Source organism: Balaenoptera ricei, chromosome 15 (assembly GCF_028023285.1).
Source record: "Balaenoptera ricei isolate mBalRic1 chromosome 15, mBalRic1.hap2, whole genome shotgun sequence".
In the NCBI taxonomy this organism is placed as follows: domain Eukaryota; kingdom Metazoa; phylum Chordata; class Mammalia; order Artiodactyla; family Balaenopteridae; genus Balaenoptera; species Balaenoptera ricei.
Window position 1 is genome coordinate 83432576 of NC_082653.1, and position 70921 is coordinate 83503496.

The following is a 70921-nucleotide window of genomic DNA, read 5'->3' on the forward strand; positions in this document are numbered from 1 at the left end:
TGTGGGAAGATACACAGAAATAGAAATGATTGTCATGAAGGAAGAAGTTTATACACTCATAGACCTAGAAGTAGAAGGCATGGCATGACATGCCACTCGGGGCCATGCGGGGAAGCACCAGGGCTGGTCAGGAGCAGAAGGAGCAAGGGGGAAGGCGTGGGCACGAGCTCTCATTGTGCTTTCCGTGGGAAGGAATGGGCGACGCAGGGTGAGCAGGGTTAGGATTGGCTCATTTCAGCAGGCTCTGGGACAGAGGGGCAGTCCCTCGTCTGCTACCTGGTCCTGGGATAATTAGGGCAGGGGAATATTGCCTCCCAGAGTATAAGAACTGGATAGAGGAGGTGGTTCAGAGTTTGGGCTCCAGATTGGTTAGTCTGTGTATGAGAGCTGTTTGCTATTCCTAAGAATTGGCAGCCCTGGGAGAGGCAGTGTCTCCTCAGCCAGGGAGGCCCCAGATGCCAGACCTTCAAGAATATAGAAAATAAGAAAATATGCTTAATACAATCAGTGAAACAAAATTTAGCAGCCTTGAAAGCTATCCCAGAACATTTAGCAAAACCATCTAAATAGTCTTTGCTCCATTTACTCTGCAGAACATGGTGCCAGTGCCCTGATTTCAATCATCGTGGATACCAATTATATATTATTATTTTGTAAGGCCATATAGATTATACCCTTTTAGGCCTTTAAGCCATTCTGCAATTTCATGTCCTTAGGCAAAAACAGCGTATGTGGCAAAGTGAAGTCCAACACTTCTGACCCAGTCTAAACACTGGGTTAGAAACCTCACCTCATCTCCTGCCACAAAGAATTATTTCTATCTCTGCATTAACTGAATGGTCTTGGGCAAGTCACTGAGCCTGTCTACTTCTGGGCCCCCACCCTCCCTGGCAAAGTCAGGAGCTGCTCTGAAATTCTCTGAGTGTGGGGAGACCACAAGTGGACTGTCCTCCAGGAAACAATGATGAGGTCTTTCAACCTCATGGAATGCTCCTGGCATCTCTCCAGGAAGAGGCTCGCTGCCATCAGCTACTAGACTGACAGCCCAGCAGAGCCTCCCCCAGGAGGTCAAGTGTCGGAGTCCTACGGAATGCTAGAAGAAACTTGGCCTAGAAGAAACTTGGCGAGTGTCTCAGTGCCATGCATAATGGGCTCCATGCCAAGTTATCTTGTTTAAACGTCACATTCCTACGAGCAGATGCTCTTATAATTCCTCATTTAATAGTTGAGGAAACAGGAGATAAGATAGGTTAAGTTGCCCAAGGTCACACTGCTGGGAAAGTGGAACCCATATCTGACTTCAAAGCATAAGAATTAGACTTATTTTATGTAATTACAGAGGTGAAGACTAGATTGAAGTAAGGGCAAAATAGAGGAGACATATTTCGACTCAATACTGGGTGGGACTTTTGAACCATGATTGTCAGCCAAAACTGCAATGGGCTGCCTTTTTTTCACTGGAAGAGTTCAAGTTGGATTACCATTTTTTTCAGGGATGCTATGGAAGGGAATCCCAAACTGGCCGAAAGTTGGACTAGACACCCTCCAAATGTCCCTTTGAGCCCGAAAATTCTAATATAATTCTAAGATTGTGTGATTTGGTGTCTCCCAGGAAATTCACATACAGCAGTTGGAGACCCCACCACCGGAGGGCAGCGTCTTCACATTTGGTGCATTTGCACAGAAGGACGCAAACCCCGTTCCCTCCGAGGTGCCTAGAGAGTGCAAAGATTAGCATGGGGGTGATGTGGGCCCGTGTGAAGACGGAGAGGGATCCACCACCAGCATATTAATATCCCTTCCTCTACCAGCCTGAACAATGATTTCTGTCTGCCAGTGCATTGGAGAGGGCAGGGTGCTGAAGTTCAAAGGGAAGACCCCATTTCCATGAAGCTGGGGAGGAGGGGCGTTCTGAGGGCTGCTCCCCCTGCCCCTGCACCCCAAAGACTAGGACAGTGAGGAGAGAAACAGGGTCGAGGAGTGTCAGAAGGTGACAAAGAAGTCCCGTCACGCTTGGGAAGATGGAAGGACCCAGGAAGGGAAGAGCAACTTGGAGGGACTGTGAGACCTGCCTTCCATTCAGGTGGTCTGTAGGGTCCTGGGTGTCAAAACCAGGGTTGACAAGTGGATTCCACCATGGGGCAGGGCTCAGCCTGATTTAAGGAAGCTCTCTGTGCAATGTCAGGAAGCACTGCCTTGGGAGGCATTCACTCCACACATGTTTACCGTATTTACTGTGTTCTCCCTTCAGGCCGCTGTCTTATTGCTGAGAAACAGCAGTGAATAAAACACACAAGATACACTTTGCCTGCCCTCACAGAGCTGACCTGCCTGTGTCTGAGCATCCGGGGAGATGCTGAGGCGTGGCGTGGGGGGCCTTTGGGTCATTAGCCTGGATGGATCTTAACATCCTTTTCGGGGGTCCTGTAACTATCTCAGCTTTACAAAACCTAGTTTGTCTTCATATCTCTGATACACAATTTGCAAAGAACCTCACATGACTACATAGGTTTCATGGTTTCCAATAGACACAAGCCTGTGAATGAGGTCACGGACACAACAGAACTCTGATACACTATAAAAATTGCCTTTGGATTAGGAAGTCTCAGAAAAAATTCTTCACTTAAAAACCATCTCCTTTCGGTCTATTTTTCAAGTTTCTTTTATTTAAGATGCATGGGGACAAGGTATTAAAATTGTCCACACAAGGAATTACTTCTAGAGAACAGCCAAGTCCCACAGACATTACATATTCCGTCCTTGACATGAACATGTAGAATCTCAACTAAATCAGACCCACTGTTACTGTTATCCAAGTGCTTGACAGGTTGATGCCATCTCGGAGAAGCCACGCTAATTTAAATTCCTCTAATGGCTGGGTATTTACATCCCCAAGCCCATCTCCCCCCAACAGCTATCTTTATTCTTTTGCACCTGTCTCTTTCTGGCTTGCACTTTCCTTTGCATAGTAAACATTCTCAGGATAGACCCAGTTTTCCATTTTCATATATTTTTCCTCTCAGTGGTCTGCTGTTGTGATCTGTGTTACCCTGGAAGAAAAAAGAGAGAGAGGGTGAGAAGACCCTTGTGGGCCAGAGCTGGGAATTCTGACATCTTTGACCCCTTCTTGCTAGAAAGACAGCGCCCTCAGGTTCCTGGGCTGCTTCTGCACAGGTTTCCTTCCTTGTAATGGACACCACTGGGTCATACCTGGCTCATTCTCTGCTAGGCTGTAAGGGTTTAGGGACACCTTCTTTGGGCCTGGCATGCCCAGGTAGGCCTGAACTCTAGTCGGGCCATTGAGAGGGCCAGAGTGCGATGCCCTGGGATGCAATGCTCACCATGCACTTGTCTGCAGTGTCTCATGAGGGGCCAAGAGGCTTGTTCTGCCAACTTGATGTGTCTTCCCAAGAAAGAAAAGCTACTACTCATCACATCCCACAAATGGATTTTAAAAATTAGCAAGATTTCCTCATGGAGATTATGGAATACTTGCTCCCAACAGGGCCCTTCACACCCACCCCCTACACCTGTCCCACCAGCTTTGTCTCCCACCCTGTCCAGCACTCTGACCTCATCCTGAGCCCCTCTTCTCCAGTCATGCTGTACCCTTGTGCGCATCCCACCTCTGCACTTTTGCATGTGTTGGGCCTTCTATCTGGAATTCCCTTCTTTCCCTCTCTACCTGGTGAGGGATCCATTTTATTTATTCTTTTTAATTTCGATTCTATTATTTTTACTTTTCATTTTTGTTTATTTTAATTACTATCTGAGATGAATACTTTTATGAAATACACTGACCATGCACTTGGATGTCATGGCAGCATCCGATTGCTCTCGAAATCTCTAAACGCTTCCTCTCAGTTTCTGCAGTGGGGACCACCCACTGAGTGGCGCTGCTCTAGACTCTCATACGGGTCATGTCCTCCATGGAGCTGCTCCCTAGCCACCTCAGGTCGAACCAGTCGTTCCTCCCCTGGAGAAGCAAACACTGCAGAACAGTCGCTCACAGCCTTGTGGTGATTGCTGTGTGCGTCTGCCTCTCCACTGGATTCTGAGCTCCACGAGGGAGGATGTTGTTTCTTATCATCTCTGTATCCCAGAGTACAGGCCTAGTCCATATTCAGAGCTTGGTCAGTATTTGTGATTGAAGATAATGCCACTTTGGAAAACTAAATTCCTGTGGGATTTTGGCTTGGTGCTAACCCATGTACTAGTTTGCTTGCAATATCTCACGGCCACAACGGCATATCTGTGACTGATAAGGGGAAAATGGGGTAAAAGAGTGAGGATGGACCAGGACACAGAGAGCAGACCCCAGGGGCTCTGCCTCTGGGCACTGTTGGCAGGCCTGTAACCCAATGACACGAAGACAGAGCAGTTGGACCAGGGCCAGCAGACCCCAGGAATAGACAGTCACCAAGCTGGGGCAGGGGATCTGCTTTACAAGGTGCCTAATCCTGGAGGCTAAGACTTAGCAGGCAGAAGGAGCTGAAACGCCTGCTGAGTCTGGGTGGTGCAGGAGGCCTCAGGAGTAACCCCCACCAAGGGGGGAGCTCAAAAGAAGGGACCCCTTTGAGGGTTTTGCCCTGAAGGAAGGGGGTTACATGTTAATTGTAGGACTCATCCAGAGGCAAGCCTCTGGTTTCCTTAACTTCCTGAGCTAACCATTATTTAAGAATTAGAGAATTAAAAAGAAGATTCTGTGTCCTATTTTTTGCTCCCTCCCTAAGCAAATGGTGAGAAAAGGCTCAGCTTGAATTCAAAGGTCAATGGGGTTATCACTTCTGCTTAAACCCAAACTGACCCGGTCCTGAGAGAGAGCTGTGAGTGGGAGACCTTACCCTCACCAAGGGCTGACTCAACTGGATGCTTGAACACGAGGCCAGAAAAAAATTCCCAGAATCCGTGGAGGTTGAACATCAGCACGTGGCACTGAGACTGCAAACCCCTGCCCCTCCCAACCTAAACCAAGTCCTTGATCATGAGTTGTCTCGGTTCATCCTAATCAGACAGTAACCTTATCAATCTCCACAGTAATTAAAGGACAGCCTGCCTTTCCATAGCACAGGGCTTGCGTGACCATGGGCGTCACTGAACTTCCCTGAGCTCATTTTCCTCACCTGACAAACGCAGATATTTATACCTACCTCACGGGATAAATTAGAGTGAGAAACATTTACCACATGTCTGGCTCTTGTGAAAGTAGAAGAAACCTGCATTCCCTGGCTCCTGTTTCTGTAAGGGGAGATTTCTGCTACAGCACTGGTTCTCAAACTTGCCCATATGTCTGAATCACCTGGAGGGCTGGTTAAACCTCAAATGCAGGGCCCACCCCCAGAGCTTCTGCTTCAGTAGGTCTGGCGTGGAGCCCAAAAATTCGCATTTCTAACAACTTCCCAGGTGTTGCTGAGGTGGCTGCTGGTCCAAAGGACCACATTTTGGGAACCACTGCTCTAGAATAATGTTCTTTGCTTCTCACCTTTCCCTTGCTCCTCTCATGGGAAGAGGAGTGGTTTATCATGTGCTTGGAAGAAGGAGCCAGGAAGGCGGGGATGAACCCCATCTGGTCTCCTTTTGGATCTACCTGCAGGGTCGATGAGCTCTGGTCATTCCTGCGCTTGGAGTAGGGGCTGCTCCCCAGGGAGCAGGGCTGTGGTTGTTCAGTTCTGCAGGTACTTTTAATTCTGGGGTGAAGTACAAGGATGCTCATGGTAGACACCCATTAATTCTCAATCTAGAATTGTATCATAATAAAACTAGCATTGTGACTTTTATGTATTTGTCTCCTGTATTTCTTCTCAGTTGGTTCTGGATTAAGGAAAATAATAAAAGACTATTAAAAAAATTTCCCCTAAAATCCCACCTGCACTCAGTGCTCAAGACGTGGTAGCTGTGATGATGATGATTTCCTTGATGTTAGAAACCTAAATTCAGCCAGCATTGATGAAATCCTCAGGGATGATACTGTGGGGGATATGAACGCATACCACCTATAAGCTTGCAAATGTCCCTACGGTTCTCCAGTGAGAACAAGCACGTACTGAGCACCTATCTGCCAGGCCCAGTGTGAAGGGGCATCAGACGCGGAACCTGCCTCCCAAGAGCTTCCACTCAGATGGGGGGAGCATCACGACCACCAGCACCTGTGACACAAGTGGACGGCATCACACCTGAGAGTGCTGAGGGAGTGTTGCGGCTGAAGGGACAGGGGAGGCTTTGGGATCCCCGTTGCATAAGGTCGGGGCATGGCAGACAGGAAGCAGAGAAGTTGGAAAGAGCAAAGCAAGAGCAGGGAAGGTGAACTTGGAGCGTGGAGTCCACACCTACCGGCTGTGAGCCGGGACACGTGGCACCTCACTCCTCAGAAAGGGTTTTGGAGGTGCCTGTCTTGGACACCTGGATGATCTCCACAGAGGTGATGCCTTTGCGGGCCACGCGGTGCCTGGTGCGCAGCTTGTTCAGGGCGGTCTCCGCCATGCCGGCGCGCTCCTCGACGTCGTCCAGCTCATGTACCGTCTTCCTATAGCGAGCCAAGGTCTGGTTGGCCTGCTCCTCCTGTGACAAAGGCACAGTGGAAAATGGGGCATAAACCTGGCTTGTCCTGGCTAAACGTGCGTTGTTTTCAGTTCTACATGGACATCTTAAGAGTCCAGTCGTTCTGTAAGGCTTATTAGGAAACACAGCAGTCCTGGGTCAGGGGCATCCACCAGGTCACCACGGACACCCACCTTCAACGCTTTTAGCTGATTTTGGCTTTGACGTCCATATTTCTAAGTAAAATGTGCTCTGTTGCGGCTTCTATAATGTGTGGTTTTAGGCATTAGCTATTGGTACCCCACCATGGAAAATGTGGATTTGGTGCTTTCTTGAGCCCCCATCACACATTTCCCACCCCCTCATCTTCCCAAGAGAGTCATAGTGTCGTTTTGGTTAGAACCGTATTTCCTGTAAGCCTGGCCCTTATTGAGCCTTTTGGGAACAGTGTTAGGTGCGTGGGTGGATGATGGCGTCAACGTGGTTGTCCCAGAACTGGCAGCAAATGACAGCAGAGTCAAATATCTACATCCTGGGTGGGGGACGATGGTGGCGGCAGGTGGGCGTGCAGTCTAGGGTTGAGACTTGAAGCTGCCGTTTGCTAACCGTGTGACTTGGACTGAAATAACATAAGTACCCTACTCTGGGCTGTTTCCTCACCTGTGAAATAGCTTAAGAGTATCAGCCTTCCTGCCTTGTGTCAAGGGGATCAAATAAGGGAAAGTCCTGGTGTTTAACCTGCTGACCAGGAGGGAGAGGCCACAGGGGGCAGTGGAAGCAGGACGGAGGCACCCGAGACCTTCCCTGGCTTTAGATCCCACCGAAGTAGGTGCTTTAGTTAGCATGGGTGTCCTCGGGGGATATTTTCATTTTTTACACGTTCTTATCTCCCGTGTGTCGTGTCTCGTCCACTCCCCATGTGATAGCGAGGATGAAGTGCTGTGGACAGGAAGCCATCTTCTGGCCAAGACTTGAGTCCTCTCCTGTGGTTCCTTCTAACCAAGGCTTGGAAACCTGGGCTGGGAAGGGGGGCGAATTGGGGCCACACGGCGGGCACCCACCGCCTCCTCGATCTGCCGCTTGTAGACCTTCAGCTTGCTCTGCAGCTTCTCCACCAGCTCCTGCATGCGCTGGTTGGTCTTGTGGTCCTCCTCCGTCTGGAAGACCAGCTCTTTGAGGCGCCGCTCATGCTTCTGCAGCATCTTGACCGTTTCCACGTGCTGTTTATGCTCTCCATCCAGCTCCGTCTCCAGTTCTTTGATCTGGGGGGTGGGGGGAGGAGGAGAGGGATGCGGCTGGGGGAACGCAGGTTTTTGAACTTCAGAGCTCAGTGGCCTTGGGCAGGGGTGTCGCGGTGTGCGCTTCCTGCCCAGAGGTGAGCCCTGCCCAGGAGGGTTGGGTGGGCTCAGCCTTTCACCAGCAGGTGGTCAGATGCCTTGAGCCTCAAGTTTCCTCCTCTGGAAAATGGGGGAGGCAGGGGTGGGACAAGGTGACCGACCCCCTGGGCCCTTCCAGCTCTTGACATTCCACGAGGTAAAGACGGAGGCTCGTTTTAAGTAAGTAATAAGAGAGGAATAATGTTGGAAACAGAGACTGGGAACAGAGACAGAGGAAGAATATGGGGAACCACTCTGCTTGGGGGCTAAGGACACTCTGGGGAAAGGTGACAGGGAGAGGAGGAGGAGAGGAGACCTTTGTAGAAATAGATTAGAGGCCCAGCTCCTCATCAGACGCTTGGCACTTTTGGGGGGAAGAGACCCCCTTCCGCTCTCCTCTTTCCCTCTCTGCTTCGGTGCCGCCCTCACCCTGGCTTCCAGCTTCGTGACGGTGCGTTTCCCTCCCTTGAGGGCCAGCTGCTCAGCCGCCTCCATCTTGGCCTGCAAGTCCTTGATGGTGACCTCGCAGTTCTTCTTGACTTTCTCCAGGTGCAAGCAGTGGTTCTGCTCTTGCCGGGGTTCCTCGGCCATGCGGGCAGCCTGGGCGGGGGAAGCACTGGAGCTGGAGCTGGGCCCCCATCCAGGCTCCCAGTGCCTTTGAGGGACGAGGGACCTCGTCTCCCAGCCTCTGGGACACCAAGCGGTGGACAAGAGGACCCTGGCTGACATGCTGCTGGGGTGCGGTCGAGGGGGTGCCCCACGCTCCCACGTCCCTCCGAGTGACGGGAGGAGGCAGGCGCCTGTGCTCAGAACCAGGCCGCTCAATCCCATGGACCCGCCAGCCCACACCCTCCAGCCAGACTCTGCTGTCTCCCGCATGAGGGGCACAGCACAGAGAGCGGGAAAAACACAGGTCTGAGTAGAAAGTCCAGGGTCTGCACCCAGCCCCAGTCATTTAACCCACTTGTTCTTGTATAAAATATTCATGGAGGGCTTACAGCGTGCCGGGTACCAGTCTATGATCTCAGGACACAGCACCAAATAAGACCAACAGTGTTCCTGAGCTCCTGGCATTTCAGTCAAGCCTAAGGAGCTTGACGATAAAATCTGTATTTCCTCATCTTTAAAGTGGGGCACGTAGCATCCACCACTGAGCACCCAAAGGGATACTAGGGTGAAAACACTTGGAGGCCTCCCTTGCCGACCTCCAGCCCTGAACCCCTGGGCACGGCACCCATCTTCCTTTCACTAACCCTCCCCTTTAAGGCTGGTTCAAGGCTCCTCTCCTTGCCAAAATACCTGCCCAGATGAGCCCACTTCAACGGCTCCTTTGGTCTGTGTCCCCAGGCCTCATGCTCTAATCTCTTGGCTTTTCAGAAACCAAAGGAGGCGGCCTTCCCTGCCTGGGGTGGCCTGGTCGCCGGCAGGGGGCCTGGCTGGGGTGGCGGTGGGCTGCCCAGGCCCCGCCCGGCTGCGGCAGGCAGTGCACGCGCTTTCCGCCATGGCTTTCTTGGCCCTCTCGTCGACCGAGCGGAACTTGCTGATGAGCTCCTGGTGCTCGTTGGAGATGCGCTGGATGTCAGACTCCAGCTTGCGCTTGACCACGAGGAGGCTTTGGTTCTGGAGGAGGAAACGAAGACATTGCCATGAGCCCGGAGTCTGCACAGCCCTTCCTGTGTCCAGGAAAAGCCACCCTCTCCCAGACCCCCAACAAGAAATGGCCCTGGGCCCCCTGCTTGGGGTGAAGGTCTCTATCCTGCATTCTTCTCTGAGTTTTAGATTAGAATTTGCATCACGCGGAGCCTGGGAAGAACATCATTTAGGCCTGGGGTGGGTGGTAGCTCTAGTACAATCCTGAACTTGGAGCTGGGAAGACCAGGTTCAAGCCCTAGTGCTTCTGCCTATGTGTCTACTTTTTACCTCTGGGATTGGTCTTTTTATCTCTAAAGTGGGGTTGTTATCCCTATATGTCCCATGTACGATTTTTCTTTTGGTGAATTCGCATGAGATGGTGAGTAAGGATGAAGCCGTGCTGCTAAAGGACTGCACTGTGAGCGGCAGGAAGCACCCGTGTCACCGCTGGGGTCCCTGGTGTTGACCATGGGTGAGCCACTCAACTCTCGGCCACAGTTTTTCATTTGTACCACGAATGTCGGACTTCGGAACATTCTAGATCCCTTCCGGTTCTGAAGTTCTATCTTCAGTACACTGGGTGGGGGGCGGGGGTAACGGTTGTCCTTAAAATTGGCTAAATCATCAGAATCTCATGAGGAGTTTCTAAAAGTTTTGATTCCCGGGGGTCCCACCACAGACTCACTGGCTCAGAATCTCCAGGGGAGAGTCTGGGAGTCTGTCTTGAAAAGCTCTGCACTGAAAAATGGTTAGGATGGTACGTTTTATGTTACGGGTTTTTTTGTTTGTTTTCTAACCATAACAGAAAGCTCGCTCTGCAGGTGCATTCTGAGGATCTGCCGAGTGGGCCTTTGAGGGGAGCCCCTGAGGTGGGGGCGCCGCCCCGGCCTCACCCCAGCGCCCCGCGTGGGAGTCCACGTGGCCGGGAGCTGCCCCCACCTGGACGCTGAGCTCACTGTGCCGCTCGGTGACCTCCGCCACCTCCTGCTCCAGCAGCCTGCGGGCGCGCTCGCTCGCTGCCCTCCAGGGCCGAGCGCAGCTCGTCCAGCTCCGTCTGCAGCAGGCTCAGGCGCCGCTCCTGCAGGCTGCACTCCTCCCGCAGCTGCTCGCGCTGCCGGGCGTCCTCGTCCATCTGGACCTGCAGGTCCTGGGGGACGAGAGACCCTGGCCTGAGCCCTTCTCCCACGGCCAGGGGTTGCCCAGGCCTGAGGGTGCTATGACCTTCCTGGCCCGGGCTCAGCGGGGAGCTGGGGTGAGGGTGGGGAGGTGGAGGCCACAGGGGAAGAGAGTGCAAAGTGCAGCCCTGCCCTGGGGAGTTCAGGGTCTGGTTGATGCAGGGCCCAGGTGTCTGGAGGATCTGTCCAGCCTGGTCAGCATGAGGTCCAGGACTTCCTGATGACGAGGACCTGGTGTTTCCAGCAGGGTCTTCTCAAGGAGGCCTTCCTCAGTGACCTTTGGCAGTTACACCCTGCCCTGGCTAATTCCCGTCTCCCTTCTCCTGTCTTGTTCTTTCTCCATAGCACTTCTCACCATTTTTAATACTACAGTTTTATTTATTTGTTGCTTATTATTTGTCTGCAGGGAAGTTCGTTTGTTTTATCCATTCTTGTACCCCTAGCACCTAATGCAGTGCCTGGACAGGGCAGGGCTCCAGTAAACACATGTTGAATGCATGGGTCCAGCTACGCATGTGCTACAGACCAGGCTGATGACAGCAAGTGATAAAGCAGGCCTTCAGCTCTATTTAAGGTGAGTGGTCGGTATATGGGTGTTTGTTATGTTCTTTATTTTTCTATGTCTGTAATCATTTCTAATAAGTCAAAAATGATTTTAAAAAGCAAGACAGGCCCAACTTCCTGATTCCCTCCTTCCCTCTTTCCGGTGGTCCAGGATATGGCTGTTGGTAGTTGGGGTCTCTCATTTATACAGTCCCCAAGCCTCCTGCTCCCTAGGCTGCCAGCCACCCCACGTGCTCGCTCTCGTGCCTTTATCCTGGCTGGACAGGCATGCCATTCGCTCCCAGTGAGCCTGCAGGCTCGGGGATGGCTGGCTTTGTGATTAGTTCTTCCTGCTCCCAGATTGCTACCTTGATTTGCTGTTGCAGCCTTTTCAGCGTCTTCACACGTTCGCTGTTGTTCTTGTTGGCGTGGTCCAGCTGGATTTCCATCTCATTCAGGTCTGTCTCCATCTTCTTCTTGAGCCGAAGTGCCTCTGCCCGGCCCTTGGCCTCCGCCTCCAGGCTGGCCTGCAAGGATTCGATGGCCCTCTGCTGGTTCTTCCTGCAAGTCCAAGCAGAGAAGGCCTTGGCCTGCTGGGCCCACTGTTCAAGATGTGCTAAACCTCCCTAGATAAGAAGTCTCAGCAATAATGTGGATACGGCCACCATGCTGTGAGATTAAACTGTATCTCTTCTTAAAGTCTTTAAGTGGGGGAGCATCATGCTTTGGGAAAAGGAATGGAAGGTCAATGTTTACCATGTGTCTTTGTGATCTCAATTCATTTAATATGCAAAACAGCCCTGCAAGGAAACTGAGGCTCCAACATGATGAAAAACACACCAAAGATGACCCTTTAGTCCACAATGGAGTCAGAATTCAAAGCCAGATGCTAAGGTCTCTGTTCGTTTTCATTATAAAATGTGAGCTTTGGCTATACAGGTCAGAATCTCTCTTTTCAAAGCAACAGTCAAGTGACCAAAGAAAAAAATAGATAAATTGGACTTCATCAAAATTTAAGACTTTTGTGCTTCAAGGCATATTATCAATAAAGTGAAAAGACAACCCACAGAATGGGAGAAAATATTTGCAAATCATATATCTGATAAGGGTCTAGTATCCAGAATAAATAAAGAACTCTTAAAATCAACAATAAAAAGATAGATAACCCAGTTTTTGGGAAAGAACTTGAATGGACATTTCTCCAAACCAGATATGTAGCTGGTCAATAAGCACATAAAAGATACTCAGCATCATTAGCCATCATGGAAATGCAATTCACGTCCACCAGGATGGCTATAATCAAATGGTTACTCTAAGTACTTCATATAAATGGAATCATACAGTATTTGTCTTCTTGTGACTGGCTTATTTCACGTAGCATAATGTCCTCAAGGTTCATTCATGTTATAGCATGTGTCAGAATTTCCTTCCTTTTTAAGGCTGAATAATATTCCACTGTATGGATGGACCACATTTTGTGTATCTATTCATTCATCACTGGGCATTTTGGTTGCTTCCCCACTTTTGCTACTATGAATAACGCTGCAATGAACTTGGGTGTACAAATATCTCTTTGAGACCCTGATTTTAATTCGTCTGGGTATATACTCAGAAGTGGAATTGCTGGATCGTATGGTAATTCTATTTAAAAAAATTTGAGGAATCTCCATACTGTTTTCCACAGCAGCTCTACCATTATTTTACATTCCCACCAACAGTGTACAAGGGTTCCAATTTCTCCACATCCTTGCCAACACTTGTTATTTTCTGTTTTTTGGATAGTAGCTATCCTAATGGAAGAGAGGTGGTATCTCGTAGTTTTGATTTGTATTTCCCTAATGACTAATGATACTGAGCATCTTTCCATGTACTTGTTGGCCATTTGTATATCTTCTTTGGAGAAATGTCTATTCGAGTCCTTTACCCATTTTTTTTAAAAAAACTTTTATTGAAGTATAGTTGATTTACAGTGTTGTGTTAATTTCTGCTGTACAGCAAAGTGATTCAGTAATACATATATATACATTCTTTTTCATGTTCTTTTCCATTACGGTTTATTACAGGATATTGACTATAGTTCCCTGTGCTATACAGTAGGACCTTGTTGTTTATCCATTCTATATGTTTGCATCTGCTAATATCAAACTCCCAATCCATCTCTCCCCCACCTCTCCTCCCCCTTGGCAACCACAAGTCTGTTCTCTACATCTCTGAGTCTATTTCTGTTTCGTAAATAAGTTCATTTGTATCATATTTCAGATTCCACATGTAAGTGATATCATGTGGTATTTGTCTTTCTCCTTCTGATTTACTTCACTACCCATTTTTGAATTGGGTTATTATCTCATGGGGTTTTGTGATGAATCACTAAAGTACTATATTTCTAAGTGCAAACCAGAGAGTGCCACATTAGTATAAGATACCATCATTATTCCCATTTCACAGATGAGGAAACAGGTTCAGAGAGGCTCACCTAAATTGCCCAAGCTCACACATGACTGGTATGTGGCAGAGACCCAGGTTTCTGGACTCTGCTCCATCATGCTACCTAGACTCAGTCTCCTGCCCCATCAGCCGTCATACCTCGTAGCTTCAAATTCCCCTTCTTTCTCGTGGATTCTCCGGTCGATATCAGCTTTCACCTGAGCCAGTTCCAGCTGAATTCGAATCACCTTGCTCTCTTCAACCTGCCAGGAATATAAACATCAGTCTTCCTGGCCCAGCAGGTGTGTGGTCCCTGGCCAAGGTCCAGCCCCCAATGTGATGACCACATGGTTACCTCCAGGGAAGACTCAGCTTCCTCCAGGGCCACCTGGAGTTCTTCCTTCTCAATCTCCAATTTTTTCTTCATTTTCTGCAGCTCATGTATACTCCGTCCTCCCTCACCCAGCTGATCAATCAGTTCCTTTATCTCCTCTGAGAAAGGAATATTCTTGTTAACAAGAAGCAATATTCTTGTTAACAAGAAGAATATTCTTGTTAACAAGCAGCATGAGGACTACCGGCTTCCCGGGGTGGTGGCATGTGACACAGTTATTCCTCCATCTTTTCTCACCTGCACCAGGAGCTGATAGGGGTGGAGGCAGTGACCCTCAGCAGCACCTGATCATAACCCCACCCCCCCTTTTCCTTCCTCTCCTAGTCCAGTCAACCTATATCTGGTTCAGCTCTTCCTCCCCAATCTTTAACTTGTATTTACTTTATGCCCAAGTCTTTCCGTGCTTACACTTCTGAAACTAAGAAAGCAGAGGCCTCAAACACTTGACTCTCAAGATTATCTCCTGTAAGCAGAAAGCTCCTATGGGAGTGACTCATAGGACCTTGGGCAGCTTTGGGGACAATCAAGGACCATCTTTTTCTACGCTCCATTGCAGTAATGCTACATCAACCCCCCCGGGACTCAAATACAACCCTGGGGAGGAAGCAGGGTGGGGCAGCCCGGATTGAGGAAACCCTGCATTGACTGAGTTTTCATTTCTGCCGCTCAGCAGAACAGGGACCCCAAAACAGTTCTTCAAAAATGGAAAAAAAGTGACATCTCTTGAACACGGAGTTTGTGTTTAGAAAAACCACAAAAACAAATAATACAAATTTCATGTGGCAAGATTATCTTTAAGAGATAACCAACACTTTTCAAGCAATATCCAACAATGAAATTCCAGCCTGAGACTCCTATATGTAAGAAACACATATGCATACACATATTATTTACATATGGTAGATGGAAGGGCTCAATATCTAAAACCTCCTGAGCCCTTATTTGACCAGCTACTCTACTGAGCGAAGACTTAAGACGTTTTTATCTTATTTCATTGCAACAGCCTTACACGGAAGGCAGTATTATTTCCCCATTTTACAGGTGAGACACAGAAGAACTAGGTAACTCACCTGCCTGAAGTTATACTGCTGAATGCCCACATGCTTTGACCAAGTGCTTGCCAGCCAGTCAGCAAACACTGATTGTGCACCTACTATGCACTGGGTGCTCAGACCCATGACGTGAAGGGGCGGGGGGGTGGGTCCGGCTGTGTCCTTGTCCCTGCAGGCCTGTCCATCTGCCCCCAGACTCACCCTGCAGGGTCTTGTTCTCCTTCCTCACCAACTCCAGGTGCTCCAGGGACTCCTCGTAGACGGTCTTGATCTTGAAGCTCTCGGTCATGTACACGCGGCACTCCTTCTGGGAGGCGTCCGCCTCCACCTGCAGCTCCTCGCACTTCCGCTGCCACTCAGCCAGCATCTTGTCAAAGACCCGCTGCCTCTTGTCCAGGGCGGCGGCCGCGGCGTTGGCCTGGGGTGAGGTGGGGATGGTGTCAGGGGGCTGCCTTTCCTGTGCCTTTCCCCTCCGTCTGCCCCCTCCCTTCCTTCCCTCTACCTCTCCAGTAACTCTGGTGACCCCAGACTTCTTCGAATGGGGATAGAATTCAACATTTGTGGCACAAGCACAGAACAGGGAGTCCAGAAATAATTATGTTTCGGTTCCAGAACATCTACTACTATACGTGTGACCTTGGGCAGCCCACCTTATTTTCCCAGGTGAGGGTTTTCTCAGGTGTAAAAGGAGGGATCTGGGCCACAACAGCCTTCCCAGATTTATGATGTTCACCTAACTCCCCATAACGTATTTCTCTATAACATACTAATATATACTATATATCATTGCCCAACTCAGAGATGGGTGGGTATTATTTTTCTTGTGAATCAAAGCTCGTTATTCCTAGACATTATTTTCACAGCCCTTCCATCTTTTTCATAACTCCCCGCAACTTTGTATTTGCTACTGCACAATATTAGATGTTGTAAATTTCTGCTTAATTTCGTCTTCTTTTTTTTTCTGCTTAACTTCTTAATTTGCAGGGAGCAAAAACCTTCTTGGGGTTTTAGGACTTTTTTCCCCCAAAGCCTCTCACATGGCTATGACCTTATCTGGACCAAGACTGGGTTGGTGTGTGCCAGTGGAAATCTTATTTAATTCTGCTAAAGACTGGCGACTCAGTCTGAACTAGGGATGCAAACGGGACTATTTAGCCACACAAAGTGTGTGGGACATGGTTTGCAGAAGAGAAAGGGGAACAGGGGCAATAGGTTCCTGGACTTCCTGGGACTGAGTTTTATCCTTGTCACGGACCTATTTAAATAGTGGCTGGTTGAGTTAAGATCTCAGAATCATGAGCATGTTGACACACGTTCAAGCAGTGAACAGCGGGCTTGACTGCAAATCCTGTTCTCCACCCTCTTGGGCCACCTGTTCCTTCTTTGCTAACCCAACATGTGACAGTCTCATCCAGCTTCCCGTGGGCTGTTGGACCCGGCAAATGGTCAGCCTTGGAGCATTTGGCCCTCTGACCTTCTCCAAGTCGATGGTGAGGTCCTCGACTTCTGCCTGGAGTCTCTGTTTGTTTTTCTCGAGGGAGGCGGCTCGGGCCTGGGCGGCTTCGGCCGTCTCTTCTGCCTCCTGGAGCCTGGCGGCCAGTTTTCTCCTGTGGATGAGAGCAAGAGAGGCCGTCAAGGAAACACAGGCACCCACGGGCAGGCGGCCCCAGCATGGCGCCGAGCTCTGGTGTCACAATGGAGAAGATGCAGATAAAAAGGGGGGTGTTGGGAACAGAGCAACCAGTGTCCAGTCATCCATTCCACAAATATTCATTGTTTCTACTCAGTGCCAAGTCCTGTTCTAGGCGTTAGGGAAACAGCAGTGAATAAAACAGACTAAGATCCCTGCCCTCATAAAACTTCTGTTCTAGAGGGGGGACAGAAAACACAACAAAATGACATAAGCACTACGGGAAAAATAAAGCAGGGAGGGGACACATATGCAAAGGCAAGGACCCTGTGGGTGTCTGGGGAAGAGGTTCCAGGCAGAGAGAGGGGAGGGTTTGAAATGGAGGTTTAGCTTGGAGTGAGAGCCTGGGGTGGGACCAGGCAGCCCCCGTAGCTCTCAATAGAAAATATTAGAAAAGGGCTGGAGGGCAGGAGGTGGAGCTGCAGGAAGGCAGGTGTAGGCTCAGCGAATAAAGAGCGCCAGATAAAGATTGATGTCAGCTGGAAGGCACTGCGCTTACTGCTGTCACCACAAATTCCAGTGGATGGAAGGCACCAGTGGCAGGCTGGGGTCCCCTCCCCGCCTGGCACCGGGGGCTCACACGCAGGCCTTCCCTGGGTGCCCTGGCCCACGGGCACCCACGCCAGCCTCTTCTTGTGCAAGAGGGCAGCTCTGAGCCACGTTCACGTGTCCACTCTTGTTTCCTCAGGCCCGTCAAGCAGAGTGTTTGTGTCTCTAGTTTGTGAAGGAAGAAAGCTCAAAGGACTTGGGGGCATTCGCCACAGAGCTGGGGAACTGGCTGAGGGGGGACCTCTGCCGCTGAGCGTGGCCCGTGTCCTCCCAGCATCACTGAGGGGCCTCACCCCAGTCCCGCCAGGCCCGTGGAAGCTTCCTGAGCACTTCAGAGGCAGAGAAGCCCTGCCTGGAGGCAGATCCCGCCCCCCACCCATCCTGACTTCCCAGCAGGGAGCCTGAGCATTTCTGGGCAGAAGATGTAGGTAAGAGAGCCCTTGAAGAGGGAAGCTGAAGGCAGTGGGGCATGCAGTGCGTGAGCTGGTGAGGGCACGAAGTGGGCTCCCTGTCCTGACACTCGTGCCCCCTTTAAGAGGAGCCCCTGAACTGCCCTCTCCTGGGTGTGGCCCTGGCGTCAGCTGTGGCTGTTGTGCTCAGACCCCCACCTCGCACCCACCCGCCAACCCGCTGGCCTCCCCGGCCCTCCTGGCACAGGGTGACGCTCACTTGGTCTCCTCCAGCTCCTCGGTCCTTTGGATGGCGTCCGTCTCGTACTTGGTCCTCCAGGTGGTCACCTCGGTGTTGAGTTTGGACACAAGGTGCTGCAGCTCCGACTTGCCTCCCTGCTCCTCCTCCAGCTGCTCCTTCAGCAGGTCCAGGTCGTGCTTGGTGTTGGCGAGACTCACCACGGCCGTGCTGCGGGACTGTGGTGACCAGACCAGCCTGTCAGGGCGCCCCCAGTCTCTGTGGCACCCAGGGCCATCACTTAGAGATACATGACATCGGATCAACACTGCAGCAAGTAAAGGCGGGGCGGGGGGTGGGGGGGAAGACACAGGAGTCTACAATCCAAACCACCAGGGTTTAACTTTCCTTGATTTCTTCCAATTACTATCCACAAGGATACGTAATTTCGTTAATTTCATTTAGTCGCACATATAGCGTACTCTGGTTTTGTTGTTAACTCTTTTACTTGCTGTGGAATCAAATATTTTTCATGTTCCGTCTACATCTTCATAACATATGACTTTCTTCAAGGAGGCAGCTCTGTCACCCCCTACCTCACCCCCAAACCAACCTTGGACTCTTCATCCAGCTGCCTCTTGTAATCGTCCACCTGTGATGTCAGGGACGTCTTTATCCTCAGGATCTGATTAAGCTGGCTCTGGGATTCTTCATATTCCCGGCTCAGTTCACTGTTTTCAGCTGGACGAGAAGGGAAGGGAGACGCGTTGGGTGGAGAACTAGCTCCCCCGCCAGATCCTAAGCCTTGCTCCCAAAGTGCCCATCAATATGGTGGCTTGGCCAGCTGAGCTGGAATGGGGAGCACGGCGACCACCACATCAGCTACCCGAATCAAGTGGGCCCAGGAGGGGAGCAAGTGCCCAAGGGTCGCCACCATCCAGGTGATTTGCATGGGATAAGCGGCTTCAGATAACGAAGCCCCTGGCAGGAGATAAGCAAAGAAGTTTGGAGAAAACAGTCGGGCTGAGAGTGTTTACTTTGAAAAATGCATTTGTCACGGTCCCAGAACCTACACTCCTGTCATTTGTGGACTGATTTCCGGAGCCAGAGGCCAGGAGAAGGTGCATGAGCCAGAGGACCAGCAAGGGTTCCCAGTTCTGCCCTGTATCGTCGGTTTTGTGACCGTGGGCAAGTCACTTCACCTCACTGAGTTTCACTCTTCTTATCCATCAAATGGGGATATTGATTTTAAAAAGTATTCAGAATGTGGAAAATAAGGCCAAAGGAGGTTCTCTGGTGTCAAACGAGAGTGTTGTCTAACTGGTGCGCCTCAGGAGTGTTAACTTCTCGAAGGAAATGCACTTTTGCTTGACTTAACTGTTGACCCCTCTTTAGAGCCCAGACTCTGCGAAGTCAGATGTTAACTTGCATATTGATGAGTTGCAAATTATTTTTGACCTAGAGATGCAGAGAATTTCTTCTGGAAGAAAAAACCCCACATCAAACCTAGAGGTTGCAGTATTATTGCCACATAGGACATGAACCAGTTTTGCATCTAACTCAGCAGAGTTACTGAAACGTTCCTTTCCCGACTGGCTATGTAAATCTCGGCCCCCTCAGGTGCTTTTCAAAAGCAGTTTTACCATTTTTCTGGTTCCCTCATTAGTGACACGTGTTCGCTTTACGTTAGTAGGCAGGTCATGTTTTAAAATGTTTGAAAATTGTGTTTTGTCCGTATTACTGCTTCTCCCACTGATCTCACGGGGTGATTGAGAGAACTGATATGAAAATGTTTTGGATAGATAGTGTTCCCTGTTTTACACTGTAAAGATGTTACTTGGAGCACTCAGTGGGTGGAAGAAAATCTTCTCGTCTCGTCACAGGGGATGTGGATTTTCCAAGGTCAAGGAAGCTCTGGGAGGGCACTCTTCCAGTTTCCTTGAGGATCCCCGCTCCTTTCCATGCGCTGTTCCTTAGGAAGCTGCGGGGAGGGGAGAGCTCACCTTGGAGGCGGGCCCTGATGGCGTTGACTTCTCCTGGTTCCGCTCCAGCTCAGCCACCTTGGCATTGGCCTCTGATAAGTTATCTTCCAGCTTTCGGACGTGGGCCTCGGCGTTCATCTGCTCAGGGAGAACGAACCCAGTGGGGAAATGGGGAGGCCCAGGCCAGGCCCTCCCTGCTTCCCAGCTGCGCTGCCCTAGTGCAGCCTCCCAGGCCACCTGCCTCATCCTTCTAGAACATCTCTGTCTCAGAAACCTCCAGCGGCTCACCATTTTCTATCAACGTAAGCCCAGAGCCTTTGGGTTGGCACACAACCCCTCACTTCCGGGCCCCTGCTGACCTCACCCAATAGGAAAATGCTGGGAGCCAGTTAATTTGAGGAAAAATACCAGCATTAGAGCAGACGTCTGCAGATAAAACAGGAACTATGAAGATGCCTCGTGCGTGTCTGAAGTTTGGAGACACTAATTGGCTGGGACCTGGACCCGCAAAGTATCATCCCTGCTCACCTTCGGAGCACCTCCCGCCACTTCCCTTGTGTCACAAGAAGACTCTTCCTGTGGCAGGGGCTGGATAAATGCATGTTGAGTGGCTTAATTTTACTTTAATTGTACTTAATTTTCTCTTGCCACATATCACTTTTTCATTGTGGCAATGATTGTTTCTCCTACTAAGTCTCCAACTCCTGGAGGATATAGTCATACTAATGTCATGATGACCCTAATAGCTCACATTTATTGAGCTTTTCTTACGTGCCAGGAACTGTCGTAGCCCTAACAACAGCACTATGAGGTGGGGATTATCATTATTCCCCATTTTACAGATGGGGAAACCGAGGCACGGTTAGGTTGTGCACCTTGGCCAAGGTTATACACACAGCCAGTGGGGTCTGTGACGGGTCCTTCTTGGTTCCCTTCACAGCATCCAGAATGGGCCTCGGGCCTGTCGGGGGGCTCAGGGGATATTATTCGTGAAGGCTCTGCGGGGTGTCCCCCCTCACCTTGGACTTCTGTATGGTCTCCACGCTGGCGTTGAGGTCGTCGATCTCGGCCTTCATGACCTGCTTGTCCTTCTCCAGCTTGGACTTGACCCTCTGCAGGTTCTCCACGCGCTCGGTCAGCTCGGCCATGGAGTCTGCGTGCTTCTTGCGCAGCGTGGAGGCCGCTGCCTCGCTCTGCAGAGCCGCCTCCTCCAGCTCCCGCCGCAGCTTCAGCAGCTCGGCCTCCCGCTTGCGGTTCTGCTCGATCTGGGGTGGAGCAAAAGCAGGGCTCGCGGGCTGGCCGGTGCTGGCCTCCCTGGGGCATTCGGTCCAAATCCCACCTGCCTCCACTGAACTGAGGAGCCCCAGAAGAAAGTGGACTGAACCAGCCCCCTCTTGCGTGTTCTTTATCATTGACTGGTTTCTCCTCAAGGGAGCCCCAGGAATTCAGCAAGAACTAACTGGTCTTTATCCCCCTGCTCATCGTCCAGCATTTTTTTTCTCCCTGCAGGCAGGCAGGCAGGAATCGGGGTTCCTGGACACCCCGAGGATGGTACCTGAGCAGACGTGGCTCCCCCAGCCTCTTCCAGCCTGTCACTGAGGTCTTCGAGGTCTTGGGACAGGTCACTGCGTTGTTTCTCTACCTGGGGGGAGATGGGATGACACTGACCTTGGCCGTCCAAGAGCCCCTGTTTCTCTGGTAAGGATTGTGATGACCGCCTGGCGTCTATGAGGCCAGGGCCCTGCGCTTGGGGAGCTCTGCACTCTGCCCGTCACCCCCCACACTCAGCAGAGGATGCTGTCTGTCCTCTTCCCTGCACTGGGGGGGCCTTAGTGCCCATCCTGCCCCCCAGCCCAGCTGGGCTGAAGCTGGAGTTAGGTGTGTTACGATCCGTCTCCCTACAGGATCCCTGCCCTCAAGCCTCCCTCCACTCCTGGCTCTTCCTTTCACACCTTTGTACCTGTGCACATAAGTGCTATTTGATTCCCTTTGCCTAGAAACTCCTCCCTGCCTCAGCCTGTTGAATTCAGTCTTCCAGTCCCCAGGCTAACATTGCCCACTCTCCGTGGACCGCACAACAAAGAGCATCTGTGCCTCTTGCGTCGTCATTAATGGGCACGTGTAGCACAGTGCCTGGCACACAGTAGGTGCTCAAGAAACAACGAGGCCTTTCCAACCAGAACCCCATCCTCCTCTCTACTGGTTTCCCAGCAGGAGTTTCTGCTCGTGGTTGGATTGTGGCTTCACTGGGTCCTTTGCCTCAGGAAAGGAGGCAGGAAGCATAGACGCGTCTCACTTACCTTGGCTCTCGTTGCCCTCTCAGCCTCCAGCTTTTCCTCCAGCTCCCCGATTCAGGCCTAGCAGGCAAATAAGCAGACAGAGCGGGGCATTTATCTCTCCTGGGTGAAGTTAGAGACCTACGCACTGGCCTTTTAGAATGAAAATGATGGAAGGCAGCTAAGTGTATGTGGGATGCTGTCAAAAGCAGAGGGAAGCGGGGCACAGAGAGTGTGTGCAATGGCCCTGAGGCAGGAGGGAGGCTGGGGTGTGTGAGACCCCGCAAGGGGCCAGAGGGGCTGGACGGAATGGTGGGGGAACGGTGGGTGACGAGCCAGGGAGGGAGCAGGGGCTATTGTGGAGGGCCCTGTGGCCACTGTGGGGACTCGGAATTTATCCCAGCATGAGGTGGTCATGAGTCAGTCTCCGAGGACTCTGTGGCAGCAGCAGATCAGCTGATGTGAGCAAAGGCGCAGGCCAGTGCATTTCAAAAGAGGATCTGGGTCTCCTCCGTCCCGCACAGACAGACCTGGTGTTCCTTTAGTTTCCGCTGCAGCGTGGAATTCAGAGACTGCTCGTCCTCGTATTTAGAGTTGACAGAATTGATTTCCATATCCCTCCTGCAAGAGAAGGTTTGACCTCCTGAGGAAAAGCTCTGAGGCTAGACCAGCAAGCTGGCACGGGAATGGAGCTGGGGCTGCCGGAGGGGAACTTGACCCTGCTGAGACCCACTCAACCCTGACCCCTGGCCTTCTCACCCTACAGATGAGTCGCCCTGCAGAGCCCCAGGATCTGCTCCACTGGTTTTTCACTCACTCATTCATTCACTTGTGCATTTATTAATTTGCCTTCCATTTATTGAGTCCCTCCTGGTGCCAGACATTGTCTGGGGTTCCAGGGACACATCAGTGAACAAAACGGACAGAAGTCACTGCTCTGGTGCAGCTTACAGTCTAGGGGCTCCAGAATCACACGGATGCTTGGCCTTTTTAGGGAAAACGTTCCTCCAAAAACTTTCTGCCAAAGGCTGTCTCCTGGGCTTCCCTGGTGGCGCAGTGGTTGAGAGTCTGCCTGCCAATGCAGGGGACACGGGTTCGAGCCCTGGTCTGGGAAGATCCCACATGCCACGGAGCAACTGGGCCCGTGAGCCACAATTACTGAGCCTGCGCGTCTGGAGCCTGTGCTCTGCAACGAGAGGCCGCGATAATGAGAGGCCCGCGCACCACGATGAAGAGTGGCCCCCGCTTGCCGCAACAAGAGAAAGCCCTCGCACAGAAACGAAGACCCATGCAGCCATAAATAAATAAATAAATAAATAAATAAAATTAAAAAACACAAAAAAACACAAAAAAAACTCAGCAAAGTTTCACTTCAATGTGATTCTTTAAAAAAAAAAAAAAAAAAAAAAAAAAAGGCTGTCTCCTCCTGATGTGTGAGTTCCATGTGTCAAGAGCCACGTGTGAGAGCTAAGATGCCAGAGACCAAGCAGATGGGGAGGATGGGCAGCGTCACCCGCACCTTCTGGGTGTGCCTCCCAAGAAATGTGCTGAGATGCAGATTTAGCTGCACACGCCCTCTTGGCAGCCTGTGGTGCTTTAGAATTGCCCTAGCAAAATGTACTTCAAAGATGCATTGTCCAGGGGACTTCCCTGGTGGGACAGTGGATGAGACTCTGTGCTTCCAATGCAGGGGGCCCGGGTTTGATCCCTGGTGAGGGAACTAGATCCCACATGCATGCCGCAACTAAGAGTTCACATACCACAACTAAGGAGCCCATGTGCCACAACTAAGGAGCCCACCTGTCACAACTAAGACCCGGCGCAACCAAATAAATAACTAAATAAATACTTTTAAAAAAGATGCATTGTCCAAATTCTGCCCCCTAAAAACTTTCCTTACCTGCCTCCTTATCTCCATCCCTTCAGCCTCTTACTCGGTTCCGGTTTATGCTTGGACTATTGCAGTAGTTGTCTTCCTGCTTTCTCCACCCCACATGTCCTCCATGTTATTACCAGGGTGGTATTGCTAACATACCCCCTCAATTCCTTGTGATCTTTGAGAGCCCAATTTGCAGGTTTCTGCAAAGACTCCCTGACCTCTGGGGTGGGTGCATTGCTTAGTACCTGTGTCCTTTCCAGCGCCCAAAAGGCCCTGTGTGAGGCTGGGAGCTCCCTGAGAACAGGGAAGCACCTGCTCCTCCCTCCCTAATCCTCCGAGCTGAGCACAGTGCCTGGCACAGAGCAGGTGCAGGGGACACGCACTGATACACATGAAGCCCTCAGCAGAGTGCCTGGCACCGGGTGCCATCCAGGAAGTGCTAGATATCGCTAACACTGCTACGGGCAAAATGAAAGACTGCGTACTTTTTCACCGCCTCCTCGAGATCTAGCTTGGACCGCTCCATCTCACTGAGATTGTCAATGGTCATCTTCAAGTCACTCTCAGCTTTCCGGCGAGCTTTTTCCACTTCCGCCCGGATTTTCTTTTCCTGTTCCCAATTATCCTCCAGCTGCGGAGACAAAAAATACAAAAGAAGGTAGGGTGTGTGGCGGGGGGGGCGGGGGTTGTCTGAGGCCAGAATGCAATAAAGAACCAGACTGGGCCTGGTTCCTTAGCTGTGGCATCAGAAGGGGTCTCACTTCCCAGTTCCCCAAAATGTATCTGAGGCCCCTGTGCCCTGGGACAGACCTGACCGTCGAGCTATAGAATCAGACCCAGCGACGGGGCATTACCTCGTGGATCTGGGTGCTAAGCTTGCTGTTGTTCCTGGTCAGATGGTTCACCTTGTCCTCCTCGGCTTGCAGGTCATCAAGGGTTTTCTGGAAGGAAAGATACGCATGTGTGTCCTGTGAGGCAGGCGGGAGCAGCTGAACAGATCTGGTTCGCTGCCGTCACTTCCCAGCTGAGTTGATGATGTCAGTGATCAGTTACAGAGCACCTGCTCCTGGGTGGTGGGTGAGGCCACGGCACACTGATCACCCGTCAGCCACAGGTGGGCCCCTAGGGGTCAGTTGGGGGCTCTGGTTCTCCACAGGGCATATAGGAAATTTGGGGGGTGGCAGTGCTTCTGGTTGTCACAATGATTGGGGGCCTCACTGGTACTTTGTGGGTGCTTCCAGGGACGCTGGACATCTGGCCTTGCTCTGGATGATGGGTGCCGTGAAGAATAACTCTGCAGTTCACACACTTGCTGTCCCATCCAGCCATTCATGTAAGTAAACAACTATTGATACTTTTCTGAACCTAGAACCTCTTCACACATAACTCAACATTTTTTTTCATTTAGTATACGCTACAATTTTAAAGAATGATCTACCATGAAAACTAAGAGAAGATTGACTTCTTGTTGTTAAAATCTCCCTGAGAATTATTCACTGTTTTGTAAAATTGCATCACTGGTAGCAACCGCACTTGGCTACCTGAGTCACCAGCACCCCCTCGGGTGCCCGTCTACAGCCGTCAAAGACGGGCTTGGGCAGGCAGCCCTCCTAGATCTGCCTGAGCTTTTACACTTTGACAGCCCCATTATTTATTATAAATTACTTTCATTCATTTCTCCTTTTTTTAAAAAATTTTTAAGTATATTTATTTTATTTATTTATTTTTGGCCTCATTGGGTGTTCATTGCTGCATATGGGCTTTCTCTAGTTGCAGCTCTTCGTTGCGGTGCTCAGGCTTCTCTTTGCGGTGGCTTCTCGTTGCAGAGCACAGGCTCTAGGCACGTGGGCTTCAGTAGTTGTGGCTCGCGGGCTCTAGAGTGCAGGCTTAGTAGTTGTCGCGCATGGGCTTTGTTGTTCCGCGGCATGTGGGATCTTCCCGGACCAGGGTTCGAACCCATGTCCCCTGCATTGGCAGGCAGATTCTTAACCACTGTGCCACCAGGGAAGCCCCATTTCTCCTTTTATATGGAAGGGCCCTCTATTGATTTTTCTGAAGTTATGTATTAGTTACATTATTATAATTTTCAATTCAGGATAGTAAGAGGGCGTTCCAAAATACAGCTGATCCTCATTATCCGTGAATTATCTATTTGCCAATTTACCTACTCGCTAAAATTTATTTGTAATCCCCAAATCAATACTCATGGTGCTTTCGTGGTCATTCGTGGACATGCGAAGCGGGGCATGTTCCCAGCTGAGGTCGGATAAATGATGCTCTGTCTCCTCGATTCGGCTCAGACTGCAAACACGTGTCCTTTTCCCAGTCTGTGTAGTGCCACGTTTTCTACATGTCAGCGCTCTTTGTTGGTGATTTCACTGCTTACAGTGGCACCAAGCACAGTTCTGCAGTGCTGTCTGGCGTTCCTGACGCAAGAAGGCTGTGAGGTGCCTTGCAGAGAAAATCTGTGTGTTAGATGAGCTTCATTCATGCCTGAGATACAGGGGGCTGTTGACCATGAGTTCAATGTCAAGGTATCAACAATATGTACTCAATAAGGTGTTTTTCAACAGAAATACACATAAAACAAGATAATGTATTGATCACCATCGTATGTATGATGTATTGATGGGTTGACGAAAACGCTGTGACTAGAGGCTCGCAGGAACATAACCCCGTATTTCCCCGAGAGCAGAGGTTCAGTATTTGCTAATTCAGTGACTCTGTAGAACATCGCTACCTCGAATAATGAGAACTGAGCATATTTGCTGTAACAGGGGGCTCTGGGTTTGATATGATAGAGAGTCACAGTCTAAGGGGAGGTGTTTCCAGAGGCGACAGAGAAATGTGCTCGGGGGACATACTGTAGATTCATGATGTCAGCAAACACAGGGCTGAGGGTCCACTGTCTGGTTCTGGGCTTCAGTTTGCTCCTGGCACCTGTGTCTAGGCTAGGAGGTGCTCCACGCCGCGGTCAGCACTGGTGGGCGGTCAGAGTTGGCTCCACACTCAGGAGCAACCGGAACAGTCGGGTGGGCTCCCCGTGACCTCAGGAGCTCATGCCTGTCGTTGCCGCAGTGAATCAGGGCTCCCTGGTGCTTTAGAGCTCACAGGGCACTTCCATATGCCCACTTCATCCTTGTGACTCTGGGAGCATCCCTCCCAGTGTGCCTGGACCATTCTGACGCATGCCTGCTGTCTCCTTTCACTCTGAAACCTGTCCTAGTTTGGGTGATAAATGATATGTTCACCCCACTTAACAACAAACCTGGAAGGAAGGTAGCAAGTGACTGTGTCCACTTCACTGATGAGGGCATTGTGATTTAGGGAGACTCTGTGACTTCCCCAAGGGCCCCAGCTGAGGGGCGGCATAGCCGGGATTCGAATGAGGGTCTCCCGTCTCCGAGCTCCATTTGCTCCGCCAAGAGAAGTGGCCGGTGCCTACCTGGTGCAGCTCCTCCAGGGCCCTCTTCTCCTTCTGGAGCTTGGCGATAGAGTCTTCTCGAAGCGAGAGGTCCCCAGTCAGGGTGCGGACCTTGTGATCCAGGGCCTGGAGTTGGGGCGGGGGGGGAGAGGCTGGACTTCAAGGCTGGGAACACCCTCAGGGGGAGAAGGGGAGGGGGGCATTTGCCCCGAGAGAGGGTTCTCAGCTTGGCTGCTCCCCTGAGTCACCTGGGAGCCTACGAGATACCAATGCCCAGGGCACAGCCCAGCCAAGCAAGTCAGAATCTTGGTGGGGAGGGGGCAGAGAGAACACCGTCAGGCCTTGGCTACTCAGAGCCTGGTCCTTGGACGGCAGCCGTGGCTTCGCCAGAGACTGTGTTGGAAACATAGCCCCTGGACCCCTCAGGACCTGCTGGCCCAGGGCCTGCGTCTTGTCGAGGTCCCCGTGGTTCGAGTGCACATCAAAGCTGCAGACGCCCCGGTTTAGGCGGCGTCCACCTCCCCCTGCTCGGGGGCCCCACCCACTGCGAGATAGGAAGGGGGCCTGGGACCAAGGGCCAGCCAGACGGTACCAGGAGCCAGGGAGCCACTTGGAGGGGCAGCAGCTGCTTGTTTGGGCAGAAATCCAACAGCTAAAGGTGACCCCACCTTACAATACGGTTGCTTCCTCTGGGAAGGGGGAGGGGTGGACATGGTGCTGCAGAAGGGTGTTCTGGGAGGCGCCCCAGGGATGCGGAGGCTGAGTGGGCAGAAGGCCAGGCAGACGCCCAGGAATGCCAGGCACGAGGAGGACCAGCCAGGCCTGGGCGTCCCCACGAGGGGAACAGCCCTCAGCCCCCTGAGTCAGCTGCTCTGTCCAGACAATGGACGTGTGCTCTGTCTGCTCTATCCGACATTGTAGCACTTGCTGCGAGCGGCTACTGAGCCCTCCCTATGCGGCCAGGTTGACTGAGGAACGACATTTGAAATTGTACTGAATTAAGTTAAAATAGCTGCATGTGGCTGGCGGCTCGGGTCCCAGGCAGCACTGCGGTACGGGCTCTGGGTGTGGCCCCTGCAGGGCAGCGGGCTGGGGGTTCCCTGGCCCTGGGAGGAGCAGGGTCTGGCCCAGGGGCCTCCCCACCTGCTTCTCCTTCTCCGCCTTGGCCAGCGTGGTCTCCAGGCCCTCCAGGTCCCGCTTGAGGTCACTGAGCTCCCCCTCCAGCTTGCGCTTGGTGGCGCTCAGCGAGGCCGATGTGCCCTCCTCCTCCTCCAGCCTCTCCCGCATGTCGGAGATCTGGCTCTCCAGCTCCATCTTGGTCTTCATCATCTGGGTCAGGCGCTCCCCCGCATCTATCAGGTTCTCTTGCTCCTGGTGGAAGAAAGAGAGTATTGGTCAAAGGCAGGGTCCGGGCACCTGCAGGGGAACATGCTGACGGATAGGCCTCGGGCTGATGGGCCCCCAACAAACGTGTCCTGGGGGCTGGACAGGGGCTGGCTATCTCTGCGCTTCTTGGTGACAAAGCCTCGTCCAGGAGCGTGGCCCCCAGACCAGCAGCAGCAGCGTCACCTGCGAGCCGGTTAGAATGCAAACTCTCAGGCCCCACCTGTGACCTGTTCATCCGAGTCTGCTTTTTAACGAGATCCCAGGTGATCAGATGCACTTAAGGTGTTAGCAGAGTGGTCTAGGAGAAGTGTGGGCCACTCAGGCGGGACGCCTCTGTCCATTCAGGCTCTGCCATCTCATTCACTGATCCATGTGGGCCTATGCTTGCATCCGCCAACGTGGAGGGGCATGTCCACCCAAAGAACTCCCAGCATTGATTTAGCACTTTCGTGTTGACAAACCCTTTCCCGTCCCTGGTTTCTCCTTATAACAACGCTGAGAAGCAAGCCAGACAGGTGTTATCTATAAGCTAGGGTTCAGAGATGAGGGAACCGATATGCAGAGGGGGTGGAGTTGTCAAAAGTCACACAGGCAGTAAGTGGCAGAGGAGGGACAACTGGGGTGTCCACTGGGGTCTCCCTGAGATGGGGTCAGTGGTGTGAGACAACAACTGGCCATGGAGTCGGAAGACCAGACCAGCTAGGTGACTTTTGGTTCGTGGCATAAATTTACTGAAATTCAATTCTCTGCAAAATAAGGGTAATGATCATCGTGAGGCATGAAGGGATGCAGCACATGGAGGCGCTTCTGTAAATGGAAGATTCTTTTATCCTTGTATTCACGCTCGGCCTCGGCCTCCCCAAACATAAAATGAGGGTCCTAGCCTGAGCAGCTTCTCAGGGGTGTGGAAAGGATGGGAGAAAAGATGTCAGAGACAGCTTGGGGAAAATGGATAGCTAATGCAAGTGCTGACACTCTCTCGGCTGAGGAGACACGGCTGTGACAGAACAGGAATGACCAAGATGACACTGGACCCCTCCCGGTCGTGGGTCTTCTACTGACCGGCTTGGGACCTTGATCAAGTCTCTAAAGGTCGGTCAAGTGGAGTTTCCTACCCTGAAGATACACATGAAAATCGGGCGTCTTATGAGGTGGCTGTGAAGCTCAAACCAGAGAAGGGGGCTTCCCTGATGGTGCAGTGGTCGAGAATCTGCCTGCTAATACAGGGGACACGGGTTCGAGCCCTGGTCTGGGAAGATCCCACATGCCACGGAGCAACTAGGCCCGTGAGCCACAACTACTGAGGCTGCGCATCTGGAGCCTGTGCTCCACAACAAGAGAGGCCGCGATAGTGAAGAGGCCCGTGCACCATGATGAAGAGTGGCCCCCGCTTGCCGCAACTAGAGAAAGCCCTCGCACAGAAACGAAGACCCAACACAGCCATAAATAAATAAATAAATAAATAAATAAAGATTACTATTGAAAAAAAAATTAAAAAAAAAAAAAACCAGAGAAGGAAGGACCCTTGTAAACCAGAAGGCTCCCCACAGAAACTAGGTCATATGTTCTCCCCTCTGTGTTTGCACTTGACGGGCGAGGAAAAGGAGGCGGAGAAAAGAGGGCAAGTTCCCTAGGTCCCCAGGGAGCCAGGCTCACCCCAGAGGTGCTCCTCCCACCGTCTCGTGGCCCCCATGTCTGGACAATCCCCCAGGCCCAGCATGTACTGTATGTGTGTGTGCCCAGCCTGCTGCTGTGGGCAAACAGGAATTTGATGGAGACTTTTTGGTAGTTGGGTCCAGGGTGACATGGCAATGAAAGAAAGAGAAGGTTGGGAATTCCCCAACGTCTGGAAGGACACAGCTTCTTGGAAGGCCACTCTCCACTCCTTCTCTGGGTCTGACTCTTGCCAAGGCCCCCAGCTGCTGTCGCTGCCCCCAGGGCCCCACATACTGCCTGCAGCTGGATGGTGAGGTCATTCTTCTCCTGGCTGAGCGTGGCCATCTTCTCCTCCAGATCCTTGAACTTGCTTAGCAGCTCCTGCGTCTTGGCCATGGCGTTCCTCAGCTCCTCCTCCTTGGCCTTCATCTCCTCCTCTTGCCGAGCCACATTCAGGAGTGGCTTGACCTGGGTGGTGAACAACACTGCAGAGTGTTAGGGGAATGGGCTTTGCCAGGGGGCTAGGTGGTGGGCTGCTTTGCCTTCAACCAGGAATAGTCGCTCCTCTTCTGCACCCACAGCAGCTGTCTGGACCTCTCTGTGCATTTGGCACTTCTCATTCTGCAAGAGTGCCTGGGTCCATTGGGTCCTCTGCCCTGCTAGACCACGAGCCCTGCCCTCTGCCCCTCCCCATCTCCCTCCTGCCCTCAGTGTCTCTATAGCACCAAGCAGAGCAGGCAGGACAGGCCCTCGGGATATTTCCTGATCAATGGATACATTATTCGCGAGCGCAAACACCATGGATTTGGGAGAAGGAATCACCTCTCTTTGAAGATGACAGATAAACCTGTCATCGCCAGCCTGGTCTGTGGGGACCTGGGATACTGCAGTGCAAAATTTACATAAAAAGGTGATAGTAAGCATCATTTGCAATTGTGTTACACTTTTTATCCAGTGAAAGCCTCCCCCAAGGTGGTGTTTTTTTCCATTGATTCAGCCTATCTGACTTAGTTAAATAAGATTAGAGCTCACTTAACACACTAAGAATGAAGGATTTTAACTTAATTTTATGTTTTTACTCATTGGAACAGGATCTTGCTCCGCTATGTTTAATTGGTGAAGTTTTACTTTCTGGTAAAGAGCAGAGAAGTTTCTAGGCTCTGTCTCCGTGTCATCTGTGGTCACTTATGTCTGGCTTGGAAGGAATCTTAAAGGCCGTTGGTCTGGGGCTTCCCAAAGGGTAACACATACACTGAGGGGGCAGGTGAGATGGATTCACCCTTTGCACGGAAACCTTTTGATTTTCACTGTTACATAGTTACTTTAAAAATAATTTTGAAAAGTAATAGTTTAATACATGATTTTGAAAAATAATAATTTTTAAAAATGAAAAGAACTCGTGAAATCCAGTTTTATGCATAACGTTTGCTTAGGATGAGACAGGTAAGGATGCGAAGTTTCCTTTTAAAATAAAAATTTCGAAATAAAAAAGTGAGTTGATGTAAAAGAAAGAGGGTCAGTCATAGAACAGGTGGGGAAAGTGCCATACTGACTAAATTTGAGAAATTTTTGTTTAGATCCCTCTGCCGTCTCAGGCCCTCCCGTGCGTGGGTACCGCTGGGGATGCAGAACTTACTATCCCTCCCTTTCAATTTGTGGTCAGCATGGATTGTTAGAAAGTTCTCCCCTATGGGGAGGGGAGAGAAGCTTCTGCTTGAGCTGTCGGGGGCTCAGGGCCCCCAAGGATGACCTGGAGCCTGTGCCAACCCTCCATGTAGCCGCCCTGAACACCCCGCCCCTCAAGACAGCACTGCCCGCCGGTCCCCTGAATGCAGCAGCCCTGCCCCCGGGTCCAGTGGCGTGCTTCCTTGTAACAGGGACCCCAGGTGGGACGCCATGCCCCAGCGCGACTGGAGCCTCATGCAGTAGGCTGGTTCGTGGCCTCCTGCATTTGTTGAGGGTGGCCTGGTTGCCTGGGCGCCTGCAGCCTCCCCTCCTGGCTGACTCACTCACCCCCACTGCTGCCTCAGAGCAGCCTGGGAAAGGAGAGGTCGGATCCCATGATTTCCTAAAGTCCAGGACTTCACTGAAGGAGTTGAGATGCTTCAACATGCCCAGGGGTGAGGCACTGCGCACCAAGCCCACTTTTGTGGGGAGGGGGCTCTCTGCATCCTAAGTGGGTTTTATTTTGAGGGATGAGTTGAAAGGTGGGAAGACACACTATCGTTTTTCTCAGGGAGGACTCAGCCCCCGCCTGGAAGGAGGCTACACTCTTCCTGCAAGGTGCCCTCATTTTCAGACTGTCCCTGCAGCATCCCCGAGAGGCCCCTCCGCCCAGGACTGCAGCCCCTCAGTCCTCACCTTGTTGTAGAGCTTCCACCAGCCCCAGAAACGCAGCTCCAGGAACTTGCGTGTGTTCCGCTGGATGACCTTCAGGCCAATTCTGCAAAAAAAAAAAAAGGGGGAAGAATCCAGCGTTGCATGGGTTAAAATGAAGGCGTGTGTGGAGGGGGTGGGGGGTGCAGGACGGGGGACTGGCCTCCCCGATGGAACCAGCTCCTCCGGGACAGCTCAGGGCTGAGCTCATTTCTTCCTGCATTTCCCCTCCTTCTGCTGCCTCACTGGAAATCATCCGTTAGTCTCCAAATCCCATCCAAATCCCATCTGTCTGCGGTCTCTGGAATCAGCCCTCCTTGTCCCTGACTGCTTCCTTCAACTGTCATTTACGGAGGATCTTCTGTGCACTGAGTCCCACCACTCAGCCCCTAACTGGTGTCCCTGCTTTTGGCCGGGGTCACAGGGGGCCTGCTAGTGGATATCAGGACTTCATTACTGTTATTATTTATTCATTACTGTTATTATTACTAATACTATGACCACAAGAGCCAGAGTCAACCACAGGGCGGCCAGGGCAGCCAGAGCTATTTTCTAATTACCATTTTAGGGAGATGGCTGAAAAACACAATTCTGAGGGCAGCGATTTGGGACGAGGATTTCTGGCTTCTAATCCTGACTCTTTCTGCATGAACCTGCCCCAGTACCTTAACCCCTCTGATCTCAGTTTCCACATCTGTAAAATGGGGGTGCTGATCCTACCACATCCCTCTCACAGCATCATCGTCTGGATCAAGTAAGGGGAAGGCTGTGAAAGTGACTTGTAGACTGTAAAGAGAAGGGTTTATATTAGGTGGTCCCTGTTAGGAGTTGAATTGTGTCCCCTCCCAAAAGATACGCTGAAGTCCTAACCCCCAGAACCTGTGAATGTGATCTTATTTGGAAATAAGAGTCTTTGCAGATGGAATTAACTTGGTTTAAGATGAGGTCATATTGGAGTAGTGGGGGGCCCCTAACCCAAGATGACTGGTGTTCTTATAAAAAGAAGGAAGACCATGTGAAGACAGACACAGAAGAAGACCTTGTGAGGACAGAGGCAGAGATTGGAGAGATGCAGCCACAAGCCAAGGAGTGCCTGGGGCTACCAGGACTGCAAGAGGCAAGAAAGGCTTCTCCCCTCGAGGCTTTGGAGGGAGCTTGCCTGCCAACACCTGCATTTCAGACTCCTGGCCTCCAGAATCATGGGAAAATAAATTTCTGTTGTTTTAAGGCACCTGGTTTGTGGTACTTCGTTAATGGCAGCCCCAGGAAACCAACACAGGCCCCAAAGAGGGTTCTTTGGGACAGCAGAGACATTGGCACCCTCCCTATCTCACTGCCCAGTGTCACTGGTGGAGCTGAGCACCGTGTGTGTGGAGGGGTCCCCGGTCGTTCCATGTGGATGGTGTGGCTTCAGTGGGCCTGCCCCACCGGTGCTACCTTCGTTCCAGCATCTTCTTGAACTCGACCCTCGTGAGGAAACCCCGGAGCCGACACTGAAGCATCGTCATGATCTTGGCCAGACGCTCGTCCTGCATGTCCTCGAGCTTGGCCAGGACGCCTGCTCGGAAGAAGACCTGGGGGAAAGACACGTGGATCTGAGAATAGCCCTTCTGTCACCAAAGCAGCTGCTTAGCGGGGAGTTCAAAATCAAAGCACAAGAAGTTCCGACGGGTCCTTCAGAGTTCAGAGACCCTGGGAAACAGCTGGCCCTGGCCTGGACATCTGCACGGCAGGGCATGCCAGCCTCGGCATCTATTTCCTCTCGCTCTTGGACACTCCTATGGGCTCTAGTCCTGGCCTTGCAATTACTAGCTGGGTCACCTTGGACATGCCTCCTCACATCTCAGGGCCTCAGTGCCTCATCTGTGAAATGGGGCTGTTGATCCCTCCCTTAGAGGGTTGCTATAAAAATTAAATGAGATAACAGGGGGAAAGTACTTCTGCCAACTGTGAAGCTCTGAGTAAAATGTGGTAGATCGTTTGGATCTTCACTGCTACCTACGGTGACTGCTTGGTAGCAGGGTGCCAACGGGCCTTCCTTTTCACCACTGTGCAAAGCAGCCTTGGGACAGTCATGGTCCCACGGGATACGGGAGTGAGGAGAGGGGGTAGTGGTCAGCAGGGGGAGTTGACTTTCTAGAAAGGGGACAGAGTTTTCCCAGTGATGCACAATTTCAGGCATCCGGCTCTGTTCTCTGAGTGGGACTCGTCCCCAGGAAAACAAGAACAGCTTTGCAGTGCATGTTAGAAAGGGCCAGAAACACCCAACCTCAGGGCAATGCGAATTAAGGTCACAAGATAACCATTCCCCCTCCCCGCAACCTGCAACACTGAAGACTTCTGATAAAACAAGTGTTGGCAAGTATGTGAATCAACGAGGGGGTGGGTCGTGAGTAAGTACAGTTTTGGCAATTGGTTGTCACTCCCTCAGCGTGTATCTCAACCCTGGCTACGCGTCATCCCCACCTGGAGGGCTTTGGAAAGATGCCGTTGCCTGGGCACAGGTGACTTCAAACAGTTTCTGGGGTGGGGAGCTCAGGCATCAGTGTTCCAACCTCTCTGCCCCCACCCTCAGTCTAGATGATTCTAATGTACAGCCAAGGTCGAAAACTTCGTTCTAGAGAAATTCTTGCATAGGGCCATGTGTGAGGATGTTGATAGCAGCATTGCTGGTAACTGAAAAAAGAAGGAGCAATCCAATTTCCAAGGACAGGAGACAGGACAGTTGTGGCATGGCCATCAGAAGTCCTATGATACGGCTGTGACCATGAACGAACGTCACATACCAGCCAACAAGGATGAATCTTAGAAACATGATTAAGTGACAAAAGCATGTCAGATAAGAGTATATCAAGTATGATACTTTCATGAAGCTCAAAACCAGGCAAACCTTGGGCCATGTGCATATGTGATAAAACTGATTTTGAAAAGGCAAGGGTACAGTTAACATTCAGGACAAAGGTTACTCCTGGGGATGGGGAGGAAGGAGAGGAAAGAGATGTAAAGATGAAGTTCTGGGTTTTTAAATGGGCTCATGGGTGATCGCTTTATCAGTGTGTTTTATAATGCACCATATTTTTATAGGCTTCTAATAGGACATGATAGAAACTTCTGGAAGTATAGAAGGAATCAGGAGACCCACACCTGGCCTCAGCCTGCTTTGGATGTGCTAGGGCACCTTGGTTAAGTCACTGTCCTCTGGGGGAACTTGGTCTCCTCTCCTGTCCAGCGGGAGTGCAGGACCCCAAGTCCTTTCAGCGCTGGGAATCTCTGATTCTACACGTGGGGGCGGGGATTAGAGCCCCCAGATGAATTTAAAGATGAGGATGCTTGGATACTGACACGGAAAGGACGGAAAAGGATGCTTCTTCCCTCTGCCCTCTCCCCACCAATCATGGGGTAGAGACATTGGGCTTGATATTTCCAGATTAATTGTGGTTGAGGTTTGGTCTTTGAGGAGCAGTGAGGCAAGCATGTGGCCGGTGGGGAAGGGCCCACATGAGCCAAAGCCAGGGATGGGGACACAGTGTACAGGCGGAGTCCTTCTGTTCTCTGTTCTGCCCCTGCCGCCAGAGCCTGCCTGGCACCGGGGAGCAAAGCAGTCCCCAGCAGCCCCGGGCCTTTACCTGCACCTGAGGTGCCCCATGCAACCCTTGAACAACAGCAAGATCAGTCTGTCTGCCCAGGGGTAGCTGTGTCAGATACAAGTCACGTGACTTCCCTGATCCCATGACGAGGGGCCTGAGGCCTGCTCTGTCCTGTTTAGTTCTATGAAATTGGACATGTCACCTCTATGCCTTCCCCAGGCTTTCTTAAGTTTCCCATCCATCAAAGGTGGGGTGGGGGAAGGAGCTGGTCTCCGAGGTTCTCTCCGGCTCAGGTATTCAGTGATTCTGTGACAAAGCCTGAGAGTTCCCGTAAGTCAATTTATCTCCACATAGCACGTCTCAGCGGTGCAGGAGGCCAAAGCTCATGGTTCTGGCAGGTTTGAAGGCAGTATTACAATCCTGCTAACACCAATGGCTACAAAGCAAGCTGTAGGGAGCTAGGGACTCTTTCTGTTCTGTCCACCTGCATATCCCTAAGCCTAGAACTGTGCCTGGCACGCAGGAGGCACTCCGTACGTGTTGGATGTACAGGCAGCTGGGAGCTTCCCTGGGCATCGTGCCACACCAGGCCCGCGGAGAAGCTGGGCCTGCCTGTGCCCCCTGCAAGACCAGGACGGGCAGGTGACCCACTCCAGGCTGCACAGCGGCAGGCTCTGAGCCTGAGGCAAAGCCAGGGCCCCTCTTGCATCACCCTGACTGTCACGTTGGGGTGCAGTCTGGTTGGGCAGGTGTCGATGGACACCTCCCACCATCAGCCTGGCCCTTACAATCCTGAGAAGACTCTGCGGGGCCAGGAAGTGGGACAGACATGGGCCCCATGAGTCAGGATCAGGCGGCCACTCTGTCTGAGTCAACCCTGACTCGCCTGCCAGCTCAGGGCTGGGGCTCGCAGCGTGGGTGGGCTGGGATTAGGGTGCTGCACCCCCAGACCTCGCCCACACACGTACCGTGGTGCCCCGGTCCAGTCCAGGACCTTGATTCCGATCGGCTGCTTTTATTCTTAGAAATCTGTGGCCCATGCAGTCCTAATATTCTCCTGTTTATTGAGTACCTCTCTGTCTGAGCTGGGTTCTCACGCACGCTACTCCCAATCCTGTGAGATTGGCTTTACCAGCCCTGATTTTTCGGAAGAGGACACAGAGGCTCTCAGCAGCTGAGGGGCTTGACCGCCTGGTCTACGGCTGAGCTGGAATTCACACCCTGACACCCACCTTCCTGGGACAAGGCTGAGTGGGAAGACCCTACCCTGGTGTGTCCGATTTTATATTCATTCGCATCCAAGTCGATGGCCCCGAGCAGCAGCTCTGAGGCCTTCTTGTTATCCACGAACCCCTGAGGAATTGCGCTGGGGTTTAGCACTTGGTACCTGTCGGGGGAGACGACGGCAGTCCCCATCATCCCCAAGTTGGCAGCCCAGGAAGCCTGCCCTCACAGTTATCATGGACCTGTGAGATGGCCTTCAAATCAGGGATTGGACTTGTTCCGCAGAGGCCCACGGCAGGCAGAGGGAGGGGACTGACAGGAGGCGCTGGGGAGTAGATATCGCTGTGGGTCCGAAGTTCAGCGGGGAGGTGGCCTCAGAAATGAAGACACCAAAATCTTTCCTTCCTGATCTTTTCCTCCAGACGTGGGAGAACCACTTCTTCTCCTGACCTGCCAGTAGCTCCCTTAGTCCTTCCCCAGCTAGGGACTTCAGAGGGCTTAGACAAGATGACCTCTAGTGACCCTTCCTGCTCCATCAATCTGCGGTCCTATGTTCTAGCAATTAGGGAAGGGGTTGAAGTAAATTAACCTCTCAGGTGGAGGTCTCAGTTTGGGTTCCCCCAGAATCAGACCTTGAGACCAGGATTCAAGTGCAAGTAGTTTATCTGAGAGGTGGCAGAGTTGGGGGGTGGGTCAGGGAAGCCAGCAAAAGGCATGTTATCAAGCCAGTTATCACAACAGGCAACTGGGGCTTCAGGCTGCTGGGGGACCCTTGTGTGCTGGGAGCAGCTCCCCCTGGCTCACAAGCGCCTGTGTGCATCTCTCCCCAACCCTGCATTCAGTGATGTCACATTGGTAGCTTGAAGTCAGCCGTGGTGGGAGTATTTATACCATGGAAATCGGTAGATACTACAAATCAGGGCTTCTTTTTTTAAAAAAAATTTTAACTTGGAGGGCCCATTGTTAAACATTTACCAACACACAGCTGTCTGAGAGCCAGTATAGAACATGCCTCAGGGTTAGCCCATCATCAGGGTGAGGGAGCTGAAGCATTTCTATGTCAACTGTCCTTCGTCATTGGTCGAGGGCTGCTCCTGGGGAGGCATTAATTCCTGATACTTTCAGCCTGCCAAGTAGCAAAGCAGGCTCTAGCAGCCAGAGAGAGCCCTCGGGCAAAGAAATGCAGGTGCTGGCTATTGAAAGTCGGGCCACTGTGTACTGAAGTAGACAATGAGATAGTGTCCGTCACTGTACCCATAGTGTCTGCTCCAATGGGACTACGTTTATCAAGAGTCAACCCCTGGAGACCGAGAACTGTGCTCAAGGTATCGGGAAGACACCACTCACCTCTGTTTGAACTCTGGGTACTGCAGCCTGTTTGGGAAGCCCTTCCTGCAAATACGGATGCCTTCCAGGACTCCATTGCAAGCCAGCTGGGTGCATGATCAGGTGGGCGTCCACCACACCTGCCAAGAGGGAGGGCACAGGATGGGGAGTCACTACCCTAGGGTACCCTAGGCCACTCCTTGCCACTCAAGGAGGCTGAACTGAATATCCAGGTCTTCAACCCTAATCTCCTCCAGTCACTGCCCAGGGTGTCCCAGGTCCCCCACAATTCAGCCAAGGCCCAAAGGCTCTCCTGAGTGTGACTTCTGCCTAGGTGGGCACCACTCTGCTTTACAAAGTAGCTAGAATGTGCTGTTTGGATGATTCATTGTTGGAGGTTCTTTCAATGCCCCGTTTTACCCCAGTCATTCCTGGTGATTAAAAGTGGACTTAAGGGGCTTCCCTGGTGGCGCAGTGGTTGAGAGTCTGCCTGCCAATGCAGGGGACACGGGTTCGAGCCCTGGCCTGGGAAGATCCCACATGCCGCAGAGCAGCTGGGCCCGTGAGCCACAATTACTGATCCTGCGCGTCTGGAGCCTGTGCTCCGCAACAAAAGAGGCCACGATAGTGAGAGGCCCGCACACCGCGATTAAGAGTGGCCCCCGCTTGCCACAACTAGAGAAAGCCCTCGCACAGAAACGAAGACCCAACACAGCCATAAATAAATTAAAAAAAAAAAAAAAAAGTGGACTTAATTTGGAGTGAACCCCAACTTCACACATCCTGAGGACTTCCAGCTGGGAGACATGTCCCCATGATGTACCTGATTGCTTAAACTCATTGGGGACAATACAGCGGACAAAATGGGGGTAGGTGCTGTGGAGGGTGGCCATCAGCTTGTTCAACTGCTCCTGGGGGTAGAGGGAAAGGAAGAGTGAAGCTCGGCGTTGGTGTTGCAGGACACCCATGCTCAGGAGAGGTATTTGTTTAGAGTTTGATTAATTTAATTACAATGACAATTCAGTGCTTTGGTCACACCAGCCACTTTTCAGGTACTCACTAACCACATGTGGCTAGTGGCTATCGTACTGGACAGTATATTGGACAGTGGCTGCCATATTGGACAGAAGAGAACATTTCCATCATCGCAGAAAGTTCTGTCAGATAGTGATGCTCTCAAAGGTCCAGTAACTTGCCCAAAGTGACGTGTTTTACAGAGAGAGGGACCCTCTGAGTTCAGTGCTGGCTCATCGTAGAATCTTGCTACTAGAAGGAACCGTAGTGCCTGTGTGGACAAATGCCTCACCATTTTTAACTTCCCTACAGGATGATCCCTCCTCTTCCACTTGGATACGTCCAATGAGGTGGACCACTCTGCCTCAGGACAGCCGGATCCTTGGGAAGTATTGAAATCATTCTTTGTGCAACATCTCACCATTGGCTACATTTCTGCCCTTGGAATATGTTTCCAGTAGTGCCCAAACTTTGTGGAAGTTGTGCCCAGCCCAGAAGACCTGCCAGCACAAGATCTTAGGCACTGATATTTCCACTTGTTATGTTGGGCAAGTCCCATCATTCTCTGGGTTTCAATCTGAAACAACGCAGTTAGACTGGACCATCTTTAAGGGTTTTTTCTGCCCTATGGTCCTGTGGTTCTGGCCCCTCTTCAGAAGGAAACGGACCCCTGAAATGAAAGAGGCAACCATAGGCATAGAAATGAAATCATCCTGTCCTGGGCCATGAGGTGGCAGCCAGACCACTACACCATTGGAAGGGATGGGTGGGGGCAGCGGTCACAAGGTGGTCTCTGGGGCAGCCCCTACTTACCCTGTAGAAGTTGGAGACGGTCATGAAGGAGGACCCTCGTTTCTGCTTCTTGCTTCCAGCTGAGGAAGAGAGATAAGCATGCTTCACATCAGTACCCAGCACAGGGGCAGGCAGCCCCATTCAGTGCTCTGTGTCAAGGACGTGCATTCTCTGGTTTTGAAAAGACTTGTCTGGGGACTAGATGAGGTGGGACCCCTCACACCAGGAAAACGAGATCTACCAGGGAGAGGGTGAACGGGCTGACTGTGGCATAACAGTCACAAGGAGTGCCGTGCTTCCTGGAGGGTCTGTAGCCCTTTGTGATTTAGGACTGGGCCCAAGGCAACGCACTGCTGCCATTGCCTGGGGAGAAGGAAGAGCCCGTGCAGTCTGGAGGAATTGCATGCTGGTGGCGCGCACATCTCTGAGCCTAAGGAGATGTGCAGCTCTTGTCCCTCTAAGTGGCGGCCCTGTTGGGTGTTCCCCTATGGGTCACATGACCTCGACTGGCTAGGAGGCAGAGCTGAGCTTGACATTTGGCTCAGACAGGAGAGCAGGGAGCAGAAAATAAGCACAGAGCTTTGGGGCATCAACTTTTCCAAAGCAATATCGCTCCACCTAGATGTGATATGGGCCCAGTGATCAATTCGGTTGATGGAAGAAGCTCCCAGGATGCATCTGTACCTCTTTATTGCAGTAGCATCCATAGCCGACCTCAAGCAACTTGTCATTTATTCATTCATTCATTCATTCATTCAACAAGAGTCAAATATGAGAGTTTTTGTTTTTTTTCTACTTCTGGCCACTAAAGGGTATCGGCACAGAGAGACTGGACACACGAGGGGTCAGCCATACTTGGAGCCTCCTCTTCTTTGAAGAGAAGGGCTAGGAGCCCCAGGCTTGATTTCTGGAACAAGCCCACCACTGTTTCATTCAGGGGGTCTTTGTTCTTCTCCAGCCAGCCCGTGATGTTTTAACCCACCTGGAGGGGGGCAAATGCCAGTGGTTACATTTCAGGCCCAGATTCCACATTTCAGGTCCCACAGCCAGAACCTCGACCTACATCTCTGTCCACTCTGGGTTCCCAGGACCAACCTTCAGCCCCATCTCCTGGGACTTCAGTTCCTGTCCTGATGACTTGCCTGGAGTCCTGGGATGTCCATGAACCCCCATCTCTTGGGCATTTGCAGTTTGCCTGTCTAGGGCACCCTGTCTCTGAGCTTTACCCACACACCAGGACTCCCCAGCTACTCTTTGCCAGGTGTGACCTTCTCTTACATGTCTTGCTTTCTTGGCCACACTGAGCCTCCCTGACCCCTGGGTCTTCTTCTACCCAGGTTGGCTGATCTTATTCCTGGTTCAGTGATTGACCTTGACCAGTGGCATCCCAAGCAACATGAAGAACTCCCTACAAGGGCATCTGTTCTCTCCTTGCTGAGAAGCACACATCCCCCCGCCATTGCCTGGTGGGAGGGGGGCTCCATCCATCCAAACTGGGGGCTTCCTGTGTCCAAGTAATTGGACATCCACTAATTTCTGGTTCCCATTTTGCCATGTAGCCCCAGCTGGAGAGGCAAAGAGGAAGGTGTCTTTCAGATCCTTCCATTGAGCCCAGAGAACCTAGGGATGCAGATGAGAAGACAAAACCTTTGGGCTTTCCTTCTCCCATGTGGTGTATGATATTCATCACCTCTGGGCCTCATCTTAGAGCCTTCTTGGAAGTGCATAGGCCCCATTTGACTTTGGATGTCCTGTTGCTACAAACACCGAGCCCTTCTCATTTCATCGTGGAGGGTGGGGTAGAACACTGCAATTCGGCCCCAAGCCCGTTTGCTCTGGGTAGCGGCGCAGTCCATTTGGCCAGTAATTGGCATTATCATGGTTGTTGAGATCATAAAAGCTTGGCCCCGATGCCCAGTCCAACAGCAGCTTTCCTGACAGCTCTGTCCTAAGCCTGCCATTTCCCCGCAGCGAAACCCAGAGAGGCTCAACAAACTCCTTGGTAACAGGAGGCATTGGCATTGATGGCAACACTGATTGTTTCCCCCATCAATTGTTCAAATAAACCTGAGTCCTGGCTGCACTTAATTTCCCTCTTCCCCAAGGACTAGGTTTGTTATGAGTGAAAAAGCCACTCCGTAAATGTCACCTTGTTAGTTTGGTGGCCACGTGCTGTCAGAGGGATGAATCAATCAACTGGGGAATAATTGATAGACTCATGGACTTTTTTTCCTTCTTTTTGCAAGTTTTGTCTGTTTTTTATTTGGCCTTGCTGCGTGGCGTGTGGGATCTTAGGTCCCCCAACCAGGGACTGAACCCGTGCACCCTGCAGTAGAAGCACGGAGTCCTAACCACTGGACCGCCAGGGAATTCCCTGCAAGCGTCGCCATTTCTGACCAAGATCGAAGTTCAGCCATCAAACGGAGGGCCATAGACAATGGCATGGCCCTGGCGGGTCTGAGGGCATGAACCGCTGGGCATCCTTGGCTAGATTGCTTTGAAACTCCCAGAGGGAGAAGTGAGGAGGAAGTACAAGCCAGAGGTCATTTCTATCAGCTGATCACCCTGTTCGATGGTGGCTGGGTTAGTGGGAGGAAGGAAGCCTCAGGGAGGGTGTGGCAGGACAGACCTACATTTGTGGGAGCTGGAGGCACCGGGCAGGTGGCCACAGGGAGTGCCGAGGGGGTACTCACGGTGCCTGCATAGTGGACAAGCTCGAAGTGGGCCTCGGGCCCCTTGCCCTTGCTCCCCTTGGGCTTGAGGAAGTTGCTGGACTTGCCCAGGTGGTTGTCGTACAGGGCTGCCTTGAACGTGGCGTCGGTGGCCTTGGGGAAGACACACTGTTCTTCCAAGATGGAGAAGATGCCCATGGGCTAGAAGGGAAGAGGAGCGGATGGCATTAGAGGGGGCTGACAGGGTGACTCTGGTGCTGGCCTGGGGCTGGTGGGAGGGGTGCCCCAGACCCCATGTGGCCAGCCAGGATGCAGAACTCTGGGCAGTGACCTCTGGGAATGGTCTAGTCTTCCGTGGCCTTCGAATGCCACGACCTTTTAGACTTGAAAGAGGCTAGAATTCATCAGGTCCAAGAGAAGGGAAGACTGACGTCTCTGAGGGGGCTACATAGCTCCCCAAATGCTAATCCCACCCAAATAGTGGTGCCAGGCAGGCTTGGCTCTCAGAAAAATGGTGACATCATCAATGACACCTGTCTTCTCTTCTAAGGCAGACTCCTGGAAGAAGGCAACGCTTGATCCCAAAGCTCAAGCATGAGGGCGTTTCAGGCTCTGTGACAGCTGGACAGGCAGGTATTTGTAGGTATTGCGGGACAGGCAATCCACTGCCTGTTTTGGAGACTTTTCCAGGGAGGTAAGGCTGGCCCCTATTGAAGACCCCTGGCTGCCTGGATGATAGCTTCTCTGTGACGGGCCTGAGGGTGAACCTCGGAGACAAGGTATGTTCTTTCTTTATTTTTTTAACTTTTTACTTTGAAATAATTTCGGGCTTGCAAAAATGGTGCAAAGCATTCCTGTATATCCTTCATCCAACTTCTCCAAATGTTACCATAACCTCTGTACATAATGATGAAAACTAAGAAATCAAACTAAGAAATCAAAGTCTGTTCGGACTTTGTTCACATTTTGTCATCTGTCTTTTTAATGTCCTTTTTCTATCCCTTTTCTGCATTTAATCAAACAGTATATATTATTTTTTCTTTTCTTTTAAATTTTTTTTTTAAGTTTTTTTTTTTTTATAAATTTATTTTATTTATTTATTTTTGGCTGCATGGGGTCTTCGTTGCTGCACGTGGGCTTTCTCTACTTGCAGCGAGCAGGGGCTACTCTTCGTTGCGGTGCATGGGCTTCTCATTGTGGTGGCTTCTCTTGTTGCGGAGCACAGGTTCTAGGCGCGCGGGATCAGTAGTTGTGGCGCACGGGCTTAGTTGCTCCGCGGCATGTGGGATCTTCCCGGACCAGGGCTCGAACCCTTGTCCCCTGCACTGGCAGGCGGATTCCTAACCACTGTGCCACCAGGGAAATCCCCTTTTAAATTTTTTTAAAAGATTTATTTCACTGAAGTGTAGTTGATTTACAATTTTGTGTTAATTTCTGCTGTACAGCAAAGTGATTCAGTTATACATGTATATATACATTCTTTTTCATATTCTTTTCCATTATGGTTTATCACAAGATATTGAAGATGGTTCTCTGTGTTATACAGTAGGACCTTGTTGTTTATCCATTATATATATAAAAATTTGCATTTGCTAATCCTATATATTCCTGAGTGAGGCCATTTGTTAAAACATTCCCTATGGTGTGATTACAGGGGAGGCTAATAGATGACCTTGGTTAAAACCCAACTCTGCCGCTCATAGGATGGATGACCTTGGATAGGTGACTTCCTTTTTCTGTGCCTCAATGTTCCCATCTGTGAAATGGTTATAATAAATTCCTCCCCACCACTGGTAGCTTGTGATGATCCAACGAGTGAAGGCATAAAACAGCCGAACTAACAGTGGCCATTGCAGTGGCTGTTGTACCCATTTTGCAGAGAGGAAGCTTGAGGTCAGATAAACTGAGGTCATCAGCCATGTTGCTGACTCCCCTGAAACCACAGGCCCCAGTGAAATCCCTTCCTGAGATGTGCCCCAGGGTCCTGACCTCTCTCCAAGCCCCTCCTTTGAGAAGTGTGGTACCTTTTCCAGGAGGTCGACGCAGGCCTGCAGGTCAAGGCCAAAGTCGATGAAGACCCATTCAATGCCCTCCTTCTTGTACTCCTCCTGCTCCAGCACGAACATGTGGTGGTTGAAGAACTGCTGCAACTTCTCATTGGTGAAATTAATGCACAGCTGTTCGAAGCTGTTGAACTGCGGCAGGAAGACAGAAAGAGGTGCATTAGCCCAGACGCAGACACAGCCTCTCCCGGGATTGAGAGCTGGTCCACAAGCAGAGCTAAAGCTTGCTGAGGGCCGACCAGTGTCTGGCATTTCCCCGGATGCACCCACCACCCGGTCAGCGCTCCCATCGGCCCTGCGAGAAGCCCTTCTCAGCTACCCTCCCCTGCAAAGGCACAGAGCCCGGGCCACCCAATGCTGCTGCCAGCACCCAAAACTCAGACTCTGGCCCCGTGTGGTTCATGAACATCAACGTGCGAAGAACCATTTTATTTCTCGAGATGGATCATTTGAGATGCTTTATGGGTCTGACCGCCTGTGTGCCTTTAGACAGTTCTCTCTCTCTCTGGTTTTTCTCATCCTCATCTGGACGATGCAGCTGTTTGAGGGGTTTATAAGCCTTTTTATTTTTTTTAAACCAGAGACTGCTTTCTCTGAATGAAACCCCGTGCTGAAGCCTCATACGAAAAACAGGTCAAAGGAGAGGTGCCATTGTCATCCCACAGCAACCTGCATGGAGCACGTACACGTGTCAGACCCTGGCTAAGCTGCATCTGCTCAAAACCCTTCCAAGGCAAGAATGATCAGCGTCCTCATCAAAGACGGGGACACGGAGGCACACAGCTTGGAAGTGGAGGAGCTGGGATTCCAGCCCCATTTGTCTATCGCACCTGCCCTGCTGTTGACACAGGTGTCCTCCTCTCTCCCTGGCCTCACCCTGCTGGCCATCAGCGGTTGCCCAGGAGTCCAGGCAGTGTGGTTTGGAAACTCTCTCTGAGGCTCTTTCCACCTGTGGAATTAAATGATTCTACTGTAGACAGCAGCCACATTAGCCTTTTAGAGCCTGAGAGAAATTGGGCTAAACTGTTCTTTTTTTAACCCATCTGTGGCTAGTAGAAATCTTAGAATAATAGGACAGTGGAGCTGAAATGGACCTTAGGGGTCATCTCTTCCAGCCTGCTCATTTTGGAGTTGAGACAACTGAGGCTCAGAGAGGGATCGCCACTGTCCAAAGGCCACACAGCTAGTTGGTGGCCAACCCGAGTCCAGAACCAGGTCTCCCGACTCCTAATCATGCTGCCTCCAATGACAAAGGTAGAATCTTCCTGACCCACGGCACTCGTCTTATGAGGAGACCTGAGCCTCATTTGTGTGGGCAAGAGGTGGGAGCCACCAGTAGTGTGCTGATAAATCAGCTCTCTCTCTCTCAAAAAAAAAAAAAAAAAAAAAAAATCCTGATTTGTAGTGTTGGCTTATCTCCATGGTGTAAATACACCTCGGACATGTGTCAACAGGGTGGCAACTGGTCACAGAGTTCTTGAAAATTCACCAGTCAGTTCTGGTGAGCCAGTACAGGCTGGATCCAGCCAGCACGGTGCTCATTCTATCTGTTATGTTCTCCCCGTTCTTTGTGACTTGGCACCGTACAAATGAAGATGGAACTTTCCAGAGGCCAGAAGTCAGAGAGCCAGGAGCAGACTGAGATGGGCCGGCCCCAGGTCCAAGGTGAGAAACAAGAGAACCTTGGTGAAAAGTCGCTTATCAAAGGAGGGTGGCCACCCCAAAGCAGAGACGGAATGCGAGGCCAGACACACCTCAAAGATCTCAAAGCCGGCAATGTCCAGCACCCTGATGAAGAACTGCCTTTGCATCTTGGTGTCCAGGGTCTTGTTGATCCTGACCACCAGCCACTTGAACATCTTGTCATAGATGGCCTTGCCCAGGGCCCCGATGGAGTTCTGGCACTGTTCCACGTTCTGGCCCTTCTGCACAAACTCGTTGCCTACTTTGACCCGGGGCCTGGTGATGCCCTTCTGGAGCTCCCCAGAATTGAGACCCATGAGATGGGTGACTTTGTCGGCCACTGAGTAGGGACAGAAGAAGCAGGTGAGTGAAAGAAAGATGGTGCCCTGCCCCAGAGAACCCCAGCACTGTCTATCGTGTTTAGAGAAGGGGTTGGGGGGAGGAGGAGGAGACCCCCATGTTGCCAACAAGAAAACAGAGGTCTGAAGCTGTGCCATAGATATACCGTGGAATACTATGCAGCCATAAAAAGAACAAAATTTTGGCATCTGCAGCAACATGGCTGGACTTGGAGATCATTATGGTAGGTACAATAAGACAGATAAAGACAAGTACTGTATGATATCACTTATATGTGGAATCTAAAAAATACAACAAATTAGTGAATATAACCAAAAAGAAGCAGACTCACAGATATAGAGAACAAACTAGTGGCTACCAGTGGGGAGAGCGAAGGGGGGAGGGGAAAGATAGGGGTAGGGGAGTAAGAGGTACAAACTATTAGGTATAAAATAAGCTACAAGGGTATATTGTACAACACAGGGAGTATAGCCAATATTTTATAATAACTATAAATGGAGTATAACCTATAAAAATTGTGAAGCACTATATTGTGCACCTGTCACTTATATAATATTATACATCAACTGTACTTCAATTAAAACAATTTAAGAATGAGGGGGAAAAAAAGAAAACAGAGGTCTGATACGGTGTCCACGCTTGCTCAAGGTGAAGGGGCAAAGCAATATAGAAGCCAAAATTATGTCTCCGACTCTGTCGTGCCTTCCCAAGGATCTTGATGTCTGGACATCAAAGGAACATTCTCGGTTTACAGCGTGTCTCTGGAATGTGCAGGAAGCCCTAGAGAGCCCCGAGCCCCTACCCCCGCCAGCTGCTTCCTCCCTGCACGGCCCCCGCCCCACACCTACCCTCCGTGGTGTCCACTTCAGCCTGCTCCTCTCTGGGCTTCTGCTTGAACTTCATGTTGCCAAAGTGCATGATGCCCCCAGTCAGCTTATACACGCCGATCTTCTCCTCGGGGCTGAAGCCCAGCACGTCAAAGGCTACCTGCAAGGCCACAGGGAGAAGAAAGCCGAGAAACTCCTGGCTCCCTGTTCCCCAGAGTGGAGGCCACCGTGGGGTGGCACCTATGGGCTGCTGCGGCACGCTGTGGACTCTGGAGGTCAGACACACCCTGACCAGAGAGAGAGAGGACTGTTTTCCTCCAAGGAGTCCAGACCAGACGCTCCATGAGATAGTCATTGTATTTCTTTAACCTCTCTGGCCTCAGTTTAGTCTTCTGCAAAATGGGTGGTGGTAGGTGGTCATAAGGATAAACCAGAATGATGTGTAAATGTTTAGTCCTGTGCTTGGCACATAATAATAACCAGGAAGTAGTGTTATTCTTCCCATCATTATTACTGTTTAGGATCCTTGCTAGGTACCGGGAGAAGGGGAAGGCAAAGGTGCATCAGGAATCAGTTCGGCTGTCAAGGAGGAGAGAGTACACAGTATTCCTAACAGAATTCTCAGGTGCTCCATGTCACAAAGAAGGAGAGAGAGGGTGTCGTGGGAACTGGTGAGACTAGAGGGTCACATCTAGCTGGGCTGGGGAGGAGGAAAAGTCACATGGAGTAGTCGGCCCCGTTAAGTCCCTATTGCATTCCAGGTCAACTCTGCAAAGAGAAACTGCTTGCTACGACAGCCTTGGGGAAAATGCCAGCTGCAACCCCGGAAATCTCCATGGGAGAATCCAGGCTGCTGCCTGGTGGCTCTGAGTGTCCCCCCCCATCCCCGACCCACCCAGTACTGGTGGCAGTGCCTGCAGGTCCCCCAGGTTTCCCTGTCTTTCACCAGCCACGCTGAGTACTCACGTCTGTGACCTGCAGCTCCTCCCCGTCGTCCATGTTGTCCACCATGGCGACGCCCTGGCTCACCCAGCAGTACTGCTTAGGGTTGGGGACCAGCAGCAGACTCTCTGCCAAGAGCAGGAAAGCGGGTTAGCAGCGTGGTGACACGTGGTTTTCTTCTTCTTCATTTTTAACCCGTATCTCCACATGCCTCCCATGTGCCAGGCATGATGGTGTCATCGTGGGGGTTACAGGGCTGAATATGACATGGTCCCTGCCCTCTGGGATCACCCAGAGTCATGGAGGGACTTGAACAGGGCATATGAAGAACTTTAGAGTGGCAAGAGGGTCTCTGGAACTTGGTTGTGCCCTTTGTCACTTGGCCCAGTACCTGGCACCTAGGAGGCAACCAGTAGGTATTTTTGGAATAAACGAGTGCATATCTTTCTCCTTTCTCTCTCCTGTAAAGAGAAGGTCGCACTCAAAGGCAGAAGGTAACAGGACAGTTGCAGCAGGCAATAGTAATCACTTGCATATAATATGCATGGAATGTTGTCACTTTTACAAAGAAATATGCTCACTTCTATTTTTCTTCAAATATGTGCCCCTCTTGGTCTATCTTTGTTTTTTCACTTTTGGAAGAGACATGGATGCAAGAAATATTTTCCTCTCCTTTCCTCTCTACTGTTGAGAAAAACTACAGCCCAGGAAGGAAGATAAATGGTGCCTGCCACTCTGCTCTAGGGTCAGAAAGGCAATAGAGCTTGGTGGGGAGTGTGGTAGACAGGAGCGCTTGAGCTCCATCCAAAGGGTCCACCACCACTCAACTGCCTTGATCAGTGCTACATGGGAGGGCAGGCCCATGGCTACCAGATCTTCTGCTATTCCAGAGAAACCAGGAAATAGGGTTTTTAATGTGAAGCTTTCCAATTTCAAAATGGCATATATTAATTAAAAAGTACACTGTGTCCAACACAAATAAAACACATCTGTGGGTGGGGGATGATACCCAGTGCCTTAGTCTCTGGCTGGGTTAGGAGGTGTGTATGTGGAAGACTGAGCCTTCATCCCTCTCTGGACCTTAGATCCTGAGCAGGTCTGCCATGGACAGTTGAGCAGGTTGTTGCTTGCACAAGGGCATCAAGCTGAGGGGGTGAGTGCAGTGTGCTTGCCAAGCTGTGTACTCAGTGGGCTACGTCCACTCAGAGGGGAGCCTGTCCCATGCGGTCGTCCTGGGCTGACATCTCTGCTGCTGTCCGAGCAAGACATGGGGGGTCTAAAGCCCTATATCCCAGGTCCGTGTCTCAGCCATGAGTTGCAGGCATCTCAAGGCCCCATCTGTGAAATGGGCCAACAATAGTGTGAAGCCTCATAGGCTGTTGTGAAGATGGATGTGAGTAGAACTTTGAGAAACTTCCCTGTAACCTCTTCACGTAACTCTAAACTAAAGGGATTCACGTAGAACTGCACGTATGACACCAAACCCTCCATACATGGGAATGCTTTCGTTATTGAAAACAGAGGAAAAGCGAGTTAAGGGACAATCAGACAGACATAAAGATCTTTACCGACAAGCTCAGGCTTCTTGTTAGAGAGAATCTGGTAGAAAATGTGGTAGCTCCTCTCAGCTGCTTGCTGTGAGATGACACGAGATTTCTCTAAGAGATCTGGAAGAGAGTAAGCAGACATGCCCATGAGTTCAGCCCATTCTCCTGGAGCGCAGGGCTGCGTGGAGGGCAGGGTTCCCCTCCTCATAAAGCCCAGGGCCGTGGCCAGTCACGGGTCCACTCTTCTTCTGCCCCAGACCCGCGGCCTGGGCGGGGGGCTGGCTCCTGAGGGGGGGGAAGCCGGGGGCAGGGCCGGCCTCCTGGGTGTGGCAGGCTGTGTTCAGAAGGACCCCACACTTGAGTCCCTCTGCTGCTGTTTTGAAATTCTTAACGCTTTTTGAGCAAGGAGCCCCGCGCTTTCATTGTGCGCTGCACCCCACGCGTTGTGTAGCTGGTCCCGGCCCCAAGAACCCTCCCAAAGCGGCCTGACTCACAGCTCTCGATGTCAGCTCCGGCCAGCTTGCCTGTAGTTCCGAAGTGGATCCGGATGAACTTGCCCTGAGCAGGGAGGAGAGGGGAGGGCCCTGAGGGGGGACGTGTGCAGCTCTAGACCAACTTGCGACCGGGGTTTGGCCGCCCCGCCCCCCGAATTCTAAGGGCACCGCAGGAAGGTAACTGGGCCAGAGGCGGCTGTATGTGGAGTTGTGGGTTTCCCACTCGGATGGGCAGAGAAGGAGGGTCTTGGAGCTAAATCTAGGGTCTGGGGGTAGCCTGCAGCTTTGGGACCTTGTGGGGCAGATGAGTGCCCCACAGGAGGGGCTGGGGCCCTTTGGAATTCGGCTTTGAGGCAGGAGTGGTGGGAATTTGGCCAGCCACATATAGGGGGCGCTGTACCACGTCTCCTTATGGAGAGACACCACATCCCTCTCCCTGACCTTTGGCAGAACCAAGGACAAACTCTCCTGGAAATAAGACTCTCTGTATCTCCATCACCTTTTGCCCTCACCTCTACTCACCTGCCCCCACCTCCTCCCTGCCCAGCCCTGTTTCCCCAGGCAGTGAGAGGCCCCAGCCGGAGATGGGGGTTCAGCAGGGAAAGGCAGGGCACTACAGAGCTCCTTCTATGACCCCAGCTCCCACCAGACCAGCTTCAGAATCCACCAGGGCCCCGGGGACAGCGCCTCTCCTACATCCGGCCAGCCGTGGTCCCCCTGGTTGGGGGCGGGACGTTGTCAGCTTCCAGCCACTGCAAATCTCTGGCTCTCCTGTTTTAATTTCTCAGCCCCTCCATCACTGTGTACCCACATCTCTGCATTCAAGCACCTGGATGTCAATACTGAACTGGGCTGTAGTTGATATAGACCCTGATGGATAAAAATCTCTGGGAAGGAGATGCCATGACTTGACTCATCCCATTGGTGAGTTTCAATCAGCCCTGATTTCCTTCCTTGGAATGGAGTGATAATGCCTGTCCTGCCACCCCCAGGGCCACCACTGCCGCTGTCACACTTACGAAACAGGAGGAATTGTTGTTTCTGGTGGTCTTGGCGTTCCTGAATGCCTCCAACACAGGGTTTGCCTGGATGATTTGATCCTCCAGGGACCCCTGACCCAGAGAGAAACACAAGGTGGGGTGGCCTGTCGGCTGCTGCCTGCGGACCCAGGGCTTTCCAATGACAGTGGCGTATGTGCCAGGAACCCAGGAGGGGCACAGCCTTGGGGAGGCAGGGAGAGCGGGACTAGAGGGGACCTGGGAGGAGGGCCACCGCCTAAGTAAGGACTGTCCCCCTGCAGACCCTGACATTGGAGGGCCCCTGCCAGATGAGAGGCTTTGACTCTTAGCTGCTGTTTCTTCCTTTTGCTCGTGGTGGAGAGATTCCTATGTGAACCTGAAAACCCTTCCCCGGGCATCCCTGGTCTTCCACCGAAGTCCTCCTTTCCTCTTTGTCAGCTTTTTACAGCTGCCCCTGGCCCAGCTAGTGCTCCCTGTGCTCTGGGGCTGCCAGGGCCTGCAGAAGCAGCTTAACCAGGAGCTGGCATTCCCCTTTCTACCCTGCTAAGCACAAGGGGCTCTAGCATTGGCACTTCTGGGGGCAGACGTGGCCTGGGGTATCAGAGTCCATCCAGTGGGTCAGATCCGGGACTGCAGCCACCTTCTCCCTATGGGTCCCCACCCAAGTCGCTTCCCTCTAAGCCTCAGTCTCCTCATCTGTAAAGCGGCCCTAACCCAGCGAGCAGCTGTGAGGCTCACGCGGGCTCTGCTGTGTGTACCCAAAGACGGGAGGGGGCTGGGGATGAGAGGCCCCAAGTGTGCCCAGTCGGCCCTACCTTCCCATCCGAGGACTGTTTGCCAGTTCCTCCGATGTTGGCAAAGTACTGGATGACCTTCTTTGTGTTCTCAGTCTTGCCTGCACCAGATTCTCCACTGCAGGTGGAAAAAGGGAGCAGACAAGTGAAGGACAAAGAGGGGATTGGCCCCAGAGAAGCAAAGCGATGAAAGGTACGGGCTGGGCACCATCATATCGCACCCATCAGGGACAGACAGGGTGGGGCAGGAGGGGACTTGGGGACATGGAGGCCCCCCCCACTCGGTTTAGCAGATGCAGCCTTAGTCGTCCCCGCTAAGCCCACTCTCCCTCTTCCTGCAAATTTCCATACAAAGTCCTGCCAATTAATTCTAAGAAGGCTTAATGACATGTGTTAAGACACAAACCTAATTATATGTCTATAGACTGAGAGGCAGGAGGGACACTTACGTGATTAGCATAGACTGATTTTCACGCTCTGTAGGGAGGGAACCGTCAACAGGAAGATGTAATTAGAAAACACTTAGAAACTCGACATTTGGCATCACCCTAACCACACCGTCTGCATCTCCCTGCGTCCCACCCGGCTTGGAGCACGGCTGCAGTGGCCCGCGGACGCCGAAGACCTAGGATCCCGTGGGGTCTGAGGCTACATGCCTGCCTCTGCAGCCCACAGCCTTGCAGAAGGGGCCAAAAATTTACCAGCCACTCTGTTTCTATAAACACCGTCCCATGAAGCTGCCTAGTCGTAAGCAACATAAAGAGAAATAGTAATAAAAATCACGTTGTACCGTATGGTGAAGATCGCACAGGGGATGGTTAAGGGTTGACTTGAGTTCTGGACATTATTTAGCTTGGCATCCCATGTTTTTGTGATGCTTAAATGAGTTGGGGTGTGAGGTAGGGCAGGTACTTAGCAAGTGCACTCACCGAGCAATATTTAAAAAAATCTTCAACGGGTGATGAGGGGTCAGGGTTGGGATTGGGTAGCACATGGGTCTAATACATCTGGAGCTCCAATGGCAAAGGGACTTTTCTTGCCCTGCCATGACAGCCCCAGCGGACCCCATTGCACGCACCCATGAGCATGTCGTGGTAGGCGATGCCCAAAATGGAGAAGAGGTGGGGCGGCATCTCCGTACGCTTCTTGCCTTTGTACATGTTGGCCACGCGGACCCCGTAGATGGGCAGCCATCGGTAGGGGTTGACTTTCACGCAGAACAAGCCTGAGTAGGTCTGGCGGGAGAGAAGGAAGATGGTTAGCTGGCCCTCCCTCCTGATGCCGTCTTCCCTCCAGATCCTGGCCCATCACAGAGCATCCTGGCTGGATCATCCTGTCAACGTAGAGAGGTACAGTGATGTTCTCTCTGGGGGAAAAAAAATCTATGTCTGAGTCTTTATTCAGTAAACAAAACCAGCCTTCTCTTTAATATATATCTGTTTCATTTTCTTTTGGCTTAATTATCTGAATCCATAACATAGTCATTTGTATGGATAAATACGCAGCAAAAGGTCCCCCAACTGCTCAGTGTCTGCCCCCTCCTCCCACAGGGAAGCTCCGTGTTGGTTTCTAATACCCCTTTCCACGGTTTTTGATGAACATATACAAACAAATCCAGAGACACGTTCACATCCCTTCACCTTGTTTTTAAAACAAGCAATAGTATTCTATGATACTGATTTATTTTTATTTTTTTAATTAAAAAGTTTTTTGAAGTATAGTTAATTTACAATGTTGTGTTAATTTCTGCTGTACAGCAAAGTGATTCAGTTATACATATATGTATATTCTTTTTCATATTCTTTTCCATTATGGTTTACCACAGGATATTGAATATAGTTCCCTGTGCTATACAGTAGGACCTTGTTGTTTATCCATCCTATGTATAATAATTTGCATCTGCTAATCCCAAACTCCCAGTCCTTCCCTCCCCTACCCCTCTCCCCCTTGGCAACCACAAGTCTGTTCTCTTTGTGAATCTGTTTCTGTTTCATAGATATGTCCATTTGTGTCGTATTTTAGGTTCCACATATAAGTGATATATGATACTGTTTTATGTCTTGCTTTTTCCACTTACTCTACGGGGGAGATTTTCCATGAGGGTTCATGGAGTCCTTACTATGTGGACACAATCCAACTGGTGGACAACTGGGTTTGATCTACTCTTAAGAAGAGACAGACACCCCCTTCTCTTTTCTCCCCGTGGCAATTTTTTAAGGAAATCATCCCAGTTTTTAAAAATCAGAGAAACCAATGAGGTAGTGAAAGAAATTATTTGAGGGCAGGAAATGGCCAAATCCATGGGTCCCAAACTTCTCCTGCTGGACACTCACATTGACCTCTGGTGCCCCCTCTTTTCACGTAAACTTTAAAACTTTGCATTTTGGTCCAAGTGGGGATACACGCGCCCCCCCCCCCCCCAGTTTCTCCTTAGCAGAGCTGCAATATATTGCATTTTTAAAGGGAACCTTATTAAATAGAAAGTGATCCAAAGAAAGGGGAGCAAAGACAAGAGGAAGAGAACCCACGTAAAGACTTGAGAGGATGAGTCACTGTGTCTTATCCTGGGACCCAGCCACTGAGTCACTCTTTCCCTCCAGCCCTGTCTGCAGGGTGGCGTGGGGCAGGTACTGGACCAGAAGCTAGTTCTGTCCCTGTTTGGGTCAGAATGTAAAGGAGAGGTCCCCCGCCACCCTTGCAGGAGGGACACGAGAGGGCAGCAGTGGGGGCCTTGGAGCTGTCCTGCCTGCCCCAGTTTTTCAATCAGTGGTTCAACCGAGGTGTTTGGATTTAAGAGGAGACTCCTGCCTTGGTCCCTCAGGCCACACTCCACAGAGCCTGCAGCCCCTTAGCCCAAAGACATGATGTGGCCACCCACAGGAGCAAGGGCTCAGCTGCAGGGGGGCCCTGAGTAAGCACCAGCCCTGAGCTTGGCCACTGAGCCCACACGGACATTCTCAGCCAAAGCTCCAGGCTCAGCCAGGGGCAGATGTGGCTCTTCCCAGGTTGAGGTTCAGTGATGCCCCACTAGCCTCCAGGCCCAGCAAATATCCCCAAGAACTTTCCAGAGATCCTCCAGCACTGCATGGGGCTGTGGTGCTGCTGAGGGTCTGAATCTGGAACTAAAGTAGTATTGAGGAGGACAAGGGGAAGAAGTATGTGGCAGTTCTCTTGGCTGTCACCAAAACCCAGAAGAGGAAATCCCCAGCGGCCTCTGACCTTGAAGTCAGGCCCCAGCTCACTTAGTACTACCGGATAGCCTCTTTCCTTTTTAGTAAAGACATCTAGAGAGGCAAACACCAAAACTTCCTTATATCCCATTTTGAGTTTAGCCGCCAGCACCTTTGGGAAGTCTTAGGATTTCCAAGATGGTCAGGGGGACTGATGGTAACCCGCTTTGCTCATCCTAGCACAGGGCTCAGTGTTTGTTGAATGAAAGAATGGTTGGATGGAATTGGCTAGAAGGAAGGGAGAAAGGAAGGATGGAGGAAGGAAGGAAAGGAGAGATGAATGGATGGATGGAGGGTGGATGGATGGACAGGGAAGGCCGTCTACTGAGGCCACATGAAGTCACTAGGGGGAAAATGATGTTTTGATTGGAGAGTTTGCAGGGGTGGGGTCAAGAGGAAGACTTCCGGATGACAGCCTCAGCAAAGGGTGTGTCAGCTGCCCATGGGGATTGTATCATCACTGAGATGCCAAAGCCTTGGGATAGAAATTCTAACACGTCAAAAACATGGTCCCTCTGCCCTTGTACCAGACATAATGTGTATGGGTTGCTGGGGAGGGTAGAGTAGCTGCCCCCTCCCCATCAGGAGAGGGGCAGAAGATCTGCAGCCACCCCTTCCTCCCCACACCCAGCCCCGGCACTCACATAGATCCTCATGCTAACGTAGCGTTGACGCAGGTTGTCCAGGACGCTGGCCTCGTTCAGGAAGGTCATGTCCGCCATGTCGCTGACTTGGTAGAATTTGGGTGGGTTCATTTGCTGGATGTCATTCTTCTTCATGGTGAGCGTCTGGGGGGGTCAAGACACAGCAGCACATGCGTTAAGACATAGTACTGTCACAGCCACAGTGGCATCGGGCACAGGGTACCACCCACTCTCTGGTGTCCTGCAAAAAGCTGGAATCAGTGGGTCCACCTCCTGGTCCAGCCATGTCTCACTGACTTGGGATGGGGAAGAACTTCCAAGGCCATATGAGCCCTAACTGCCTCCCCTCTGAAGTAGGGATGACAGTGGCTTCCTTGGCTGGTTGCTGGGAGGACTATATATGAACTTAAGTGACATCAAGTAAAAAGACCCTGAAGTTCCTTCCCTATATTCAGAGCACCTCTGACCTGTGTTTCTCTTCCAGCCAAGTCCATTCTGGTAGCTGATCAGAACTTGCTCACTGATCCCAGGGACCCTTTGCAGAGATGTGACTCTTGGCTCTCTGCCTTGAGAATTAGTGGTGGTTTCTAAATAGCAATGAACTTTTCCATTAAAAATAAAAAGACATTCCCCTGCTCCCACCAAACCACCTTGAAGGATAAAATTGAAAGCAAGCAAGCAAGCAAGCAAACAAGACCAAAAAAAAAAAAAAAAAAAAAGACAACAATGATGAGCAGTAGATATTTTAGGGTGAAAATAATATAGCATTAAGAGTCTGGAGCTCCTGTGCACAGCAGGCAAGTCCCATCCCCGCTCTGCACCCCAATTTTTCCTCTGTAAATGAAAACTCATGCCAGCTCTTAAATGGCAGCGTCTGGGTCCGAAGCTCAAGACATGTGATCCAGAAAACAAATATCTTTCAGCTGCCTGAAGCCTGAGATGTGAGGCTTAAACACCTACTGGGATTTCTGGGACTTTTAATAATTTATGAGTCCAACAGGCAGATAATTTGAAATCTTGACAGTTCTGGAAAATCCACCCAGTAATGGTCACCACACCCCTAGTAAATCAGGCTAGGTTTCATTCAGAGCCCATTTCTGGTAGTTGCTGATCTCTGGTCCTCGCCCATAGGCAAACTCTTCTCTTACAGCCCCAGCAGAGAAATGGAAGCCTGTGCCTTTATCGCAGGAGCCAGACGAGTCGGTCTTTTCTGTCCCAAACCCGGCTGGATGGCCTGTCTACCGCAGATGCTCACAGAAGTTGCGTTGTCCTTAAATTGCACCCACACTGGGGCCTCTGGGGCTCCACTCTCATCATCCATCATTCCTGGCAACACTGCAGTGCCCTGCCTTTCTGAAAAGGATGTTTCTCCTGAGAGGTAAGCTTGACTTTCATGTTCAAACCCACTTTACCACAGCTATAGCCTCATCTTTCTGTGGCCACTCCCCTCAAAGGGAGGGGAGGCACACAGTAAAGCTTAGATGTTGCAAGTTCTGATCCTGGAATGTCTCTGTTCTTTTATTTGTGAAATTAACCAAGGATAGACTTCACACCCCCCGGCTGCAGCCCAACCATGGAAGATGGGGTGGTGCTGTAGAGGGGTCACGGGCATTGGAGCCAGATACAGCAAGCTTTGAATCTGAGTTCATCACTTCCTGTCTTTGTGACTGTAGGCAAATTACCTAACATCTCTTTGATCCTCTGCAAAATAGGGTCCATATATCCTACTATATCAAGTTATTGAAAGGGTTAAGCAAAAGGTCTAGCGCCTCCCCAGGAGTCTGCCCCAGGGGAGGGGTTTCATGAACCAAAATTTCTATCCACTCTCTCAAGTCATGCCTTGTAGCTGAACACTGTGGGCCAGCAGAGAGTGGTGTGCTAGTAAACCAGCTGCATGGGAAAAAAAAAAAAAAATCCCCGATTTGTACCATTTGTCAATTCCACCATGGCTGACATCAGGCTGCCAAAGGTTTAACAACCAGTTGCAAAGCCCCCGAATGTTTAGCATTAGATCCTTACAAGCCAGGGCAAGCCAGCCCCAGCACACCACCTCCATGCAGCAAGGGGCTTGGTGCCACCAGCTGTAGCTCATGACGCTGGAGAGCTCACTCAGGTGGGCCAGGGTGTCCCAGGGCCCTGTCTCGCATTCCTCATGCCATCATGGGCACATAGCGCAACTCCTGATGGGTGGGATGCTCCTCTTATTCTTAGAAAATAGATTCCCCATGAAAGGTGTTTGGGGCTTTAAAGATAAGTAACTCTCCTGATAATCTCTCTCACACATGCACTGTTTTAGAGCATACAAAGTACTTTCATGTCCTATCATGTTGGACTCTCTGTTGTAAGAGAGCCAAAGCTCAGAGAGGGAAAGTGTCCTGCTCAGGGCTCCACAGCTTGAGTATCATTGAGTCTGAACTTGAACCCAGCACAGGGGACTCGTAGGCATCTGCTCTTTTTGCCACCTTGCCTCTTGAGCCCGGGTGTCCACCACTCCTAAAGCTCAATTTCATCCTGGGGATTATTTCCCGCCCACCTGGTTGGTGATCGTCTTCACAGTGACCTGGTCGCACTGTTCGGACTGGATCTCCCCAGAAATGAAGCCCTCCTTCTCATCCTGGACCCAGCAAGACCTCTTGATGTCATAGGGCTTGTTCATGGCTTCGATTCTCTCCTTTTCGGAAGGTGTCAGGAAGGGCATTGGGTCCACATCGTCCCCACAGTTGCCTCTGGATCCACTGGGCATCGTGGCTTGGCTGAGGGAGGAGCAAGAAGGAACCACGGGTGGGAACCAGGACTTCCCTGGGTGCTAGAGGGGAAAGAGAGGATAGTTTGTCAAGACTGTTGTATGGCCTGGGGCAAATGCCTGGGAGAGACATGGGGCTGCTTCTCTCATGTCACTTTGAATGTCTTGCTGCTATTAGATCTTAGTAACCAAGAATAAGAGAGAAGCTGATAACTCCTCAGAGTTATGTACCCCTAGCCACCACAAAACACTTCTGCATCTGTGGTCCCATATGCCCCTCACACTAAGGCTGTGAGGTAGGGATCAGGGAGTCCATTTTATGGAGGGGAAGACGAAGGCCAAGAGAGGTTAAAGCATGCACTTTTAACCATGAACTAGGACGAGAAAAGGATTACCACTTGGTTTTCATTTTCCCTTAAGGTCTGAGCAGAGGCCACAAGCCACCGTAGTACCAACACTGCTGTGGCTTGTCCCCAATAGAAATCACAGCTGTTCTCCTTTCATTGTAGCAGGCATCTCCAAATATGACTTACCCTCGTCTCAACTTTGAAGTGATGGTCTCATGAGACCCTCGGTTAGAGGTTATTTAAATCTACTAACAAAAAAGTACACTTTTAATTGCTATATCACAAACTGATTTTGTAATATTTTGATAACTGGATTTTAATACCACTGGTTTCCTTTGTGACCCTACGTAGTTTATTTTATGCATTTAAAAACTCTAATCTGAGCAGAGGTCCACAGGCTTTACCAGATGCTAAGCGAGTCGCTGGTACAGAATAATTGCCCCCGGTTCAATGGTTACCTCTCTTAAGATGAGGCCAGCCTGGGGTCAAGGCTGGACCTCTTGGTTTCCAAATGCAGACAAACCAGGAAGGAGGAGGACTGGGGACTTTCAGTAGCAAAGAGAGAAGTCAGGGGCATCGCAGTTTGTCTTGGGGGTGAAGGAACGTCTTGGAGGTTTGGGGAGGATGTGGTTCTGAGCCCCGTTGTCAGCAGTGCTGTTCTCAAGCCAAGGGTAGAGCCTCCACCTTTAAGTAACCCAGCTGGGGATGGAGCGTCTCACGACGGTGCCCCCAGACACCTGCTACACCGAGGTATCCTCGGGGGAGCTCCAGCGTTTCCTGCCAGGGGTCCTGGTGTTTCCAAAAGAGGCTGAGCCAGGACAGGCAAGCGATGGAGGCAAAGCCAGACACTTTCTCCTCTTCTCATCTCGCTGTGGGGTCCAGCTTAGAGTTCTGATTGGAGCCTGGGTTCCCCAACCCCAAAGCTGGTCCATTTTGCAGAAAATAAGAATGAGAGAAGGGGTATGGGTGGGGTGGGGGTGGGTAGGGGTTCTGTGCCTTCGTGGGCCACTGACCTCTTTGTCCATCTGGTGATGTCTGTGGTCTCACTGGACAAAATTTTAAATTCAGGTAATAAACTGTATAAGATCACCAAGGTAACAAATGACATTGAAATGTAATTAACACAGTACTAAACATGTGTGATACAGCACTATGTGTGCTTCCTAACGGCAGGTCTAATAACCACTTTAGTTTTGAAGCAACCGTGAGAATTAACAATCTTTTGACCTCTCTGCAACAATTGTAACGTGATATGAAAATATCGGTGACTTCCGTTGCTGACAAAGTCACAGGTATTGCTAATACGACTGTGTTAAAAAGGGGAGGAAATGATACATTTCAATTAAGGGTAGTGAACATCACGATGCAATTGTTTTCCCCCTGGAGACCCCCAGCCCAGGGTAGGAAACCTGCCTGATCCCTCCTGAGTCCCGTCTCTGGGGAGCACAGGGCTGGGAGCCTTGGTTTCTGCTGGTAGCTTTGGACGGTATTTGTCCAGCATCCAGGGGACCGGGCTCTCACTCAGCTCTGCCACAAGTCACCGTGGGCAGCTCAGTGGCCTCGTTGTCCCCCACCCCCTTTCTGGAAGATACGACTGCGCGACATAAACTTCCTTTTGCCATTTGTTGTCCCTGACGACACCAAAGCATTGCCTTTTTGCGGTCGCATTTTCGTGGTTCTGTTTGACATAGATGGAGGTCACCAGGGACATGAGACCAAAATCCACATGAAAAGAAAATGCGAGTATCAGCAAGGTCAGATTTTTAAAAATGCATTAGGCTTGTCATTAAAACAGAACAACTGCTCCTGTCTCAGCGCTGGGTTCCTTTTTAATTGTCCTAATGGGGGAGGAAGGGCCAGAAATTCTCCTTTGTTTATTCCAGTTAGGCTGCTTGCTTTTTTTTTTTTTTAATGGTGGTTTTGCCATGAACCACAGGCTAAGGTATGATGGCTGTTGCCCTGGCCTGGTGGCCTGGTGGGCACAGACCCCTGGGACCAGGCACTGCCTGAGGGCTGTGCAGGCCACTGACACTAGGTCCCACCCCTCTCAGTGGCCACCAGCCTCCTGCTCAATTGTGACCCCACCTTCCAGGGCCCCCTGCATCCAAACCACTCCTGCCCCCTCCCCCCGCCCCCAGACAACTGCTTTTCCAGGCATCTTTGATAACCAAGACCCATTTTTCAAAATCATGAACCACAAAACAGAAAAAAATCAGCTTGTGGAATGCAAAAGCTAAAAGGGTCCTCAGGAGGGAGAGATGCATTACAGAGTGTGGGAAGGGGGTGGTGGGGATTGAACCCAGCGTGACTCCAGCATCCCCTCAATCCCCTGGGGGGAGGCGGGTGGTGCAATGAAGTGGGGTTGATCTGGGTTCAAATCCTGTCTCGCTGTGGAACGAGGCAGCTCTCTCCTGCCCCGTAGATCCAGATCCCTTGGAGCATTGAATGATGTGCCCACTCTGCAGCCCCTCAAGAAATGCCCACCCCCTAGTCCCCCTTGCAAATCTCTCATCATTACATCTCTTTTCCTCTGGAGGCTTCTCCACGGCACCCCCTCCCCGTTTCCCATCTCCCCCAGCATCCTCTATGGTACCCACCTGAGACCACACTGGAAGACACTGGGTGCCCAGCAGAGGCCGGCCATTCCCTTTTATACCTGCCCAACAGGTCTGAGCCAGCAAAACTTAAAAAAGAAAAGAACCTCCCAGGTCTCCAGTGGCTCAGCTGGCCTCACCTTCCAGGGCTTGACTGAACACTCCCGGGTCCCTTAGGGGGGATCAGTGAATGCCCTGATTCTAGAACATTTGCTTTCCTCCTATTGCCCTTGTGGGGAAACTGGTGACCTCAGCCCAGGGATGCAGGCTGTGGGCAGAAATAGAACAGCTGGCTAATGAGTTTTCCTCTTAAAGCTGTAACTGCACCATGGAGGGGGCTGATGATCAAGGAGTAAGGCCCCGGGTGGGCTCATCCGAAGCCTTGGGCATGGATGAGCCTGGATAACAATTGGTTGATGACTTTGTCCCTTTCACAAACTCAGGACAGAAATACGAACTTGGACTTCCCTCCCTTGATGATGGCTGTGGGCCCCCTCCAACCCACCATGGCACCTTGGTGTGGTGCCAGAGCCCATGGGGCACCTTGGTGTGGTGGCAGCTTTGAGTTCTAAAGCCTTACCTCTAATTCTTCTGTGGTTTTTCATGCATTTCATGGCCTTGAGCAAGTCCCTGTCCTCTCTGGGCTTGTCTTTCCCATCTATAAAATGGGATGGATGGATTCTAAGAGTCCTTTGTGCCCTTCTCAAGCTTGGAGATGGCCTCTGGGTCTGGAGGGAGAAACTGCCTGGGGGACTTTCTTCCTGGCTTCTGCCATCACCGCATCTCCACCCCCAGGTCCCTAATTCACTATTTTTTTAATTGATAAAAAAGTAACATAAAATTAACCATTTTAAGTGAATAACTCAGTGGCATTTAGTATATTCACAATGTCATGCAACTGCCTACCACCTCTATCTAGTTCCAAAACATTTTCATCAGCTCAAAAGGAAACCTACAACCCATTAAACAGTTTCTCCCCCAGTCCTTGGCAATCACCAATCTGCTCTCTGTCTTTATAGTTTTACCTCTTCTAGGGATTTCATATGAATAGAATCATACAATGTATGACCTTTTGTGCCTGACTTCTTTCATTTAGCACGGTTTCAAAGTTCATCCACATTGTAACATGTATCAGCACTTCATTGCTTTTTATGGCCGAATGATCTTCCTTTACATGGATGGACCATAGTTTCTTTATCCATTCATCCATTGATGGCCATTTGGGTTGTTCCCACCTTTTGACTATTGTGAATCGTGCTTCTGTGAACATACATGTGCATATATTTGTTTTCAATTCTTTTGGGTATTTACCTAGAAATGGAATTGCTGGGCCATTTGGTAATTCTCTGTTTAGTTCTTTGAGGAATCACCAAACTGTTTCCACAGCGGCTGAATCATTTCACATTCTCACCAGCAATTCACAAGTGTTCAAATTTCTCCATATCCTCACCAACACTTGTTATTTTCCTTTTTTAAAAAAACTGTGGGCGTCCTAGTGGGTGGGAAGTGGTATCTCATTATGGTTTTTATTTAGATTCCCCTGATGAATGATAATGTTGAGCATCTTTTCATGTGCTTGTTGGTGATTTGCATATCTTTGGAAAAATGTCAAGTCCTTTGCCCATTTTTAAATTGGGTTGTTTGTCTTTCTGTTCTTGAGCTGTAAGAGTTCTTTATATATTTTACATACTGGGCCCTTATCAAATATGTGATTTGCAAATATTTTCTCCCATTCTGTGGGCTTTTTCAGTTTCTTGCTAAGTCCTTTAATGAACAAAAGTTAATTTTATTTTTAGTTTTATTTTTTTAATTTATTTTTTAAATTTTATTGAAGCATATTTGATTTATAATGTTGTGTTAATTTCTGCTGTCCAGCAAACTGACTCAGTTATACATATATATATTCTTTTTCATATTCTTTTCCATTATGGTTTATCACAGGTTATTGAATATAGTTCACTGTGCTATACAATAGGACCTTGTTGTTTATCCATCCTGTATATACAAGTTTGCATCTGTTAATCCCAAACTCCCAATCCTTCCCTCCCCACCCCCCCCAAAAGTTAATTTTAATGAAGTCCAATTTATTTTTTATTTTGCCACCTGTGCTTTCGGTGTCATATGTAAGAAACCGCTGCCAAATTCAAAGTCATGAAGGTTTGCCCCTGTGTTTTCTTCTAAGAGTTGTATGGTTTTAGCTTTTATATTTAGGTTTGATGCCTCAATTCACTCTTAAAGGAAAAAGGAACCCATCTGAGTACAGAGCTGATTTCCCTTTTTGTCTCTCTGGGTTGGGGCCCGGGAAGCAGCTACTTTAAACCCAAAGAATCTTTTATTTAGTACATAGTAATGTTCTGCAGATGTTTTCTATTATCATCTGATCCCTACAGCATGTTATTGTATTCTGAAAACCGGAAGCTGGCAATGAAGAATCATATTGATGAGCAGTGATGACATTGACCTTTAGCAGCACCTGCTCTGCCAGAATACTTCACGCCTGAGGATGAACCTCACTTCTCCCATGTGGGACCTCAGTTTCCCCAAAGGTAAAATCAGATTTTGACTGAGCTGCCTCCAAGCATGGCTGTCCGCCGTGCTGCGGAGGCACCACTCCCGCCCACCTGCTGCTCTCCAGAGTCGATCACCTGACGGGGCTGGTCTTCATCTCTTCAGCAGCAGGACTTTTAAAGGGCAGACCTTTGTGCAGAAGTCTGGTTTGTGCGGGATGAAAAGTGGAGCTTCTCTGGGTAGAGCATGGGAGGAGGCCTCCCCACCCCCACCCTCCCTGGGGCCTTTGAGGACAGCACCCAGACAGCCAGGAGAGGCAATGGGGGGAGCCCTCCCCTGGCAGTGGTGGCCTGGAGTCCATCCTTGGAACGCAGTGCCCCACCCAGAGCCCGGGGTCCTTCTGGCTTCTTCCCGTGATGATCTTGATGATCGTCATCTTCTGGCTGAGCAATGGGCGTGGGCAGTGAGAACCGGGACCCGGCCCTGCCGTGATTCTGGGAAGGGATGTTCCCCAACAGGAGGTTTTCGGCCCGGGCCCCAGCGGGAAGGAGCCCACTCCAGTGGGGTCACTGCCTAGAGTGTGATGAAGAGACTCTTGACTAATTGGGGCAAACTTACGGGAAACCAGTGGAGGACGGTGAGGTACCCTCCCTACCCCTAGAGAGGTGACCGCAAAGCCACCACACCCCAGATATGGCTGTAGGAAAGGCATGGCCCTTAGGGGCTGGCACAGCTACTGCGCAACCAGACCCAGCAGCAGAGCGGGGACCTGGGGTGGCAGCGGGGGGCAGAGGGGAAGGCCAGCCTCCTGGGACACGGAACAGGGTGGTGAAGGATGGCAAATAGATCTGGAGCAAATGTAGGACATCCAGCACCTGTCTCTTGGTTTGAGCGTCTCACGGGGGAGTTTTTAATGGTCAGCATTCCAGAAAGTTCCATCTCAGTAGTGTGCTTGGGGAAGGCCCTTGAAGTAACTGTCAGGTGACTGCTACCTCCCAAGAATAGGTGAGCGCATGCATTGTTCTCTGCCTTTAAAAATACACTAAGAGGGGGCTTCCCTGGTGGTGCAGTGGTTGAGAATCTGCCTGCCAATGCAGGGGACACGGGTTCGAGCCCTGGTCTGGGAAGATCCCACATGCCGCAGAACAACTGGGCCCGTGAGCCACAATTACTGAGCCTGCGCGTCTGGAGCCTGTGCTCCGCAACAAGAGAGGCCACGATAGTGAGAGGCCCGCGCACCGCGATGAAGAGTGGCCCCCGCTTGCCACAACTAGAGAAAGCCCTCGCATAGAAACAAAGACCCAACACAGCCAAAAATAAATAAATAAATAAATAAATTTTAAAAAAAGTTAAAAAAAAAATACACTAAGAGGGACTTCCCTGGTGGCACAGTGGTTAAGACTCCGTGCTCCCAATGCAGGGGGCCCGGGTTCGATCCCTGGTGAACTAGATCCCACATGCATGCCACAACTAAGGAGCCCACCTGCTGCAACTAAGACCCAGTGCAACCAAATAAATAAATATTTTTTAAAAGATACACTAAGAATCGCATTGGACTTGGAGTCATCTAGCCCCTAAAGATACCAGTGGGAAGTCTAGTGATGTCTTTCTATAGAAGGCAAGCTGACCTGAATCCCCTTGGGCGAAAAGTTCCCTGGAGTCATGGGTTGGTGTTGGTTCAACCACGAAAACAAAGGGCTCCCTTGTCCATGAGCTCATTTTGATCCTTCCAACAACCCAGGCAGGTGCATAGGGCAGATGAGTAATGACCTACTTTTAGCAGATGAGAAAACAGAGGCTCAGAGTGGTGAAGCAATTTGCCAGAAGACACACAGCAAGTCAGTGTCTGAGAAATGACTTTGTTTTTCTTCCTAGCACTTAAATCACTCTCCAAACAATGCATTATAGATCTACTGGATGATTTGGGGGGTCTTGCCTCATAGAATATAAGCGTGGTGAGGGCAGGGGCTTGGTCTCTTTACCGGGAGGCACTAGAGTGTGGTGGTCAAGAACTTGGACTCAGAAACCAGATTCTCTGGGTTTGCCCCTTATGAGCTCTCTGTGCCTCAATTTTCTTGTCTTGAAAATGGTACCTACCAAATAAGCTTGCTATGAGAATTAAATGAGCTCATACAAGTGCCTGACATCTATTAGACGGTCAATAAATATTCGCTGAATGAATGAAAGCCCGAGCTGTGTATGGGAACAATGACACTAAGTGCAATACTCTGTTCGGGGGGTTGTCGAGATGGAAGTTGTTCTTGTCATCTACATCCAGAAACCCCTGGACTTAGCATACACAGAGGGCTGGGCCCTGCCCCCAAGCAGCCGGCTTAGGAAATAGGCCTGACAGTCCTTATGTGTCAGTCTCTCCCCCCATCCCCCTTCTTTCCTTTCCCCAGTCCCTTGTGCTCTGTGCCAGGTTCTTTGCTACCCCAGCAAAGACATACAGTTAACGAGACTCTTTCTCTGCCTCCGAGGAGTTTGCTCTGTTGACTCTGTGCCTCTGGTGGGGAAACACTGTGCTGAGCGCTGTAGCGGGAGAAGGACTGGGGAGGGCAGACGAGACTGGGAGATAAAGGCGGGAGAGTAGCGCCATGTTCCATCCTAATTCTCTTTTACAGTCTAAGGACCACACCCCCAACCCTGGCAGCACCCCTGGAGGCCCCCCAGTGCCAGGACCAGGGCCCAGAACCTCGGGTGGAACAGAGTTGTCACTCAGGGTAAGTCAAAGTAAATCGGACCCCCGTTCAGATCCGCAGGCAGGAAGCCAAAGCTGTAGATTCCCTGCCGTGTGCCAGGCCCTGTGCCAGCTGCTCCTGGGACAGCGCCCCGCCTTCCTATGAAGCAAAGCGCCAGCTCTGGAAGGTCCACAGGGCGGGCTTTCCCAGCCTACGAGTGCCACTGCTGTTGGACATTCAGCGGTCACCCCCTCCACACATTTACTGTACACTCCAAAGGGCCTCCTGCTTATGAAGCTGGTCTGTCCATCCATGATGGTGGGGGTTTGTGGGTGGGTGTGGTCCTCTCTCCTTGTTTAAAAAGAGAAGTGTGCCCTTGTCCAATTGGATACAAAGTGTCGGCTTCTAGAACATTCTTAGAAGGCAGAGACCTCCCAACATGACTTTGAGTCTCAGTTTTGACCTTGGGTAAGTCTTTTAACCTCCATGAACCTCCCAGTTCTTCACTATTAAATGGGAATAATAATAATAACAACAGGACTTCCCTGGTGGCGCAGTGGTTAAGAATCCGCCTGCCACGGGGCTTCCCTGGTGGTGCAGTGGTTGAGAATCTGCCTGCCAATGCAGGGGACACGGGTTCGAGTCCTGGTCTGGGAGGATCCCACGTGCCGCAGAGCAACTGGGCCCGTGAGCCACAATTGCTGAGCCTGCGCGCCTGGAGCCTGTGCTCCGCAACAAGAGAGGCCGCGATAGTGAGAGGCCTGCGCACCGCGATGAAGAGTGGCCCCCACTTGCCGCAACTGGAGAAAGCCCTTGCACAGAAACGAAGACCCAACTCAGCCATAAATAAATAAATAAATAAATAAATACATTAATTAATTAATTAATTTAAAAAAAAAAAGAAAAAAGAATCCGCCTGCCAATGCAGGGGACACGGGTTCGAGCCCTGGTCCGGGAAGATTCCACATGCCACGGAGCAACTAAGCCCGTGCGTCACAACTACTGAGCCTGCGCTCTAGAGTCCGCAAGCCACGACTACTGAAGCCCATGCGCCTAGAGCCCATGCTCTGCAACAAGAGAAGCCACTGCAATGAGAAGCCCACACACTGCAACGAGGAGTAGCCCCCGCTCACAGCAACTAGAGAAAGCCTGCGTGCAGCAACGAAGACCCAACGCAGCCAAAAAAATTAATAAAAATTTTAAAAATTAATAATAATTATTATTATTATAAAAAATAATATAATAATAATAACAACAACATCTACTAACTTCACAGAACTGATGAAATGATCAAATGGATTGTAGACTGGAAAATGCTTTTTTTAAATTTGTAAGTAATCATTGTTAATGAATTATATTGAGCATCTTTTCACATACTTATCTTCCACCTACGTATCTTCTTTGGTGAGGTGTCTGTTCAGATCTTTTGCTCATTTTTTTTTATCATCAGGTAGTTTGTTTTCTTATTATTGAATTTTGAGAGCTCTTTATATATTCTAGACACAAGGCCATTGTTGGATATGTGCTATGAAATTATTTTCTCCTGTGGCTTGTCTTTAAATTGTGTTTAAGTGGTGATACGCTGCCTACATGTTAAGGATCTCCCCACGTGACTCAGAATGGAGACCCCAAGAAATTCCCCCTCCATCCACCTCTGCTTATCTCTGGGCAGCTTCCCTGGAGCATGTTGGGCTCCTCTGAGCAAGGTCAGGTGTTGGAGCCGTGAGTTCTGAGAACTTGGCTCAGGGCTGGGGCTGGGGGGGTGGGGTGGGGACAGAGTTGGAATATATTTATCCCGCCTGGTAATCCTCAGCTGGTTTCTGCAGGTGTCAGCAGAGTCGTGTCCTCGGCAGCCCGATCCTCACCTCCTCATGGGAGCCTCTCATTGCCGCCTCTCTGATCGTCCCAGCTCCACATTTCACACAGTTTGGATGTGTAGGTTACTGTTAGGCTGCTGGGGCCGGGGCAGGCTGGACACATGCCTCTAGGGTATCCAGGTTCTGGAACCCTCTGATCTGAGGAAGGGCAGCTGAGTCAAGCCTGAGGCTTCTGGCCCCAACTTCCCACCTTGGGCCTGGAGCAGCCCCTCACCAGGCACTGCCCACCCAGGCTCCCGCCTCAGCTCCTCAGGGGAACCTCTTTAGAAGCCCAAAGGCCGTTATTCTGTCCTCTCCTCCTCCTTTTTTCTCTTCTCTCTCTCCCTCCCTCCTTCAGGCATCTCTGAGTTAGCTTTGCATAGAAGGGAGCAGAAGGGGAAATTCTGCAGGAGACTGCTATTGGGATGGTCAAACAAACTGTGAGCATGAAAAGTTGGAAACAACCTAAACGTCCATCCATAGGGGATTAGTTCATAATCTAACTAATTATGAACTATAAATAAAGTGAAATAAAGGCACAATGGATATTTTTTAAACTGATGATGTAAATTCATATTCATTGGCATGGAACAAGGCTCACAGCAGACTGTTGGTTTTTTGTTTTGTTTTGTTTTTTAAGAAGGGTTATAGAACAGCTTCAGCCCTTTTTTGCAAAATGGCACCTGTGTAAACAGAGGCACCAAGAGCTTATCTGAAAGGATCCTCAGCCAGGTGGTCAGACCCATTAGCTCTGGGCGGCAGAATTTCAGGTGATTTTTGTTAAACCTTCTTTAAACTTACCAGTGTTGCCTAAAGTTTTTCTCAATGAGAAGGACTGTTTTTAGGATCTGAAATTATTTTTTAGCATCAAAAAGGTAACAAATGTCCATCAGAGATATCTCAAGATCTTCCCTTCGGTTTTTTGCCCCAGGGTGGTGGTTGGAGGGTACTTCCTGGCAGCTTCTGGAGCTGCATTCCCAGCTGCTGTTTGGTTCC

General features: G+C 50.8%; 1 protein-coding gene across 1 annotated transcript; it reads right to left on the reverse strand.

Annotated features, from left to right (window-relative positions):
- Positions 1 to 6357: 6357 nt before the first annotated feature.
- LOC132349792 (myosin-16-like) lies at positions 6358 to 59939 on the reverse strand. Its single transcript, XM_059898549.1, is given in 45 exon segments — positions 6358 to 6558; positions 7599 to 7799; positions 8343 to 8513; positions 9405 to 9533; positions 10485 to 10559; positions 10561 to 10692; positions 11632 to 11824; positions 13847 to 13950; positions 14043 to 14179; positions 15335 to 15551; positions 16608 to 16740; positions 18042 to 18238; positions 18613 to 18740; positions 20003 to 20035; positions 20038 to 20119; positions 21001 to 21246; positions 21537 to 21623; positions 22282 to 22338; positions 22788 to 22878; positions 24622 to 24767; positions 24991 to 25077; positions 27582 to 27686; positions 28704 to 28931; positions 30897 to 31070; positions 32964 to 33045; positions 34416 to 34552; positions 37832 to 37952; positions 39137 to 39225; positions 39227 to 39255; positions 39939 to 40026; positions 40943 to 41001; positions 41777 to 41903; positions 43615 to 43794; positions 45618 to 45788; positions 47411 to 47679; positions 48548 to 48686; positions 49493 to 49596; positions 51037 to 51135; positions 51510 to 51573; positions 52529 to 52621; positions 53344 to 53440; positions 53772 to 53799; positions 54401 to 54557; positions 57197 to 57340; positions 59730 to 59939. Coding segments are annotated over 45 exon segments (5841 nt in total).
- Between the last annotated feature and the right edge of the window lie 10982 nt (positions 59940 to 70921).